This window comes from Diabrotica undecimpunctata, chromosome 1 (genome assembly GCF_040954645.1).
Source record: "Diabrotica undecimpunctata isolate CICGRU chromosome 1, icDiaUnde3, whole genome shotgun sequence".
In the NCBI taxonomy this organism is placed as follows: Eukaryota; Metazoa; Arthropoda; class Insecta; order Coleoptera; family Chrysomelidae; genus Diabrotica; species Diabrotica undecimpunctata.
The window spans coordinates 89,060,285-89,132,373 of NC_092803.1; the positions used below are offsets into that span (position 1 = coordinate 89,060,285).

General features: G+C 32.3%; 4 protein-coding genes across 4 annotated transcripts; 2 read left to right on the forward strand and 2 right to left on the reverse strand.

The window, feature by feature from the left end:
- Positions 1 to 6,194: 6,194 nt before the first annotated feature.
- LOC140433243 (uncharacterized) lies at positions 6,195 to 11,847 on the reverse strand. Its single transcript, XM_072521290.1, has 3 exons — positions 11,383 to 11,847; positions 10,623 to 10,840; positions 6,195 to 7,551 (listed from the first exon to the last, which is right to left on the reverse strand). The coding sequence occupies exons 1-3, from the start codon at positions 11,845 to 11,847 to the stop codon at positions 6,195 to 6,197; spliced, it is 2,040 nt and encodes a 679-aa protein (XP_072377391.1).
- Positions 11,848 to 22,767: 10,920 nt separating this feature from the next.
- Positions 22,768 to 23,439, forward strand: LOC140433254 (uncharacterized). Its single transcript, XM_072521293.1, has one exon. It carries the CDS (start codon positions 22,768 to 22,770, stop codon positions 23,437 to 23,439), a length of 672 nt encoding a protein of 223 aa, XP_072377394.1.
- Positions 23,440 to 37,027: 13,588 nt separating this feature from the next.
- On the reverse strand, positions 37,028 to 38,392 carry LOC140433289 (uncharacterized). The gene has a single exon (XM_072521322.1). The coding sequence runs from the start codon at positions 38,390 to 38,392 to the stop codon at positions 37,028 to 37,030; it is 1,365 nt and encodes a 454-aa protein (XP_072377423.1).
- Positions 38,393 to 60,956: 22,564 nt separating this feature from the next.
- Positions 60,957 to 63,798, forward strand: LOC140439586 (uncharacterized). Its single transcript, XM_072529597.1, has 3 exons — positions 60,957 to 61,356; positions 61,422 to 61,523; positions 61,589 to 63,798. The coding sequence occupies exons 1-3, from the start codon at positions 61,269 to 61,271 to the stop codon at positions 63,547 to 63,549; spliced, it is 2,151 nt and encodes a 716-aa protein (XP_072385698.1). The 5' UTR covers positions 60,957 to 61,268; the 3' UTR covers positions 63,550 to 63,798.
- The last annotated feature ends 8,291 nt before the right edge of the window (positions 63,799 to 72,089 follow it).

The window sequence follows — 72,089 nt, forward strand, 5'->3', positions numbered from 1 at the left end:
TTGATCTACCACGTAAAACCAAAATCTTGAAAATTTAAAACTTGATATTTTGTATATTTTGTATTGTGTTGTATGTATTGTATATTAAAATATACTCGCTATATATCGCTACTTTAATACAAAAGAGCCACAAACCGGTAATTGTAAAATTAAGTACATTTACTTTCGAAATATAATAAACACTAGAGACTTCGCCCTGTGGACAAGGCATTGCAGCCTGCAAGTCATATACTGCAACTATAAATATCTTTTTTCTGATCTTGAAAGAATCTCTTTCAGCCAGTTTTTGTTTCGCTTGTAAGCTTGGTTTATCGTCAGCATTATTAGAGAATGTACATTCTTCACACTGGCCTTTCTTGGGCTGACAGGAGATATTAAAGTCTATCACATTTTGATCATGCATTTGGTGTGGAATATATTGTTTATCCTCAGAAACACATTTATTAACATAATTTCGATGTAAAGCAGCAATGGTAAGACCGCCTTCTATATATTCGCGTTTAGAACGAGATCTACAATAATGGCTCTCCATTCTCGGAATGGAGTTAATATGATCCCTCACGTCGTCGTATAGATGGATTAATCTGGTAATGATTATTGTGTCTTCCTCTAAGAACTTCATCCTTAATGCCTTTGACAGTACAGTTGTTGTTCTTTTTCACAACAGTTCTGATGGTTTTCTCGGAAATATCTAGGGTATTCATAAAGAATATTTTGCATACTCTCTTACGTTCAGTACCTAAAGGCAAATGTATGTGTTTTTAAAATTTTTGCGTGTACTGTCAACGGGTATAATATAACGATACTTTGGTACAATATAGACTTTTTATTAGATATCAGAGCTGGTAACAAATTAATGACAATCAAAAATTGAGTATGCACTTTACTTAAAAGTAAATGTAATTAATTTCCCTCTGTAGCTGTGATGTGATCGTTATATTTTCTTTTTCGAGTTAAAGTTGTGATTACTTTTCACTATGGTATAAAGAAGCCTAAACAAAATTAAAATAAAAATACAATCAGTCCCATTAAAAATAACTGATACGGAAAGCGAATCAAAAATAATTTTTTGTTTACAGACTGTAAATTCAAGTAAATGATTCATTGTAAAATTCAAGTAAAATTGCTTGCTATTTCTATTATGAACTAATTTGCGGAGTATACATATTCAGACAATGTCCAAATAAAGGTAAAAAAAATGCGGTAGGCGGTACGCTCTCACTTAAAATTGGAAATAAACACGTTGTGTAATATGATATTCAAACTTCTAAATTATATTAAAACAAGATGATATATTATCACAATAAAGACAATATACAAGTAAATGAAAAAAACTGCATTTTACTTTATAATAACATTTTACTCTCATAAAAAATGCAAAAGAGTTGTACCCCAATATATGGCTTTTTTTTATTTTAAATGATATAGGGCTCCGAGAATATCATAAAGCAAAATGAACATATTCCGTAATACATCCTTTTTGATTGAGAAATAAAAATATATATCCGAATATTTTATATAAAATGGCCGTATAAACTTAATTCCAAGCGCATAGTAAAAGCAATAAAAACATACGCAATACCACCCACATAGTACTCATTTGGCGTTATAAAATCGTCGAATACGGAAACAGAATAACTAAATAGACCAAATAGATCCGTGATAACTAAAGACGCATCAACCACTCCAAATCATACATCCAACATACGACTACCACGCACACAAGACGGAAGAAGAACGGAGTGTTTTGGAAATATCACCCACTACTTAAAAATAAAAAAAAACAGCAAAAAAAAAACAAAGACAAAAATATAGAGCAGCAATTAGACCGATGATAGCATACGGAGCCGAAGTAATGTGTCTTACGAAAAAAGATGAAGAAAAAGTTGCTCGGTTAACAGAGGACACCAGCGTGAAGGTGAGAGTCGGATTTGAGTAGAAGAGGCTAGTTGGAATAAACTGGAATTAACTGCATGTATTCGTATTCTACCCCTTTATCCCCAATGTAAACATGTATATAGCAAAAAAAAAGAAACAAATTGACACCCTAAGAAAATCTACTAAAAGATGAAAACGACAAGCAACAACATTAAACGCATTGGTACAATCAATAAAAGAAAAACTGTATGTTACAACAGAAAAATGCTGAATCTGTTTTGTTGGTAAGTTTTCTTTCACATATTCCATAAAGAACGAAATTAAATTATTATTATATTCTTTTATTTTTGTATTTTTTATTGTTTTAGGCCTCGTTACCAGAATCAGCCAAAGCATTGTTTCAACGATTTTTAAAGGGTCCCAAATATTCTCCAGAATTAAGGTCATTTGCACTGGCTTTAAATTATATTCAGCAAAAGCCTATGATTTTGTAAGAAGAGCTTTTAATAATTCATTACCACACCCATCAACCATAACAAAATGGTACCAAACTGTTGATGGCGCACCCGGATTTTCCAAAGAATCTTTAAATGCTTTGAAAAACAAAGTTGAAGAAGCAGGGAAGCAAAATAAAACACTTGTGTGTAATTTAGTGCTGGACGAAATGTCTATTCGTATGCAAGTAAAATGGGATGGGAAAAAATTTATTGGCTCTGTAGATTTTGGTACAGATATAGAATCTGATAATATACCAGAAGCAAAAGAGGCACTGGTGTTTATGTTAGTAGTCTTAAATGACAATTTTAAAGTGTCAGTTGCATATTTTTTAATTGACAGTTTTTGTGGATAAGAAAAAGCATCCTTAGTAAATCATTGCTTAAATTTTATTTATGATTCAGGCATAAAAGTCTATTCATTAATTTTTGATGGTGCTGCCAACAATTTATCAATGGCCAATGCATTGATTTTATTTAACTCCTATTTGTACCTTCCTATAAAGAGGATGGTAAACGCTTTTCAAAATTATATTTAGGTTGCATTGCATCTGGTACTATTTCCAAATCTAGGTAATTTTTAATTATCTCTCCAGATTTGATCCAGGTATTCTTTTGCCCTGCTTCCTGACATCTTATCCACCCTCTGTATGCTCCTATCTTCACATCCTTCTCCATCCATATATGTAATGAAGAGAGATCAAGCATGACCTCCATGAGGCGGTTAGGGTAGTCAACATTGCTCGTGTTATGATTAAGCATGCTTGTCATTGAAGCTTATTCAGCTTCTATTAAGTGGTCTTTTGTTGTTATTTAAACTACCATATAAGTGCGCCATACGTAATCATAGATCTGACTAGTCATATATAACCAGTACATCGGTTTGGGTTTCAAACCCCAAATTTTCCCACATACTCTTCGACATGTAGAAAGGGAAACCTTTGCTTTGTTGGTTATTCTTTCCAACTGGGCGTTACATGTAAGCTGCTTATCTAATATTACTCCTAGATGTTTTACTAAGATTGATAGAGAATTTTTCCATGTCATACTACCTACTAAGGATATTTAATGTTCTTTGGAGTGTGCAGGAAAGAAATTTACCATATTTTCCTCTTACCATAATTCCTAAATCATCCCTATAGGCATGTACTTCTTCCCCAGTGTGCGTCAAGAAGTGACATCAAGTGATCCACCAGGAGTGACCAGAGGAGGGGAGAAAACACTCCCCCCTGTGGACACCTTTAGCAGTTTTGGCCAAAATCTCTCCTTGCACCTTTGTGACAATCTTTTATTCACTCAACAATATATTTTCCAGCATTGCTTTGATCCAGTTACACATAGTAACACACATTGATAGTGGATCTATTTGATAGGGCATTATTAAATGTGCCTTCTAAATATTCTCTCCATTATTAATTGAGTGACTGATTTTCTGAACTACTTTGTCCACTGCTGTTTCTGTTGATTTTCTTCTTTATATGCATGCTGGTTGCCATTGAGAGAATGATCCCTCAAAGGTCTTCCCTTAATATGTCTATCAAGAATTTTTTCTGTTGCCTTCAACAAAAATGATATAAGACTGATCGGCCTGTGCGATTTAGGCAGGGCATTATCTTGTCCTATTTTGTATATTCACACCACCATTACAATTATAGAAGTCTTTGGTATACTTACAACTTATTTATTATTATAACATATTGTATCTTTATATACAACATATTGTATGTCCGAGAAAATAATTGAAACTGTATTTATTGCGTTGTGTGCATTAATGCGTTAATTAAATTACTAATTATGTTGCAAAATGTTTTATGATTTCTCTCTTCTTCTTGATTTATGATATCTTTTGTATGTTTTTTGTTAAAAATGTATAATTGATTTGATGTTTATTTGTTTGTTTTTAATTCGTTACAACAAAACACGAAATTAGAATTCAAAAGTTTGTTGTTTGTTTGCACTCAAGTAACCTATTAATTTTCTTCCTAATTCCTTAATATAAACTTCAAAAGTTGCTTTATACAAGGAAATTATTGCAACAGTGAAAACCACCAGGAAATGATAAAAAATGAATTAATAAAAAATTAAGAAGACAATTTGATGCACTGGATTCTTAAACTAATAAAAAATACAGGGAACTCAGAAAGTATACTGATGTAGTGGAGAAAGGGTCATCTAATAACGATACTAAAAAAGGAGACCGAAGCATATCAGTAACTACAGAAGAATCATGTTACTGAACACCACATACAAAACATTGTCAAGCATATTGGGAAATAGATAAATTACTGAAAATACACTGGGGCAATATCCGCCAGGCTTCAGAAAAAGAAAATCAACCATAGATGCAAACACAGCTGATTGAAAAGTGATATGAACGTGATATAAATTTTCACTTACTATTTATAGACTTCTATAAATCTTTCGACTCTCTAAACAGACTCGCAACTCTTAATAGAAATGCAAACCTGATTAGATTTATTTATCAAAATTTCCTTTACACTGAATAATAATCAATAGTCCTTAATACAATTTAAAAAATGAGAATTTTTAATCTTTAGGCAAAACTTCAATATTTCCTGTTGGTAAAATGATTAAAATTCAGGTAATGTACTTTACAAACATTATAAAAATATTTTTTTCTCTTATAGACGAGAACAAAAAAATCATAAATATTTAATTTTAATTAAAAAAATAATTATTGTCATTAAAATACAAATGAGCACGCCGCTGTTCTGGTAAACATACCTTCAACCTTGAGCGGAGATCTTTAGGACACCCGATTATATAGGGAGAATACGGGACTGATTTTTTTTTTTTTTTTTTTTTTCGTGGAATCTATGGCTTTGGCGAGAATCAATTAGCCAGACTATATAAGATTGAATCATTAATTTGTGTAAAATGTTTCATAGTATCAAACCTGAGCATGATGTATTCATTTGTTTTGTTAGTAATATATAAAATGTGTAAGGCGTTTAATTTTTTTTGCGCTAGGGCGTCAACCCGGTTCATCCCCTCGGAGGTTTCAGCCCTCTTTGTGTGCTTTACATTTAGTTTCTTTCGCAGAATTGCTTACAAAATTGGTTAGTAATTTTATAGTTTTAGTTTACAGTTTATGATGTGTTGATGAAGTACATAAAAGATATCATTATTTCCTGAAAAAATAATACAATTTAGGTCTATTGGAAGGTTTATCTTGTAGTGAATTAAGTTTTTATATAGTTTATTAATGTTTACATTATTTATTGGACATTCAAGTAAAACATGTACCTACTAATGTACCCATTTTACCACAACTACAACGTGGATCGTCTGTAATTTTCATTTTGTGCTTATATTAAGGTGGTAGTGCATGATTAGCACGTACTCGATTTATTGTGGCGACAAAGTTTCTGTTTGGTATTTTGTGAAACCATGGTTTTCTGGGAATTCTTTGCTGGTGTTTACAAAAGTTTGTTTCGGTTGTTGAAGCGTTGTGTAGGTTTTGCCACATCTCATTTATTTTGTTTCTTTGGTTTAAGAATAGGTCGGACGGGGGTAGTTTAAGATTTAGTTCTTCTCCTGATGTTGGGGCTGTTTTTGCTAAGACATCTACTATTGCATTGCCTGTTATACCTGCGTGTCCCTTTACCCATAGATATATGACGACTTTATTCTTGATGTGTATCTCATTATGTAAATATAGGATATTTGCTTCAATATGATTAACTGATCTATTTATGTTTACTTTTTTAAGTTTATCTACTGCACTTTTGCTGTCCGTACATATTATGAATTTGTCGTGGTTAGAGCCGAGTATGTATTTCATAGTTTGCACAATTGCTGTTAATTCTGCAGTGTATATGGAAGCTTCCTTTGGTAGAATAAATTTTTGTCAGTATTTTCTTCCACATGGTAAAAGGCACAGCTGGTATATTCTTTTGACTTTGATCCATCAGTGAATATAGAATCATAGTTTGCCCAGTATTTGTTTTTTGTTTCGTTAAACTTTGTTTGATTGATACTTGCTACTTCTTGACTTTCAAAATAGTAGGTTCTAATTTCACGTGAAAAAATTTGTTCAGGCAAGTAAATTAGAACCGGGGGGAGTTGGTTGGAATAAAGTATATCTGTCATGTCAGGTATTTCTGAGAAAGTTTCTACTATGAGGGGGGTTTTCTTGAAGTGCCAGTATCTATGGGTCAAAACTTGAACTTTTAGTGAGTGTATACTATTGAGGTAAGAAGCTTTTTTGGAAATGGTTTTTATCATAAATTTTCTGCTTAATAGTTGTCTTCTTAGTTTAAGAGGAGGTTCCACGGCTTCAGCTTGTATAATATTTATGGGTGTTGACTTAAGATATCCCAGGCAAACTCTTAAGCATTTATTTTGTTGTATCTCGATTTTATTTAGATGTGTATCTGCTGCTGTTCCATAGAGTTGACTTCCATAATCCATTATTGATCGTACCATTGTTTTGTAGAAAAGTAAAGCCGTATTTGGATCTGCTCCCCACTTTGCCCTACAAAACGCTCTTAAAATATTTATAGAATTACTTGTTTTTTTGATGATTTGGTGGATACAGTCCTTCCATAATAGGTTTCTATCTAGATGTAGGCCAAGATATTTTACAGAGTTGCTAATACGGAGTTTATATTTTCCTATTGTTAATGGTCTTTGATAGTTGTTTCTGTTTCTAGAGAAAATTATATTGGTTTTGGACTCGGATATGGAAAGTCCCATGTTGTCTAGGCATTTTTGGATTTCTATAAATTCAGTGTTGATATTTTCTATACATTTGTCCTCTGATTTGTTACTGGTGTAAATAATAACATCATCGGCGTATTGAATAATTTTCGACTTAAGTGATATAACATTTTCTATCTCCATTGTGTACAGGCTGTAGAGGATTGGGCTCAAGATACTACCTTGTGGTAATCCAGATCTACATATTCTTGATTCTGAAACTTCTTTATTTATCTTTAAGGAAACTGATCGATTAGAGTAAGCTGATTTTATGAAGTTGGCAAAGGAGGTTGGTAGACTAATATTGATAAGCTTCTCTTCTAGTATATTTATTTGAACATTATCATATGCTGAAGTTATATCCAAAAATGTAGCCAAAGTGTTGTATTTGTGTGTGAATCCTAGATAGATGTCATTTACTAGTATCATTAGGGGTTCTAAGGAAGATCTTCCCTTTCTAAAAGCATATTGTCAGTCAGGTAATATTTTTTCATTTTCTAGCCAAAATTCAAGCCTGTTCTTTATCATTCTTTCCATGGTTTTAAATATACACGATGATAAAGCTATGGGTCTATATGAATCTGCATTTCCGTTCTGTTTTCCAGGTTTTTTGATAGGTACTACGATGTATTCTTTTCACATTTCACATCACCCCGGAAGATTTATTATTTGTTAATTTAATGCATTGATCGAGTTCCCAAAATTGAAATAGTGATTGTAGAAAAGAAGTGTTTCTATTTACGGTAGCTATTTGTTGAATAATGTTGTTTTCAACCCATGGGGGCGAGATTATTGTGTGGAATTCGTTTATCCAGTCTTCTTTGGGGTTTATTTACTTTTTTTTTTCTGAAAAATGGCTTTGGCAGAGCCAATTAGCCAGACTTGTTTGTGTTTATTGTTAAAATCTACTGAATTTTAATTATTATTGATTGCAGATTCATAGTCAAAATTTTCTTGTTATCAGTTATCAATGTTAGTACTACATATACCTAATAGTTTTATGGATACATCAATTTTGTTTTGATATATTTTAATTTTGTTTTTTTATTCTTGTATTATTTTCTTGTTTTTTTTTTGTTTTCTTTTTTTTTGTTTTTTTTTTGGTTTGGTGCTTTTTTTTGCTTTTTTTTATTCTTTTTTTGGATTTATTTTTTTGTTTTTTGTTCTATTTCTATTTTCTTAATGCTTGTTTTTTTTTTAAATTTCTGGTATACTTTTTTTTTGTTTTTTTTTTCAAACCGTATAAACAGATTATGCCTATATACTATTTACAACTTATATTTACATATTTTAACATGTTTGTAAATGCAATGATATTATTTGAAAATATTAAAAGATTAAGGTTTGTTGGAAAACAACACTTAGAATTTATTAATTCACAATTGGGAGTATTTGATAAGCCGATTCCATGCATATAAGATGGCGTAAGAGCATGATTTGCTCTCAGCCGATTAATGGTCTTTATAAAATGTCGATTAGATTCTGTGTAGAACCATCTTATTGAGGGTATCCTAGTGTTACAATGATAATAGTTTAAGCCAGTCTTACATTCTGTAATGTAAATGCCAATTATTTTTAAGTTTTTATCTACTAACGGTATTAATATCTGTCACTTTTTCTCCAAGCATATATGCTGATTTAGCCAAATTGTCAACGATCTCATTGCCTTTTATTCCCGAATGGCCCTTGATCCATGTAATTATTACATTTAATCCTAATTGTATAGTTTCATAAATAATTTGAAGAATTTTCAGTTCAATGTGGTTTATGTGTTTGACTGTTTGAATATTTAAGGTGAACGGCATACCAATTAGCAACCTACGCTATGCGGACGACACAGTGATTATAACTGATAATTTGGAAAATCAGCAGTTATTACTTGATAGGGTGAATAGCATAGGTAAAAAATATGGCCTCAAAATCAACATTTTGAAAACGAAATATATGGTCATTAGCAGAAACCCTCCAGAAAACCCAATAATATGCTTAGGTGACGATGGCATAAAACGCGTGAAAACTTTTAAATACCTTGGCACCACAATCAATGACCAATCGGATCCACAACAAGAAATAAAAACCCGAATACAAATGGCAAGACAAGCTTTTGTGAAATTCAGACCGCTCCTATGTAATCAAAACCTAAATTTCGAAATACGCTACAGAATGGTCAAGTGCTACATATGGTCCATCTTGCTTTATGGCATGGAAACGTGGACTTTGAAAAAAACATCTATCAACAAACTTGAAGCATTTGAAATGTGGTCATTGAGAAGAATGATGCGCATACCTTGGGTGGATAGAGTTCGAAACGATGACGTCCTTAAGAGAGCCGGCGTGGAAAGAGAACTCTTTGAATTAATTAAAAAACGCAAGATTTGTTACCTTGGGCACATATTGAGAGGAGCAAAATATGAAATACCACAGTTAATCCTACAAGGGAAGATCGAAGGTAGGAGAGGAGCCGGCCGCAAACAATTATCCTGGTTAAGGAATATTAAAGAATGGACAGGAATACACAATACAGGCGAGCTGTGTCACGCCGCCAAGAATAGAATTGTAGTAATGAGATAGTCGCCTAAGCACTTTGGTGTATGGCATGTTAAGAATAAGAAGTTTGAATGTTGTTAATTCTGTCGACCACGCTTTTACTGTCAGTAAATATAACATAGTTGCTAGTCGGATTCAGTACTACATACTGAAGAGCAAACAATATTACCATCATTTCTGCTGTGTATATTGAGAATTCGCTGGATAAGCTATACTGGTGGTGGTAATTTTTATTTTCGTGGAACATAGCACAGCCCGTTCCATTTGCATCTTTTGACACATCAGTAAAAATGTACTGATAATTTGTCCATTTTTCTTTAATAATTATATCAAACATATTTGGGAGTAAATGTGAGTTTAAGTAACATATCCTGACCCTTCTAGAAAATAGTGTTTTTGCCATTTCATCGTAGTAGTGCGGAATTTGGCTTTTATAGAGAATATCGTTATATTTTACCGTACTTATATAGCTTTCTACCAAATATATAGATTTTTTAGTTCTCCAGTACCTATGGGTGAGGTCTAAAACTTATAGCTCATTAAGATCTTGAAGGTATTTACAATTTTTGGACATAATTCGGACTGTGAATTTGTCGCTAAGGAATTGGCGGCGTAAATGCAATGGAGGTTCCACCGCTTCATTTTCCATTATTTGGACTGGAGTGGATTTTAAATAACCTAGACATAATCTCAGGCATGTATTTTTTTTAATTTCAAGTTTGTTTAGATGTGTATTGGACGCTGATCCAAATAAATTACAGTTATAATCGGCCTGATCATGTTACAGTAAAACATCAAAGCAATATTTGGGTCTGCTCCCCAATTTGTTTTACAGAAAGCTCTTAAAATGTTTATTGAGTTTTCTGATTTTTTAACAATTTAATGAATGTGATCTTTCCATAACAATTTCCTGTCTAAATAGGTACCAAGATACTTAATACAGTTTTTTATAGGGAAACTAAACTTTCAAAAGTAACACACCTCAGTTTTTGTGTCAAAATTGATAATCCTATTGCTTCATAGTACTGATTTACGATTTCTAATGTGACTTTTAAATTATCCTCACAGGTACTTAACAATTTTCCTGCTGTATATAAAACACCATCATCAGCATATTGAAGAATTTTTTTATGGTTCGGGATACTAACTTCAAGATCGATGTTGTACAGGATGTATAAAATCGGGCTTAACATACTCCCCTGTGGCAATCCAATATTAGTTAGTCGGGGGTATGAAAATTCTTCATTATTAATTTTTAAAAAAGTTAGTCTGTTAGAATTTTTTGGTAAAGAATGTCTAAATTGACATTATCAAAAACAGCAGAAATGTCAAGGAACGCAGCTGCTGTAGACTTATTTGATGTAAAATTAAGCTGAATTGAAGTAACTAGAGCTGTAATTGCGTCTTGAGTGGACCTAGACTTGCGAAAACCATATTGGGAACTTGGAAGTATACCATCGTGTTCTAGCCAATGTTCAAATCTATTTTTAATTATTCTTTCAAATGTTTTTAAAAGACATGAAGATAAGGAGATAGGTCGGTAAGAACTTGGATCATGTTCTGGTCTGCCAGGTTTTTTAATCCGAATTACCATTCAAATTTTATATTCTATAGGTAAGTTGTATAACAGCGAATATGACACATTGTCAATACCTGGAGAAGTATTATTTCTTTGTTCAAGGGCTCGATGCAATTCCCATAAATGAAAATTTTCGTCAAAATTGTGGTTTTGTCGGGGTACTGTTTGGATATGTTCTTGTACAGTGTCGTCATTTGGAACCCATGCCGGGGCAATTTTTCTATGTAAATCCTGCAACCATGTATCTTCTGGATCAATAGGTACTTCGTTGGCTTGTTTGCGGTTTTTAAAACAATTAACTTTTCGCCAGACATCTTTTATTGGTGTTCTTGAGTTAAGGCTTTCGCAAAAATCAATCCAATCCTTCTTTTTCTTCTGTTTGAAGATTTTCTTTGCAATAGCATCTAGTCGTTTATACTCCATTAGGTTTTGGAGCGTTGGATTCTGTTTATAATTTATAAACGCATGTTTTCTATTTTCAGCTGCTAACTGACAATGATTGTTCCACCATGGTTTCGGAATATGACTTTTGTTTTTTTCTTTAATGGAAGAATGTTTTGGGATAGCGACGTTGGCTGCCTGGTTTATATTTGTCAACAATTCTTCGTAGATTAATGGTATTTTCATTGTTTCCAAGGTACTGGTATACAACATCCAATTGGCTCTGCTAAGGTTCCATATTCTATGTTTTCTACTGGATGTAGCTTCTGCTGCGGAGAAACTTTGTGATGAAAAAATAATTGGCACATGATTAGATCCATAAGGTTCTTGTAGAGTATTCCAACGAAAATGAGAGGCAATATCTCGGGAACAAATGGTTAAGTTGTAACACTGCGTGCTACAATGATATATGCAAGGCCAGAATCGCTCACTGTCGAAGAGAATTGGGCGGGGTTTTTTTAAACATATAGAAACTATATCGTATCTTAAATCCAAGCACAATTAGATAATATGAAATTATAATTTATTATTGGACGCCACCCCTGTTTTATCCTCGAAGGGGACGAGCAAAAAAAAAATTAAGATTTATCGAAAGTTTACAAGAAAACTATTCTTTATTATTTCTTAGTAATGAACAAAAAGAAAACATTAAAAGTTATGTCATCCCAAAAGGATACCAAAATACCATTTCATGTTTACATTACCATAAACAAGAAAGCTTTGTATCGTATTAAATTAAGAATTAGTTATAAAGTAAATGAATATATATATATATATATATATATATATATATATATATATATATATATATATATATATATATATATATATATATATATATTGTTATGATGTGTTTTTTGTTTGAATGATGAGCAATGAGTATTTTTAATAATATAATATATAGGGTTTTTATCGCGGTTCTCAAAGAATTAGCTTGTAAGTACTTTTTTAAATTATCTTTATTATAACTATTATGAAACACACATATATATATCTAACCTAGCCAATGTAAATTTAAAATAAACTATCTTTAAATTGATATTCTTATAAAACTAATTAAATTCTATAGACAATCTAAAATTTAAACAAAACTATCTTCAAAATTGAAATTGTTATGACACTAACTAAATTATATTAACAAAATTTTGTACCTTTCTTTCACTGAATGCCTAAATGAACTGTTTTCTACTATATAGATTCTAATCACCACTGAATGTCTTCGTACTTCAGTTATCCTTGTTTTTTGTGAAATTACTTTTTCCAATTATCAGCTTCTACCAATTTAAGATATAGTTTTCTTCACCAGCATTTATACACCACCAACCAAACCAGCAAACAGCATTTATATTTATTCTTCTTTTCAATATACCAATATCCAATTATTATAAGTTGATTTATACTAATCTCCAACCATAATATAATTTAATTTCTTCCAATATACCTTTTTTTATCTTCAATAATTATTTGTGTATAATTATAAATGTGCATTAAATTATATGCATAATTTTTAATCTTCATTTAACTCACTATATTAAACAATTTGACTATTTGTACCTGATTCACTGACTCCAACTAACTTTCATATTTCTTACTAAACTTTTCTGACTGACTTCTTGAAAATTCTGAACAATTTACTTCACTATTCACTAACTAAATGTGTCTATTAACTTTCATAATGAACTGGCCTGACTTCTGACTAAAAACTTCCATCTTGAATCCAAATCACGGGTATTTATATCTTTTTGGATATTCCAGAATCATCTGGCAAGAGATCATGTTCCAATTTGTTCCATTACTTCTATATAGATGTTCTCGAAAAAATATCTGTTCCATCCACCGACATAATCATTATTCCAGAATGTTCGACCGTAAACAATGGTCACACTCTACACTCTGGAGAATTCGTTAATGTTCCATTGATAATTTTGTTGACATTTAGGCTTTTCAGATCAGAATAAACATTTAAATTAGTAACTAACACTCTAATTTAATAAAATACACAATTCAAACAATATATTATTATAACCCCACTTTATATTCCTTATAATTCTTAATTTCTATCTGTCACTTCGAGAGTATTTTTGGTTGCCTATGCACATGGCTCACTTAAAAATATTTACAACATTAAAATACAACTTTTTACAATTATTATATGATAATTTCTTAAAAATGCCCTCACATAAATAATTTTTATTAAATTCTCTAGTATATAACTTATAAATTATTTTCTATAAACCCTAATCGTATCAATATATATATATATATATATATATATATATATATATATATATATATATATATATATATATATATATATAAATATATATATTAACCCCAAATTTCGAAATTTGTTTACATTGAAAATAATATAGTTATTTATCAACTAGGAATAATGAAGAAAATAAACCTTTAAATAAAATTAGAACACTTCACTATATTTTCATTTTTTTGAGTTCATAATCATTTCCGTTGTCTTGAAAGTAGGTATAATAAAAATTGGTACAACCTGAATCTGCTCTGTTTCTTTTCTTATTTAATTAGTCACCAAATAAACCATTGATTCGGCTACATCCTATATCAATCCACGACCATCCTAGATAAGAGGGGTTAGGTATTCCATAAAAAGATACCGCTGCTGGGCCAGGATTTGGAATAACTCCATACCAATATTATCTTGAGACAAGTATCAGAAATATATGAGCATTATAGCCTCTCCAATAAGGGTCTAAAAAAATAAATATCTATTTGAAATATGGACAAGAAGAGGATTTCCTAGCTCACCTCTAAATGAGACCCACTTCGGAAACACGTCTTAACGGTTGGACGTTCTTAAAAGAAAAGAGCGAGACACTATTCTTGCGCTCTCTGGAAATTGGGCGTGAGTGACAAGGTGATTAATAGGCTCATCTACCGGATATATTTGGGAATTACAGAAGAATCCTTAAGTCGGCTACAGGTACTTGACAGATAGATGGGGTTAGTAGTTTTATTTTGAAATAAAAATAATCGAAATTTATAATGATTTTCTTTTAAATCTTTTGAAACGGTTACACAGCCCTCCCCACGATTTCAACTGGGTACCAGCATGGAATCGGACTAGGCATGGTGGCACACCATACTAACCTTTTCAAAAGTGGAAATAGATATATGGAGAGGTAAGACAAACAGAATGGACAAATGTAGCTACAATCTGGACTCACAGAATCCTTCTTTCACAACTCACGTGGGAACAACTCAAAGATTTCAGATCAAAGCGAAACAGAACGCATAGAATATTTATGACTCAACTATAAAAATGTAAACAAAAAATCCACAAGGAATCTACGTTCCTGTACTTGGCTGTATACCATATATTAAAAAAATTTATTAAAATCCTTTGTAAAAGGTATATATTTTTAAAAACCCAAACGGGCTGTGTTAGACAAAACGTTTTCGGAATCCATTATTCCATCATCGGTGTCCTAGAAAATATATAACCACTTAATTAAAAAGAACGTGAAGTTAAAATTTTGACCAAGGTTAATGTAAAGTGTGGTTAATACTTACTAGGAGTACATGAATGTAGCCACTTAATACATGGGTAAAAACCCGTTAACAAATAATAATAATAAACAAATGTAACTAATTATTTGTTAACGGATTTTTACCCATGTATTTAGTGGCTACATTCATGTACTCCTAGTAAGTATTAACCACACTTTACATTAACCTTGGTCAAAATTTTAACTTCACGTTCTTTTTAATTAAGTGGTTATATATTTTCTAGGACACCGATGATGGAATAATGGATTCCGAAAACGTTTTGTCTAACACAGCCCGTTTGGGTTTTTAAAAATATATACCTTTTACAAAGGATTTTAATAAATTTTTTTGTAAACAAAAAAAATAATTGCATTCTCACTCTCAAAATGCATAGGGTATTTCACCTATAACCAATATCATGAACAAAGCGGAATAAAACAAAACATATCTACAAATCATTATTTGAGACCAAATGCTCGCATTCAATTGAAATAATATAATTAAGATATTACCATTTGAAATTTAATAAGTAATATAAAGAAAAACATACTAGTGTTGTCACCAAGATACAAAACAGATAATTTACTGCGTAGTCGTTAGGAGACCTAACACAATAAAACACAAAAAAAATAATGTTATTGTTTGTTCGGAAGCGTAGAGTCTTTCATCTATGACTTAATCCACGAATAACATAAGAATAATAATACAATCGTATCATTAACGCCATAAAATACAAAATACAAATGTGTCATCGTTTGTTCGGAAGCATAGAGTCTTTCATCTATGACTTAATCCACGAATAACATAAGGTAATAACGCAGCGCGTCATTATAGACACATTTAGAAATACGCAAAGAAAAGGAAAGAGTTACTAATAGTTCAAAATTGGGTACATTAAAGTTCTACGAAGACAAGCCTTAATAAGTTTACTGGGAAAGGTAGACATCAGAATTTCTGTAAGACACATCTATATTTAGAAACAAAAAAAAGCTGATGTTTAGTTATTAGTATGACAACTAGAATTTGTGATAACTAACGTGTATCATCCGGCTATAATAGGGACAACATCGGTAGGTCAACTTCGGGTAGGGTCTAAATAATTCTAGATTACATAACTAAACAAGTATTGGAGAACTAAAAAAGTTTCCTGACGCGGGAGGCTGTTATTCTAGATTTATTACTGAAATACAATTATGAATGGCTTATCATAAATTGAATTTTGTATCCACTTGAAGACAACTAAAGGTATGTACAATTCATTGTAATATAAACTAACATAAGCATAAAAATATCACATTCTACCAAGGCATTCTAAAAATAAAATGAGATTAAATTTTGCAAACACCCTTAAAATCAATATAGGTTCTTGGTCGATCTCGATCAATACAAACTAGAGAGAAAATGATACCGAAGTAGAATAAGATAAGATAAAAATAAAATTTATGTCGAAAGGAAATACGACATATATATATATATATATATATATATATATATATATATATATATATATAGACATACTGAACACAATAAATGATCAATATTATAATAATAAAAAGTAAAACAGTTCAACGAACTGGGGTGCGAGCCAAACTGAGTTGCTCTGGAGATCGACGTGCGGAGTCTCCTACACTACTTCCAGAGGCTCGTCTCTTTGCGACATCTGAGATACACAAAATTATTAATTGGAATAGGGATAGGTCCACTAATCCACTTGATTATAGCAGGATGGTCCCTGACTAATAGTCAACACCGCCGACATAAAACAAGGGTTGTCGAGACAGCTCAAAAAAAAATGAAACGTGTCAACTTCCTGAAGGGAAAGAAGCACTAGGGGACAGATTTGCCGAAGCAAAGTGGTATTCAATGTACTAAGTACTAGGGTATCAGTGCTGTACTGACCCCACGCCAAAAAAATTTGGAAAGGAAACGAATCCTCTCCAGGATAAAGTTCGCGTTAGCGCAACTCTTCCTGTACACGGGCCACGGAGAGGTTGAATAGTCGCTGGAGAAAGTAGCAAAGATTAAGTACGCAAGGCGTAAAGGGAATCAACTAAAAAATTAAAAATTAAGAATGGACTGAACATTTTAAAAGAAAGGTATTAAAAATTTAAGAAAACCGATTTATTCGGTTTCAGACAAATCTGAATTTTCCGACGAAACACTGACTGGTTGATAAGTTTTAGGTCTGAATAAAAAAAAAATAAACAAAAATCACGACATATTTACATGCAAAATTAAACTGGATGCTCGATTTGATGAATCGACATCAGGTACAGTTCGTTGGCTATTAGGCACAACGACCGATGGCAGATTTCTATAAATATGGCTCTAACCTAACCAAAAGTGTGGAACAGACCAGTGTTAAAGTTTCTGAAAGCGAAAAGAAGGATGCTTCCAGCTCAACAAAAGCGGGTGGCCAACAACACAGCTTAAACAAGTTTCGCTATGGTTATCCACTAGGTAGACAACCTAAATAGCATCAAACAATAATAAAGTTGACTATGACAGTCAAGTAATGAATGAATTTCCAACCACTGGTTGAAAATTAAACTAACGCAAAAGAAGAAAGACAGGATGGCTAATAGTTCCATAGGATATCCTCTGGGATCGACACAGCGAAAAATTTCCGTCAGGAAACTCCCAAACGGACAACAGACGAAAATAAATCCAAACCGTTAATACACAATCTTGGAGAAGAAGAAAGAAAATGGGTATATGACATACAAGCCACAATCGCTACACAAACAGTTCAGTTTCAAACTAATGTTTCCAAAAGAAACAAAAAAAAAAAAGAATCGTAAGAGTCTTCCACAAAACAAAAACTTACGATAAGACTTAAAAGGAACGGAAGAATCATTACAATCTTCCAAAGAAATAGGAAAATATTACAGTCCATCGTCAATAATAAAAAATCGTGATGTTGGATGTAACACACCACAACAATAAAAAAAGTTGAATAGCAAAACATTTTTGACACCTAATTGAATCGAATATGGTCGTCTTACAAATCACAAAGAAATGTTTACCATTCTTTAGCAGAACTCCAACAGAGTCAAAATAATATAAACTTTTAATTCTCAGTGGGTCATTTAACGGTAGTACCAGAACTATTTCAATTGTTAAACAAACGTGGTCTTAACGTCGACATAAAGATAAAAGATAAATTCACAATAGGCGGCAGCGGGTTGTTTCACCTCTGTACATACAAAGAGTCACAATAGACAACAGCAAACTACTTCAACCTTCACTTGTACCATATCGTGAACACAAGATAATAAATGAAAGCTTTTTAGCCTTAGCCCAAAACTCTAATATCAAGGCAAAAAGGTATATGTGGTCTAATAAACTATTAGAAGACCGCAAAAATGTCAACGACAAAAAAAGAAAGCTGCTGCGTATACAACAGTCTGACATCCACACAAATAACTCAAGATACAATAATACAGGTCACGTGCCTGTACGTCCTACAGGACATCTCGAGAAAAGAAAAAGGTAAAACCACAAATAACAATAAGTTCCAGTACCAAAAACATACTTCTACTACATCTGACCACACAAAGACATAAAATTAACATAACAGAAGGAAAATAACAATATTTCCGCTCTATATTCTCAACAAAGACGCCTTAGACAGAGAGAAACGAAGTTATATCATTACTTCCTTATACTTTCAAAACAAAAGAACAATGGACTGCAAAATATAGAAAGCATTTTCCTTTTCAGGAAATAAAATTTTCCTTTCAAAGTACGAAAAAGTTAAACTATGAAAAAATAAATTTTTAAAATAAACGAAAGACAAATTAAAAAGAAAATTTAACAGATAACAGACTAAACATATTAAAAACATCCAAAATTAAAGAGCTCACCTTCATATCCTCGCAAAAAAACATTTCGCGTAAGTATTCTGCAAAAATCCAAATAACACATTTTAAAATTAGGTAGATCGGGACAGCCTGTATATAGATATAATTCCCAGCTGTTTGCTGCAAATTAAACCATGAATAAAGGTTAAGAAATAGAATTCATTTAATTGATTTTTTAAATAACAACCGCTAAGAGCCATTTCGTTTATTCAAAATAAACACATTGAGGAATATAATTATTATGGTTCTATAAACAAATAAGACTGAACTGCAAAGAAAATTAATTGAGGACTAAAATATAAAATGTTTGAACATATTAGCCCGAACAAATTCAAGGTTTCAATCCATACCAAACACTTCAAAGAAATAAACAAAATTCATTTTTCACTTATGGAATGTTTACCTTAGGCGGACGGGGAATAAACATACCAATATCGTTCACATTAAGAATACCGACAAAAAGAAGTTCGCATGTAAGCAGTGAATGATTATATCATTCCAAATACGTTTTAAGTATTTCACAAAATTAAAAATACGACGAGAATATTTCTACGCAATTTTACGAAGACTAAATTAAAGAAAAATGAAAATCGTACCAGTTAAACTGATTAAACAAAAATTGGGTAAAAGCAAATACACAATTTAACTAAAAAACATGGTTCAAAACATACAGACTTAATTAACTACATATACAGGGGGTACAAAACAACTAATAATATTGAAAAAGATATCGAACTTCGGGAAAAGGGATAAAAATCTAAAAAAAATTCTGAAGATGCAGGAATATTCAAAAGCCTCAAAAGGGCCCCACTGGCGGGCGTCATTTTTTGTAATACTGCGTGCTACAATGATATATGCAAGGCCAGAATCGCTCACTATCGAAGAGAATTGGGCGGGGTTTTTTTAAACATATAGAAACTATATCGTATCTTAAATCCAAGCACAATTAGATAATATGAAATTATAATTTATTATTGGACGCCACCCCTGTTTTATTCTCGAAGGGGACGAGCAAAAAAAAAAATTAAGATTTATCGAAAGTTTACAAGAAAACTATTCTTTATTATTTCTTAGTAATGAACAAAAAGAAAACATTAAAAGTTATGTCATCCCAAAAGGATACCAAAATACCATTTCATGTTTACATTACCATAAACAAAAAAGCTTTGTATCGTATTAAATTAAGAATTAGTTATAAAGTAAATGAATATATATATATATATATATATATATATATATATATATATATATATATATATATATTAACCCCAAATTTCGAAATTTGTTTACATTGAAAATAATATAGTTATTTATCAACTAGGAATAATGAAGAAAATAAACATTTAAATAAAATTAGAACACTTCACCATATTTTCATTTTTTTGAGTTCATAATCATTTCCGTTGTCTTGAAAGTAGGTATAATAAAAATTGGTACAACCTGAATCTGCTCTGTTTCTTTTCTTATTTAATCAGTCACCAAATAAACCATTGATTCGGCTACATCCTATATCAATCCACCATCATCCTAGATAAGAGGGGTTAGGTATTCCATAAAAAGACACCGCTACTGGGCCAGGATTTGGAATAACTCCATACCAATATTATCTTGAGACAAGTATCAGAAATATATCAGCATTATAGCCTCTTCAATAAGGGTCTAAAAAAATAAATATCTATCTGAAATATGGACAAGAAAAGGATTTCCTGGCTCACCTCTAAATGAGACCCACTTCGGCAACACGTCTTAACGGTTGGACGTTCTTAACAGAAAAGGGCGAGACGCTATTCTTGCGCTCTCTGGAAATTGGGCGTGAGTGACAAGGTGATTAATAGGCTCATCTACCGGATATATTTGGGAATTACAGAAGAATCCTTAAGTCGGCTACAGGCACTTGACAGATAGATGGGGTTAGTAGTTTTATTTTAAAATAAAAATAATCGAAATTTATAATGATTTTCTTTTAAATCTTTTGAAACGGTTACAAAGTCTACAGCAGAAGGTTTATTGGAAATAGCAAGAGTGGGACAAATAGCAAGACACCCGTCGTTTAAATATTCTAAATTACAGTATTCTATAGCATCTAGAAGATCTTTACCTAATCTATCATCAACTTCGCAGCCCCCTGCCAAATTGTGTGCGTTAAAATCGCCTCCAATTATAAATGGTTTTGGCATATTTTCTAAAAAATTGATCCATTGTTGAATTAAAACTTTATTCCTAGGTTCATTATATAGAGAAATTATATGTAAAGGTTTCTTGAAATGTGAAATTTTTATTGAAATACACTTATATGTAAACGAATACGTATTTTGAAAATTTATTTCTTCATATATTATGTTGGATTTCAAAAGGATTGCACAACCGCCATATCCTTCAGGGAGGTCAGCTCGAACACAATTAAATTCTTTAAAATTATAATATTTTCCCGGTTTGAACCAGGTTTCAGATAACAGAGCTATAGTGATGTCCTTCTGATGAATTAAATATTCTAAATTCTCTTTATTAGCAACTGCTGAACGACAGTTCCACTGTAATATGTTTATTTTATTTAAGTCTGCGAATTTGATGCTAGATTTTTGTTAAAATGGTTACTAATTATCTGAAATACATCAGCTTTTGAAATATTAAAATTATTATTTTGTTTGATTGAATTAACAATTGTAAGAACCGAATCTAAAATGACATTTATTACAGAAGAACTTAACTCTTCTGACCTTGAATCTGCAATGTTTAAGTTTTTTTGGTAAAATTGACTTTTAACTATTCTCTCAAGATGTTTTGGAATGGAAACTGCAGATACTGTTTCTTTTCTAGCTATATCAGTTAGGTCTGAATTATTTGGTTTCTGCCTTTTATTCGGCCTACTGGTGTTTGTATGAGGATTAAATATAAATTTAGCAAAATTATTTCCTTGGGAGGTAGTTGTGAATTTTGTGGAAAATTTGTATCATTGTTGGCTGTATTGGTCCTTGTTTAATATAATATATAGCTGTGTAACAGTGTAGCAGGGGGCTACGTTACATACACATGACATGGCTTACTTCAGGCAGTCAACAATCAACCTACATGACAGATTGACATGTTTTTGATATTGATAAGATTGTAAAAAAATATAAGTTTAATTAGTACAATAGTGTTTAACTTATAAACCCATAAAATATAAAATATGGCACAGTCAAACAGTTAGCTGGGTACAGTCGAAAAACTAAATTTTACCATAAAAGAAAAAAAAACTTTAAGAACATAGTGAGGCACAAGGTAACATAACCTAAAATGGCAATGGGAATAAGTGTAAAGCTTCCACCAGATTTTGACCTACAGGGACAAAATGCGGCAAGTGAATGGAAGTTTTGGAAGACCTGTTTCGATTACTTGTTAGAATATCCAACATAAAAAGTGGATGTTGTTCTATATGAAGTGACATTGTTGACAGTGCAATGAGTAATGTCATAAATAGGTAATAAACTAATGTCAGTCAAGTTTTGTATTGTTCTGTATGTAAGAAGGAATAAAGTATAATTGTTGATGGCCAGACGTTTATTGGTGCATATTTCCTAAAGTACATATTTCCTTGTCTCTTGATGTCTTCAAACTAGAAGGAGGACTTCACCTAACTTAAATTATAACAGGTTTTGGGCCCAGTCCACGTGTGAACTGTGAACAGGTTAGGTTCGTACTTCATTCAGTTTTGTTTGTTGTTATTGTCGGTGAATAAAATATGGCGACCAGCAGTAACGATTATAAAATTCAAGTTGACAAACTCGAGGGTCCTGAAGACTGGGCAAAGTGGAAATGGCACGTTTCGATATTATTACGTTCGTATGCACTTGAAGACATTGTAAACGGTATGTGTAAGTGTCCTGAGGTTAGTGAAGATTCAACTTCAGCGGAAATACAGAAGCATCAGCAATGGTTAAAAGACGATGCGAAAGCGGCAAGTTTGTTAGCAGGTACGCTAAGAAAAACTGTTGCCGAGCTCGTGTTGACGTGTACTCACGCTAGTGAAATATGGGACAAATTGCGTGCGAGATTTGAACGTAGCAGTACGCAACGGTTAAACATGTTAATTGAAGCCTTTTTTAGAGTCCAACGTGATGAAAAAGAGGATATTAGTAGACATGTTGCGAAGTTGCAGAAACTGTTTGTAGATTTAAATGATGAACTGCAGAAGCATGATGAAAATGTTTTATCCGAAAGAATGTTAAATGGTCGGATCTTATCAACTTTGGGTAAGGACTTTGATAATTTCAAAGATTTGTGGGACACGATACCATCAAAGAATCAAACTTTGAATTTACTGATTGAGAAATTGTGTACCATTGAATTACGTGACCAAAGTACTGTAGAATCTTTTGCGTTCGTTGCACGCAATAGCACGACAGAAAAATAGAATCAGAACCAAAATATGAAGTCAAAGAAAAATGTACATCGTGCAAAAGAAAAATTTGCATGTCACAAATGCAAGAATCTAGGCCATTGGGCGAAAGAGTGTCCGTTGAAAAAATCAGCTGAGAATTTAGGTAAGAAGAAAAGTAATGATACTGCTTTTTTGTCTGTTGTTTTAAGTGCCTCATCTAACAATTGTATTGAAGCTGGAAAATGGTATTCTGACAGTGGAGCAACAAATCATATCACTACAGATAAGCAATATTTCTCATCTTATACAGAATTTGCTGAACCAGAAAGTATATTACTGGGTAAGAAGGATGTATGTATGTTAGCCCATGGACAAGGAACAGTGAAAATTCAAACGCATCTGAATAATAAATGGAAAGTTGCTGACTTGAAGAATGTTTTTTATGTTCCTGAAGCAAGTGCTTATTTGTTTTCTGTGAAAGCTGCTGCACAAAGGGGTTTTATTACAGTACTTGATGAAAAAGGTGTAAATATATATGATAAAAACACTTGTGAATCTGTAATGACTGGGTACTTCAAAAATGGCCTGTATGCACTTGACATACGTGTTATGAAACCGACAAATCCCGTTCAAGTAAACTTAGCAGAGTCAACAGATATGTTGCAAGTGTACCATGAAAGATTTGGTCATCAGCATAAGCAACACGTAAAGAAGGTATTGAAGAAAATGAATATAGACATTGATGGGTGCAAAGAAAGCTTTTGCGATGGATGTGCAATTGGAAAAATGCATAGATTGCCATTAAAATCTAGGATCAATCGACCACAAGTCATTGGTGAGCAGATCCATGCAGATGTGAATGGGCCCATGTCTATAGAATCACTGGGAAAAGCACGTTATTACGTATGTTTTAAAGATGACTTTAGTAAGTTTCGGAAAGTTTTCTTTATGAAACATAAAAGTGAGGTATGTACTTTCTTAGAACAATTTTTAAATGAAGCTAGTACAAATGGTCATGTAGTAAAGCAACTGAGATGCGATGGAGGGAGAGAGTTTGACAATAAGAAGGTATCTGAACTTCTTGCGAAGAGAGGTATAGAGCATTCTATCACTCCACCCTATACACCTCAGCAGAATGGTGTTGCTGAAAGGGAAAACCGCACCATTGTAGAGTGCGCACGTTCCATGATAAACACATGTAAGTTGTCCAAACAATTGTGGGCAGAAGCATGCAATACTGCAGTGTACATTCTGAATCGTACAGGAAAGTCATCAATTGAAAGTAAAAGTCCCTATGAATTGTGGTATGGAAAACCAATTGGAAGCTTGAAACATTTAAGAATATTTGGCACTGAATGTTATGTTCACGTTAACAAGAATCTTCGCAGTAAATTTGATGACAAGGCGATACATGATTATTTAGTTGGTTATGTGAATGACAGGGATGGTTTTAGGATATGGATTCCATCTGAAAGAAGAATCGTATCGAGCCACGACGTACGATTTAAACCTGAGGTTATATGCAATTTTGCGAATTAATGAAGCCAAATCAGTGAACCAACATCAGTCGGAATGTTTTAGTGTGAATGAAAACTCCGAAGAAGTAAAAAGTGGTATCGGTGAAATTGTGGAATCTGAGAATATAAAAAGTGTAGAAGAAAGTGCGAGTGAAAATCAAGAAGTGAATAGAGAAGAAAGAAATAGTGATAGTGTTCAAGAATCTAAGCGTTACCCTCTACGTGTTAGAAATAAACCAAAATTGTATAATGATTTTTTGTTAGATAAAGATCTGGAAAATGTACCTGATCTTGCCATGTTTACTATGTCAAATGAATTTGAGCCCACAAGTCTTTCTGAGGCACTGTCAAGTAGTCACAGCCATGAATGGAAATTAGCCATTCAGAATGAATTGACAGCTCTCAGAATGAATAATACTTGGGAATTGGTTGATAAACCTGCAAATACAAATATTGTTCAGAATAAATGGGTGTTTAAAATAAAAAAAAATGAAAAGGGTGAAATAGTAAGGTACAGGGCAAGATTGGTGGCAAAGGGTTTTACACAGAAATATGGGGTTGACTATTCAGAAACGTATTCTCCAGTCATTCGTTTTAGTAATTTTAGGCTTTTGTTAGCGATGGCTGTTGAATTAAATCTAGATACAGTTCATTTAGATGTGGAGACTGCATTCCTGAATGGTGAGATTGATGAAACCATATATATGGCTCAACCTGAAGGTTTTGATGAACCAGACTTGGAAAATAAAGTCTGTCTGCTCAGGAAAGCTATATATGGTCTCAAACAGTCATCGAGAGTGTGGTATAAAAAGGCATACCAAATTTTGTTAACGTTGAATTTTAAACAATGTGAAATTGAACCATGTATTTTTGTTAAAAATAATGAGAATTCAATCCTTATTGTAGCACTCTATGTAGATGATTTTTTTGTTTTTTACAATAATCATGATGAGGTTAAAGTTTTGAAAAACGAATTAGATAAAAACTTTCATATTAAGGATTTGGGTCCAATTACACATTGTTTGGGTATGAAGATAGAGAGAAGTAAGTCAGAGTTTGAATTGAAATTAAGTCAAGAACAGTATATTGATAAAATACTTGAACGATTTGAAATGACGAATTGTAGCATTGTAAATACTCCTTTAGAACCGAATGTTAAACTTTCTAATGAAGGAATTTTGTATGAATGTCCTTATCAAGAATTGATTGGTTCGATGATGTATTTAGCGGTTTGTTCAAGGCCTGACATAGCTTTCTCTGTCACTTATCTTAGCCAGTTTAATAAGACTCATACGAAAGAACATTGGTTAGCAGCCAAACGTGTTTTGAGATACCTAAAAGGTACAAGAACTGTAGGAATTAATTACAGAAAGTCAAATGTTAGTTTAAGTGGCTTTGTTGACTCAGATTGGGCCAATAACAGTTCAGATAGAAAGTCATTTTATGGATTTATTTTTTCGTTGGCTGGTGGTCCTATCTCATGGGAATGTCAAAAGCAAAGAACTTTGGCCTTAAGTTCAACTGAAGCTGAATATATTGGCATAACTGAGGCAGCAAAAGAATCGTTATACTTAACATATTTATGTAAAGAAATATTTGAAAACAATGTGAATTGTAAAATTTGTTTGAAGGTTTTCCGATGGTTATATTTAATGATAATCAAAGTGCCATAAAGTTATCGGAAAATTAAATATACCATAAGAGAACGAAACATATTCATGTAAAGTATCATTTTATTCGTGAAAAAGTAGCTAACAATGATATTCAATTAAAATATATGTCGACGAATGAAATGGTGGCTGATATGTTGACCAAGTCGTTAAATTCAAAGAAATTGCAGTTAATCTGTCAGAATTTGAATTTAAAATGTTTATTTTGTTAAGGTCTATTATTTAGCTTATCTACTTTTCATGTTGAGGGAGAGTGTTAAGTCCGTGTCAGACGGTCAAATATTGGATCAAATTAGTTTGAGCAAACTGACGTAATGACGTCATAATTACAGTTTGTTCAAATTTTAAAAATCTATCTGTCACACGATCATTCAAATTTGATCAAATTGACGTACTATGTCAAGGAAATTAATTGTCTTTTTTGCTTATTTTATTAGTTACTTGGGTTTAATTTACGATTCTAATTTTTCTTATACACAAAGAAAATAAATAGGGTAAAAGGATTTTTATAATAATATGGATGTTTGACATTATATAAACAGCTTCTTTCTCGGTATAAATCAATTATGTAGAAACTTGTTCCTGGCTTCAAGATATTTTAAATTTTTATTTATATTTCATAACAAAATTGGCGATGTCAACGAACTATAGGGGGCGCTTTGACAGATGATCAGCTGATCACGCACGTAGGAAAACAAAACAGAGCTTCCATAATCTTTGTAGGTGAATAATTGTTGTGTGTAAAAATTATCCGTATTTATTATTTTCCATTTATTTATTTTTGTTAACGCAATGGCAAATAAAGAAATTGAAGTTAGTCTGCTCGATATTTTGAAATATATAGGAGACACAAAAAGACCTTTAAAAGAAGGCGAGGCCTTGTTAAAGGCTGGCCACGTTTTGTTGTGTGGCAAATATATGATATATTATTTCCTAAATACATATAAATAAAACACTTGGTTGTTTTTATATCATTATTATTCCAAAATGGTACAATTTTTTTGTTTGATTAGCATAAAAAACAAGCAATATTACGATTTGTTTACTGATCGAATAATAAGTAATTTATTTCTAACCTAAACTAACTTTTTCTAATCTAAAGTCTTACTTAGCAGTTTGTCTTTAGTTACTATTATCACATTTAATATATTTACATATTGTAAATGTCCTAATAGTAACTAAATTATACAATATTATATTTACATTTTACTACTGATCACTTCTATACAATAGGAGAACTTAACTTTAATATGAACATTGGTAAAACAAATGTTAATACATTTAAGACTAGTTACATTAATTACAACAAATTAAGAAACTAAAATTGTAACACTTCAAAATAAAATAAAAGAATGAACATACGATCTTGTAGATTTTTGTCACGAGGAAAAAAGTGCATACTTATTCCTTCCGATCGATAATTACTGCATTGTGGTGCATAAAAATACTGTTTACATTTACTTTTTAACATTTTGTTACCTTATTGTACTTTATTTAATAATATTTAAAATGTTTATAACTATGTTATGTGTGTATAAATAAATACAAAATGTTTTGTTATCCTACGTGCACTAGTTCAAATTTTTACCGCACCGTGCCGCCTCTTTCGTTTGACATCGCCAATAGGAAGACAAATAAACCACACACTGTCAACCAAAAGAAAATTAATTTAAATACGTTATGTCTAACTGCTGATTGTCATTTGACTTTAGATATTTTTCGACCAAGCAAAATTAAAGTTTGATCAAACTGACCTTGAAAATAGAAGATCCTCTATTTTTAGAGGATTTGATCAAACTCAGGATGTGACGTCATATGCTGTCAATTTTTTGGTTTGGTCAAACTAGTTTGATCAAATATTTGACCGTCTGACACGGACTTTAGAATATCCAACATAAAAAGTGGATGTTGTTCTATATGAAGTGACATTGTTGACAGTGCAATGAGTAATGTCATAAATAGGTAATAAACTACTGTCAGTCAAGTTTTGTATTGTTCTGTATGTAAGAAGGAATAAAGTATAATTGTTGATGGCCAGACGTTTATTGGTGCATATTTCCTAAAGTACATATTTCCTTGTCTCTTGATGTCTTCAAACTAGAAGGAGGACTTCACCTAACTTAAATTATAACATTACTTACTAGCAACAGGACAAGACCAGTCAGCAGATAAAATAAAACAGTCAATTTTAAGAAATTTAATTGGAACTGAGTCTGCCAAAATTATGTCCACATTCGCCATCCCAGAAGACGAAACCAATAAGTACGATTTAATGATTTTTGTTTTCTTTAATCATCAGTCTGGCTATATAATAAAATAAACTGCTTTCATATTTAAGTTTTATTTCCACCGATTATATTAAATTACTACAAAGTACAAATTCAAATTCCCATCTCTTAACATTAAATCCTATCTATCATCTGTCAGTTCTCTTCTTCTTATTAGAAAGAGGACAGAAAGGAGGTTTTTAGCGATTCACAATACCCTCCCTCGTTAAAAACCTTTCAAGCATAGAAAATTCTTAAATGTAGAGAAACTCATTACAGGTAGGCCTATTGTAAGCCCATCAGCTTGTTGCTCTTTAGAACTAACATACCTTAAATCTAAAATTCCCTTCTCTACACACTCAGTAACAAATCGATACTTTAAATCCATATGCTTCACTCTCTTGTTATTTCCCCGATTTTTCACAAGTGCTAAACACCCTTGGTTATCTTCAAAAATTGTTATTTGTTTTACTTCAATATTTAAATCAATTAATAATGTTCTCATAAATAAATTTTCTGTAACACAAGCACATAAAGCTACTAGTTCAGCTTCCGTTGTTGATAACGTTATACAGTTTTGTTTTCTTGTTACCCATGATATTACATTTCCAAATAACTTTATTACATAACCAGTAACTGATTTTCGATCAATTCGGTCACTTCCCCAATCAGAATCTACAAAACTTACTATTGGCTGTTCATTTTCCCTACAATATTCCAAACCCACATTTTCAAATCCCTTTAAATATCTCAATACCCTTTTTAAATGAATCCATATTTCATCTGATGCCTTGTCTTGGTATCTAGAGAAATAATTAAGAGCGAAACATATGTCAGGTCGACTACCTAACATAAGATACATTAAGCAACCTATTAATTGTCTCACAGGTTTATTTGAATTATTATTATCACTGCATGTCAAATTCAATTTTGGATCTATTGGTATAGAACTAGGATTGCAAGAATCCATACCAAACTTTCTTAAGATCTGTTTAATATATCTTGTGTGACTAATATGTAAAATACCTTTATCTCTATCATAGTTTATTTCTAAACCAAGAAAATATTCAAGTTTACCCTTATCCTTCAATTCAAACTTTTCCATTAACTGCTTTACAATATAGTTTATAAAATCATTATCAGGACCACAAATTATTATATCATCTACATAAATTAAAAGATATGTTGCAAAATTATCATTACTTGTAATATATAAACAAAAATCATTCTCGGACCTTATAAATCCAATTTCAAGTAAATAAGTGTTAATTTCTATGTTCCAACATTTTAAAACAAAATTTTGTTCCAACAAAAGGTTTAAAAGTATATACCCATTTCGTATCCAAAATATTCCTTCCAACGGGTTTTTTATCGACTATGTCCCAGGTACCATTTTTATTTATCGAATCAATCTCCCTTTCCATTGCCTTAACCCAGCAATATTTATCAACCCTTTCTTTTACTTCTTCAAATGACTGTGGCACATATTCAACCAAATTCATGGCACATAGAGCCATATAAGTCTCATAATCTTCTAACCATTTTGGTGGCTTTATATTTCTATTTCCTCTACCTTCTGCTCGACTTGTGCTCTGTTCTTCATTTCTTACTTCTTCATTAATACTAACTTGATCTATTTCATTTCTGCGGTTTATTTCCTGTTTTGCAATGTTGTCTACCCTATCCATACCTTCATCACGTTTGCTCCTAACTTCTCTGCCTTCATCTAGTGTTGCCAACCCTTTAAAATAAAATTCATTTTCATTAAACCTTACATCCCTGGCAATAATTATTTTGTTTTTAGTTGTATTCCACAACCTATAACCTGTAGGTGCATAGCCCAACATTACACATTTTCCTGCCTTATCATCAAAACTTACTCCTCAATTCGTCGGAAATGTGAGCATAACAAGTACTTCCAAAAACTTTTAAATTTCTAACATCTGGTTTTTTGTTGTTCCATATTTCAGCTGGTGTAACATCTCCATCCAGGCTTTCCAAAGGTGACCTATTTATCACATAACATGATGCCCTTATAGCTTCTCCCCAAAAAGACTTAGGAACCATTGAAGCATTCATAATGCATCTAGCTCTTTCCACCAAAGTACGGTTCATCCTCTCTGCCTTACCATTTTGTTGAGGTGTGTATGGTACTGTATAATCTAATAGAATGCCATTTTCTCTACAAAACTCTCTATATTCATTTGAAACATATTCACCCCCATTATCACATCTTAATTTAGAAACCTTTGAATTAAATTTTGCTTCTACAAACCTCAAATACTCCTTAAATTTACTGAAAACCTCACTTTTATTTTTAATTAAAAAAAGCATAGTAAAATTTGAAAAACCATCTATAAAAGTGACAAAATACTTACAACCATCAATTGTTTGTGGACTGATTGGCCCGCACACGTCAGAATGTATTATTTCTAAAATTCTATTACTTTTTGTCCTGGTTGAAAAAGGTAACCTTGAAAACTTTCCCTGTATACATGGTTCACAAAAATTCACTCCGCCAATATGTATGTCTTTGTTTATTCCATCAACTAAATTCTTTTTAATTAATTTTTCTAGTGATTTAAAATTTAAATGTGAAAACCTTTCATGCCATCTAATAAATTCTTTATTTTGGTCATTTTGGACAGAGTAACATTTTTGTTGAACTACTTAAAAATTTATTTTGTATAAACCATCTCTTTTACCTAATCCTATTAAACAACCGTTCTTAATTAATTTTACACCATTTTCAAAAATTACAGTAATCTGAGACATTTCCAATCGTTTTACAGAAAGTAAATTTTTTCGTAACTGTGGTACATAAAAAGCATTTTCAATTTTACATTCTACTTGTCGACCACATACATTGCTAAAAACATTAATATTTCCAATACCAACTGCAGGTAAATAGTTACCATTTTTTGCTAATGCTATATCTATAGGTTTATCCAAAATTACCAAATCTGTAAATATACTTTTATCATTTAGTAAGTGATCAGTACATCCTGAATCAATCACAAATTCTAAGTTATTCACTGTTTCACTATTAACTACATTTTTACCTATTTCAGTTATAAAACATACCTTAGACACTTCATCAGTTATATCATCAATCTCATGTGACCTATCCTGCTGTTGGGTGAAGTTGCTTCTATGCATTCCTCTGTTGTGTTGTAAGTGTCTCGTACCTCTATAACTGTTACCTCTATTTGATCCATTTCCTCTAAAATCATCCTGAAAACCTCTTTGACTCCGAAAATTTGATCTGTAATTGTTACCTCTATTTGACCCATTTCCTCTAAAATCATCCTGAAAACCTCTTTGATAACTTGTGGATAGTCTTGCTCGACATTCTCTTTTATAATGGCCTCTTTTTCCACACCTATAACAAGATGTGTCAACATTGAAAGCAACTTGTTCAGCACCAACTACTCGACTTGCTCTTGCACCCAGGCACCTCTTTTCTTCTTCACTCAATAACCTTTTCTTTACCTCTTCATATGATAGTACACCAGACGCTAAATTTTCGATAACTGTTACCACTGTTTCATAGGATTTTGGCAAAGTTAACAGCAAATTACATATTATATCTTGATCTTCAATTTTTACCCCAGTGGCTCTTAACTGTCTAAGAATTTCCTCAAATTCACCAATAAATCGTTCCAATGACTCACCTTCTTTCAATTTCATGGACAGCAACTTTCTTTTTAGGAACAGTTGTCCTGGTAGACCCTTTTTCTCATATTTTTCTTCTAAACTTTTCCACATATGGTACGCATGTTCTTTGTCCCGCAATATCTCTAATTGTACATGGGAAACACATTGAACAATTATTGATTTGGCTTTATTGTTCATTTTTTGGAATTTTTTCATCTCGTTCTAGCTTAAACCTGTTGTGATTGTTTCGCCTTTTACACACTCTAATACTTCATTTTCTGTCAATATTATTTCCATCCGAAACTTCCATGATAAATAATTCTCACCTGTTAGGGCCTCAATATTATACATTTTTCTTTGTTCCATCGTGTACATGTGTATATAACCTATATTCGCTTTTTGATACCTTATTATTATTTTTCATCCGTGAACTGCGCCCATAACCTTTTGTTTTCTTTAATCATCAGTCTGGCTATATAATAAAATAAACTGCTTTCATATTTAAGTTTTATTTCCACCGATTATATTAGATTACTACAAAGTACAAATTCAAATTACAAAGATATTAAAAAAAGAACACGACAACTAGTAAACACAGCTAAACGAGAAATGTGGGACAAAAAATGCAAAGAGATAGACACATATATGGGAGGTAGAAAATGCTCAGAGACGTGGAAATTCCTGACAAAAGTTAAATCAAATGAAAAAAGAGAAACAAACATACAATTAATAACAACAGAGAACTGGATCCGACATTACGAAAATCTATTAACAGAAAACAGAGAGGAATATAGAGAAATGTCTCCAACTGAAATACACATACAGGGAGAAACGATAAACATCGATGAGAGGACTGTCATAAAAACGATACAACTACTAAAAAATGGTCGAGCTGCAGGTCCGGAGGGAATTTCAGCAGAACTAATCAAATGCGGTACTAACAAACTGTTTGAACGATTAACCTGGTGTATAAACCAATATCTAAACGGTGCACCAGTCCCGCATGAGTGGAAAGTATCCTTCATATCATCTATACATAAGAAGGGAAGTAAACTGGACTGCTCAAACTATCGAGGTATATCAGTAACCAGTACCTTAAGTCGCCTATATGGAAGGATACTTCAAGACATTATCGAACAAGAATATAAGGAACAAGAAGAGGAACAATCTGGCTTTAGAGCGGGAAGGAGCTGCACCGATAATGTGTTTGTTTTGAAACAAATAATAGAAAAAAGATCAAGTACCAATCAAGAAACCCACCTTATGTTTATAGACCTTCAGAAGGCCTATGATACTGTACCCGCTAAAAAGCTATGGAAAGTTTTGCAGGAAACAAACATTAACCACACAGTAATTAACGCCCTTAAACAGCTTTATGAAGGATCAACGTCGGGAATAAAAATTGGAAATAGACTTTCAAAAAAATTTCCTGTAAACAAGGGACTCCGGCAGGGGTGTTGCATATCCCCCACATTGTTTAAAATCTACGTGGCGAAAGCACTGTATCAGTGGAAAAAGAAAGTGCAGAGGAATGGGCATTGACCTGGGAGAAACTTGCCTATTGTTATGTAGTAATAACTGGTAATAATAAATGTAGATGGCTCAAATAAACATATATTTCAAAAGAATGTTTTACAAAACATGTGCCTTTTACAAACCCTCTAATTAATTACACTATAGAGGTTATGTTCCCAATTACATAGTAACTTGACAAATGACAGTACCTATTTTAAACTAAACACAGAAATACAAAAATAACAAAACGCAATTCTTCTTATTCTTAAACATGAATATCTTACAAATACCTCCCTTTACAAATTCAATCGTTGTGGTGGTTTAATTTCCCTCTTAGGTCTACTACTAACTAACTTAAGATTATCTTTTGCACCAGATACAGTTTTTAACAAAATTTCATTTTCAACCTCTGAAGTATTTTTATCAAAATTTAAATCATTCGAACTTATTTCTGGAATCGCCTCTAGCTCTGTCTCAGGAGTTATCGGTAGTTCTTGCTCTGATTCATTTTGTATAATATCCGGATTTTGCACAACTACATCTAAAGGTTGAGACACATTCTCATTTGGCACAATTACATCTAAGGGATTAGATACATTCTTTAATATCTGGTTCAAATGTCTTTTCCAAACAATGTTTTGATCTATTAACTTACAAAAATAAATTCTATCACCTAAAATCTCATCAATCTCACATTCCACCCAACCTTTTTTATTTGGGTTCCTATAATCTCTACACCAGACTCTCTCCCCTACTTCAAAATGTACATCTCTTTTCCCTTTATAATTCTGTTCTTGCTTATTTGCTTTTTCATTAACTTGCACACCTTTTGGTGCTAATAAATCTAAACGTGTTCTTATCTTTGACTTAAAAATAACATTTGAGGGAGACAACCCTGTTGTAGCATGAACTGAATTTCTGTAAGAGAAAAGATATCGACACAATAATGTATTTAATGAAACATTTTTGTTTTTTTCATCTAAAAGTGCTTTCCTTAAACCAGATTTAACAGACTTTACCGCATTTTCCGCAAATCCATTTGATGCTGGGTGAAAAGGTGGTGAAGTCAAAAATTTTACACCATTATTAGTTAAAAAATTACAAAAATTTTCAGAAGTAAACTGACTTCCATTGTCCGTTTCAACAATTCGCGGCAACCCAAATCGGGAAAAACATTCTCTAAAACGATCTATAGTAGCTTCTGTATCAGTAGAACTCATTATGAAAGCTTCAGGCCACTTTGAAAAAGTATCAATAATTATGAGTATCATTTTCCCCTTAATAGGTCCCATAAAATCAGCATGAATTCTTTCATAAAAATAAGTCGATAATTGAGTTTTAATTAATTTAGCTTTGGTGGGCTCTGGTTTTAGATGTTCACAGACCTTACAACCATTTACTATTTGTTCTATATCAGAATCTAGATTAGGCCACCAGAAGTATGAACGCGCATTTGATTTCATTTTAATTATCCCTTCATGATTACTATGAAGTTCCTCAAGCAATTGTTGTCTAAGGCTAGTGGGAATAATGGCTCGATAACCCCACATAATAATACCCTTTTCTATTGAGAGTTCATTCTTTCTAACTAAGAAAGGCTTAAAAATTAAATTTTCAGTATGCTCAGGAAACCCATATCTAATTAAATTATACACACTACCTAAAACTACATCTTTTCGTGTTTCAGAACGTAATAAATTTGAATCAACTGGTAGTAAGTTTTCCACTAAATTGATATATTCAAAATTTAAATCTGTTTCAATTTCATCTTCACCTACAGGTAAAGGTAACCTTGATAGAGCATCAGCTTTAGAGTTATCGACACCTTTAATAAAGCGAAAAGTATAATTAAAACCAGCTAAAAACAATGACCAACGTTGAATACGCCCAGCAGCCATTTTTGGTAAGCTTTTATGCTCTCCAAAGATAGCTTGCAGAGGCTTATGGTCACTTGAAATTTCAAATTTCTGACCAGCTAAATATTGGTAGAGTTTAGAAACAGACCAATATACAGCTAATGCTTCTTTCATTATCATTGAGTAACCTTGCTCAGCCTTAGTCAACACACGAGAAATATAATAAATTGGCCTCTCTGAACCATCAGCCATTACATGCATTAGAACCACTCCAATACCATAATCACTAGCATCACAAGCTAAACGAATAGGTTTCTGTGGATCATAGTGAACTAACAATTTGTCTGAAACTAATTCTTTTTTTGCCATTTCACATTCTTTTGTCCACTTAAATTCTGTACCTTTACTAATTAAATTGTATAGAGGCTTCAAAATTCCTTGCAAATTTTGAATAAAACGTGAATAATAGTTTATCATCCCCGCAAAAGCACGAACTTCTGTTAAATTCTTGGGTCTAGGTGCATTAATTATAGCACTTACTTTTCCTTTATCTTTTTCTAATCCTTGGCTTGTAATTTTATGACCCAAGTAAGAAATACTATCTTTAAAAAACTCACATCTTCCTGAATTTAACCTAAATCCAGCCTTGTCTAATCTACATAAGACTTCCTCCAGATTTTTTAAATGTTCATCAAAATTCTTACCTGTGACTACCACATCATCTAAAAAATTTACGGTACCTGCACAACCTTGTAAAACTTTTTCTACAATAGCTTGAAATATTGAACAAGCAGGTTTTGTACCATAAGGCAAACGATCTACCTTATAAATACCATATGGGGTACTCCCATATGGTATTATATCCCATATCCCATACGATAACAAACGACTGGTATTATCATCTAAAACTAACTGGTTATAAGCATTTAAAAAATCCAATTTAGTAAATTTTTGACCACCCTGTAAAGCAACAAAGATATGATCTATTCTGGGTAAGGGATGATTAAAATCTTTCAAATACTTGTTCACTGTTATTTTATAATTGCCACAAATACGAATATTGCCATTTGCTTTCATAACGGGCACTAGTGGTGTTCCCCAATTCGAATTTGAAATTTTCTCTATAACCTTTTCAGCTTCTAATTTTTCACCTTCTCACGAAAAGCAAACGGAACTGGGTGAGGTTTGTGGAAAATGGGCTTAATCTTTTCATTCATTTCTAAACTGACTTTTTCATCTTTATAGGAACCCAACTCTTTTTTAAAAACATTTGAAAATTTTGACAACAAATCAGATAACTTATCAGGGCAAATCATTATATCATTTATAATAACTTCAGAATCTTTCAAAGACAAATTAAATTTATTAATGATATCCCGGCCTAATAAAATTTTCGTAGCTTTTTTAATTATAATCAATTCACACATTTTTGAACAATTGTTTATTGATACATTAACTGAAATCTTGCCTTCAGGTATAACTATTTCTCCTGAATAAGTTTTTAATCTAAGAGAAGTATTCTCCAATGGAACATGACCTAGTTTCTCTTTATAAAATGAATATGGCAAGCAAGAAACTCCTGCACCAGTGTCAAGTTCCATTTGAGTTGACACAGTCTCCAGTAAAGCAGGTACACATATTGGCCTTATAGAATTTATTTCTTCCAAATCTAAACTAAACAACTCTAAAGAGTCTTCCACATTCTCTAATAAATAATGTTTCTCCACTTTACCTTTGCAGGCTGCCATTATGTGACCTCTTTTACCACACTTTTTGCAAGTGAATTGTTTATATTTACACTTACTAAAGGTGTGATTTGTTTTATTACAGTAATTACACTTTACCTCTGCCTTCTCTTCTGATTCTCCACTATTTTCTTTCCTTTCCACTCGGGATTCCACTTTTTTTATTTGTTGAAATCTATTAACCTCCACTTTGTTACCTTGTTCCCTTAATGCTGCTTCCTTATTCAAAGCAATTTCCAAAAAATCTTGCAAACTTTTTGAAGGACTTTCTTCACAAAGCCTATCTAGTATTGGCCCTGGCCTCATGCCTACCACAAACTTATCTTGGACCCGGTATAACAATTTGTCACCAAAATCACATTGTGCTGCCTGGTTTTTAATTTTCAGATACCAATCGTTAACTGACTCTTGTCCTTGCCTTAACAGGTCAAAAATTATCCTCCTTCGATACACTGACAATCTAGGCTTAAAATGAGTACTTAAAAGTTTCATTAGAGTTTCAAAATCTTTTTCCTTGGGCTTCTCTGGGTTGCATAGGTCTCTTAAAACTTTATAAACTTCCTCACTTAGTAATGTGATTAAAACAGCAACCCTTCTAGATTCCTCAATCAAATTCGCACCAAAATATTGTTCTAAACGTTCCTCAAAAACTTCAAAATCGTCACCCTGTTTATAAATGGCTAATGAAGATGCACCGCCTGTATTTACTACGTTAATAATTGGTTGGTAACCCCTGGCACCATCTTCATTCCTAGACATTTTGAACTATTAAAATGTTTTTTCTTCAAAATATCTGTTCAATTATTTTCCTCGTCGCCAAATAATTGTTATGTAGTAATAACTGGTAATAATAAATGTAGATGGCTCAAATAAACATATATTTCAAAAGAACGTTTTACAAAACATGTGCCTTTTACAAACTCTCTAATTAATTACATTATAGAGGTTATGTCCCCAATTACATAGTAACTTGACAAATGACAGTACCTATTTTAAACTAAACACAGAAATACAAAAATAACAAAACGCAATTCTTCTTATTCTTAAACATGAATATCTTACACCTATATACCCTACAGTTTGCAGACGATCAAGTCCTTATAGCCAACGATAAAGAAGACCTGACATATATGGCCAGAAAACTACAGGAAGAATACAAGAAGTGGGGTTTAGAACTCAATACACAAAAAACAAAATATCTCCCAATAGGCGCAGAACTATCCAACATTCAGATGGACACAACCGAAATTGCATTCTGCACTGAATATACCTACGTAGGAATTGATTTCGACACCACAGGAACAGACAATAGGGAAATTAGAAAACGAATAACCCAGGCCCGTAGAACAATTGGATGCCTTAACGGAGTTCTTTGGAGCTCAGAAATTGGTAAAAGACGAAAATACAATATATATGAATCTCTCATAAAAACCAGCTTAACCTATGGTACAGAGACATGGAGACTAACAGAAAGCAATAAAAGAAAACTCGAAGCAACAGAAATGGATGTATTTAGACGATCACTTCGAATATCTAGAGCAGACAGAATTAGAAACGATGAAATAAGAAATCGGATGGGGGTAGATGGATCACTGGCAACAGACATAGAAAGGAAACAACTTATATGGTATGGCCATGTTCAAAGAATGCCAGAAACAAGACTACCAAAAAATCGCCATGAAATGGATACCACCAAATCGTAAGAAACGAGGAAGACCAAAAAGAACATGGAAGGAGGGAATAACAAAGGCAATGAGCTCCCGAGACTTGACCGAAGAACAATGGAATGATAGAAATTCGTGGAAATTAGGCATCGGACAACGACGCAAGACGTTTTGAAACCGATATATATATATATATATATATATATATATATATATATATATATATATATATATATATATATATATATATATATATATATATATATATATATATATATATATATATATATATATATATATATATATATATATATATATATATATATATATATATATATATATATATATATATATATATATATATATATATATATACAAATTCAAATTCCCATCTCTTAACATTAAATCCTATCTATCATCTGTCAGTCCTCTTCTTCTTATTAGAAAGAGGACAGAAAGGAGGTTTTTAGCGATTCACAATAATGATGTCACTAATCGACAAATATGTTAATCCAAGGATGAACGAATCATTTGAAAGATACAATTTTATCACGAGAGTTCAGAAAGAAGGAGTAATTTGAGCAGTTTCGTACTAGTTGTAGACATTTGATTCGAACATGTAATTATAATGAAATTGATCCAGAACAAACAGCCGAAGATAAAGCTCTAAGAGGCAAGATATTGATGGGCATCAGAGATTCAGTTACTAGAGAAGCTTTATTGAGGGTAGACAAACTTACCCTACAAAAGGCCATCGAATTTTGTAGAACTAGTGAGCAAAGTAAAAACCAAAATTTGAAATTTCATAACGAAACGAAAGATGTGGATATAGGACAAGTTCATAAAGAAAAGGAATAAAGATAAGTTCCAGGGCCATAGAAACTATAATAACTCTAAAAGTAAAACCAACACTAATGAAAAATTCAAGTGCAAACGGTGTCAATTAACTCATGGGGCCAGAGAATGTCCAGCATATGGAAAGAAATGTAAGAAATGTGGGATTTTAAACCATTTTGCAAAGTTGTGCAGAGTCAAAAATATTGATGTCATAGATGAAGGTAGCAGTGATGGATCATCTGATATTTTTGTAGGAAATGTTAATAAAGTATATCAAGATGTAAGTTGTCAAAATATTTGGGATGAAATTATAGAAATTGAAAATAAAAGAATGGACAGTGGAAGTGTGACGTCACAACTGTCAATTATTTTCCAAACAAAAGTTGAAATGCCCAATCTCAAGACTTTTTAATTTCTGTAAAGTTAACATTTTGCTTCCTCTGCTGCTTTTTCTTTTAAGTATAGTGTTTTTTACGATAACGCCATCATAATTCAGTGTTCTATTTCTATGAAATATAGTTTAAAAGTTTAAATTAAAGACATTCTAACCTTACTTTATTGATACATGCATTTTATTGTTATTTTTATAAAACAACATGCTTTATTATTTACACAACCTTGTAAAATTGTTGTAGTAACTATTAGAATACTTAGATATTGCAAAAAGCGGAAAGATTCTGTAAAAAATGAAAAAATAACGAAAAATACAAATTATCCACACTAAACAAGGTTTGTTTGGAAAGTGAAACTGACAGATGTCAATAAAATCTACGTCATCACTTCCACGGTCCATTAAAGTAAAACTTGACACAGGTGCTGATGTAAGTATAATTCCATTAAAAATTTTTAAGAAGATTGATAAACAGTTTAAAATTAGGCATAATCAGTATGTACTTAAAGGGTTTGAGGGTACTCAGGCTAAAACAATAGGTGTTTTGTAAGTTTAGTTTGTAAATATAAAAATAAGTATGTTTATGATGACTTCACTATTATTGATGGGGCAACTCGAGTTCTTTTAAGTGGTAAATTATGTGTTAATTTGGGATTAGTTAAACGAATCAACAATGTTGAGAGTTGTGGTACTTTAGAACTAGCCGAAAGGAATAAATTTATAAACCTTAACCCTGATGTTTTTAGGAGTCATGGTAAATTTTATGGTAAACATAAGATTATTACAGTAGACAATTTTGAACCAGTAAGTTACCCACCCATAAATGTACCTGTTGCAATTAGAGATAAGTTAAGAGATGAATTAGATAGGTTGACAAAAAGAGGGGCAATTGTGAAAGTTAACGAAATTGACCCGAGGGCAAGCATAAACCGCATTGTTATTGTGGAAAATCAAAATGGTAGGTTACGTTTATGCCTAGACCCATCAGACTTAAATAAACAAATTGTCCGCAAACCAAGCATACTATATAAATTGGAAGATGTTTGTGCAAAAATGATGGGTAAAAAGATATTCTCTGTATTTGATCTCTCTGAAGGGTATCATCATTTGGAACTTGATGAGGCATCATCCTAGAAATGCTGTTTTGCAACATCATATGGAATTTTCAGATATATAAAGTATTGCCGTATGGATTATCAAATTCCCAGGATCTGTTTCAAGAAGTAGTAGAAGATAAATTTAAAGGTATAGAGAATTTATTGATTTGTCATGATGATATGATTGTTATGGGAACAACAAAAAAAGAACATGACACAACTGTTAAAAAAGTTTTAGAAAGGGCTAAAGAAGTAGGAGCGAAGTTTAATAGTGACAAATTCCAATATTGTCAAGAAGAGGACAAATTTATGGGCCAAGTTTTTTCACACAAAGGGATGCAAATAGATCCTGATAGAGTGGAATCACTTTGCAAACTCAAAGAACCAAATAGTAAAATAGAATTGCAACGAATTTTGGGTGCATTCAATTATGTTAGACGGTATATTCCGAATATGGCTGAACATATTCAACCTCTTTGTCAATTACTTAAAAATAATGTAGAATGGGTGTGGCTCCCTTCACATCAAAAATGTTTCGATAATTTAAAGGACATCATTTGTAAATCGCCAGCTTTAGTCCCATATGATCCTAATCAAAAAATTATTTTACAATGTGATACATCTAAAAATGGCTTAGGTGTTTGTATGTTCCAGAAATATGAGAAAGTTTTAAAATTAGTAGCTTGTGCATCACGAAATATAAATGATAGTAAGATAAATTATAGTCAAACTGAGAAGGAACTATTGGCAATCTATTATGCTACTCAAAAATTTCACAATTTTATTTATAATTTTGATGTTGATGTTCAGTCAGATCACAAACCTATAATCTCCATTATGAATAAGCCAATTTGCAAAATTGGATCAGTTAGACTCCAACGTTTAAGACTTAAACTTCTCAAGTATAGATTAAATGTTTCTTTTGTTCCTGGAAAAGACATACATTTTGCTGATATGCTACCTAGGTCTAGTTTAAATATAAATACACAAGACCCAGAAATGTTTGAAATGGTCCATTCCGTGAGTAAACATTTACCTATGAGTCAGGAAAAGCAATCTGAGTTAAGACTAGCTACTAGTCAGGATGAAGCATTTGCAGTAATTTTTGATTTTTATTACAATGGGTGGCCAAAAGAAAAAAATGTTCCTCAAGTATGTAAAAAGTACTATGGTATAAGAGATTCACTGTATTTTGAAGCTGGTATTGCATTCATGCATGACAAAATAATTATTCCGAGAAAACCAAATAATTTTAAAGAACCAATGATGCCTCATGACATTCCTAGACTAAGATTCAATAAAGTTGGTACAGACATTTTAGAGTATGGTTCAAAGGCATATTTAGTAATTGTAGATTATTTTGCGCATTGGTTAGACATTTCAGTATTAAAAGATAAAACCTCCAGTTCGGTAATCAACTCATTTCAAGATACCTTTAGTAGATTTGGATATCCAGAAATTTTAATTGCAGATAATCTACCATTTAACTCAGCGAAACGTAAAAATCATTATAGAGAAAAAGACATTACAATTATGACATGCACCCCACATTACCACCAGAGTAATGGACTTGCAGAAAAAGCAGTCAATATAAGCAAGCAAATTTAAAAAAAAAAAGCCATGAGGAAAATATAGATTTTAGAGATCTTGTAATGGAATATAATAATCTGCATAATAAATCTCGATGCATCTCCAGCTCAAATTTCATTCCTGTACATTCCATTTCTTTCTATCTATTTCTTTTTTTTTGTTGGAGTTTAAAATTCTAGCCCTTAGTGTTGAGATCACTAAACAATGGTCTGAGTATATGTTTGCGCCTCTACAACTTCTGCAGTTTATTATGTCCGTTCCGTGTCTTGAATCTATTAAGATGTGATCAATCTGACTAGTTGTTCTTCCATCAGGGGAGGTCCAGGTTACCTTGTGTATATTCTTGTGTTCAAAATAGGTGCTAGCGATGGTCATGTTCAGTGCTGCTGCTAAGTTTATCAGTCGTAATCCATTATCCCTACTGATGTTGTGTAGGCTGTGCCTTCCTATAGTCGGCATAAAAACTTGCTCTCGTCCTATTCTTGCATTCATATCATCTAGCACTATTTTAATGTCATTTCTGGGGCATCTTCTATAGGCTTGTTCTAGGTCTTCGAAAAACTATTCTTTAATGTCTTCTAGTTTGTCGTCGGTCGGGGCATGTGCATTAATTAAACTGTAATTAAAGAATTTACCTTTTAAGCGTAAATAGTACATTCTTTGACTGTAGGCTTTAAAATCAATAACTAGGCCTTTTGTTCTTTGGTTTACTATAAATCCCACTCCATCTATGTGTTGGTTTTTATTGGTATTTTATTTTCCACCTACCCACCAGTCCTAGGACTGGTTAGGGCGTTCCCCTATCCACCACCTGGGGACGCGTCCGATGGGCGACAGACAACATCCACACGGAATTTTGGAATATACAGATCTAAATTATTTAAACGAAATATTTCTAGAGTTTTGTTTTTAATGAGGTTATTAGCAGTTTTATAATCTTTGCATTTGACTCTGATTCTATTTCGGCCAATGGCGTCTATACTTGAAATCATATTGTCTGCTTCAGGAAAGTTAGACAAAATAATTTCACCAATCTTTAAAGGATTTAGTTTACCTTTAAGCTCAGTAGAGCTATTCTCGATATATACATGATATGGGCCTACATCATTACTATTAAATAAAAATGCTTGCCTTAGCTGTTTTGTTACTTTTTGTTGTGTCTCATTCAGATTAGTTGTATTTGGATTATTCATCAAATTGATTGGAATTGGAGTACTTACAGAAAGATCCATTTCGGCATCACTTTGATTATCGAATATATTTCCAGATATAGCTGGTTTTGTGGGTTTTTTGGGGTCAGGGGTCTCCCCCCGCTATTAACACTCATATGGTAGGTGGTTCAATAAACGATATTGCTATTAGAACGCCACAAATTTCACAATTTAAAGCACGATATTAATTGTATTAAATTTAAATAATGGGCGGTTTACTGGAGTCTTGATTATTGCTGTACCGAAGGCACGTCTAATTTCTATTAATACTACTACGGAATTGTATTTAATACTGTTTAAATCTCTAAAAATTTGTAAGGAACTTCAAAAAACGTGTTTTAACTTTGAGAGTGTTTTGACGTTTTTCGTTTATTTATTGTTCTTCTTCTTCTTCCTTTATTGGGTAATATCCCAGGAGATAATTTGCCCAGCTAATTCAGGGGGGAGATTCTCAACTTGCTCTAGACAATCGAATATCCCCATATAAAACTAAATTGAAATTATTTTATATTGAATGAACACTATGTTGAAACTTCTTCTTCTTGGGCCAGACAGTATAGGAAAGACAATTCAACACAGGATAAAACTTTTCTCGCTTGGATGTAGCAACCAGACTGTTTCTACATAATCTTTTCTTTTCTATTAGGTGCGTTTTAGTTATTTATATATAAAATAAGTGATGAGGTCCTCAGAGTTCCACAGCAAACTGTTCTGCATCTATCTACTTAATTCAATAGCTACTTTACTGTGGACTGTCCAAGTTCTTAATTTTTTTTTGTACTTTTTAATTAATGTTTCCAGCATTTTACCAACACACGACGATAGAGCTATTGGCCTATAATTAAGTGAGTCAGTTTTATCCTTTCCATGCTTAACAATGGGTAATATGACCGTTTGTTTCCACGAGAGAGGAACCTGTGCCTTCCGGATACATTCATTAAAGAATTGAATTAAGAGTAATGATCCAGAGTGCGGTAAATTTCTTAACATAGAGTATGAAACCTGATCAGGACCCATAGCAGAATCAGTTTTAGACAGAAGAGTATTGTGATATTCATCAAATGATATGGGATTCTCAGAATACTGCAGAGGACTGAAAAGTAATTCAAAGTCTTCAGAAATAGGTGAGAGAAATGTTAAAATTTCCTGGGCTACCTCCTCAGGTGGCAATTGAGATAAAAGAGACAATTTACTACCAGAAACCTTGTTAATTTTATTCCAAATATCTTTAAAGGGAGTATTTTTATTTAGTTTGCTAAAAAAGGATCTAAAGCTTATTTTTCGCTTTAATTTTAGAAATTTTCTAGCTTTCGCAATGAATTTTTTAGCCTCTATATAGTTTTCAATACTAGGAGAATTTTTAAATGTATTAATAACTCTCTTTTGTATTATATGAGCACATGAATCATCCCACCATGGAATGTGATATTTGTTATTATGAGAGGAGATCCAACGAATTGATGTGTCTGTCACTGATGATATATATTTGATAAAATTTTCATAGTCCTCAATTAGAAACGATGAGAAAATACAGTCTAGTTTTTCACGGAAAGAAAGCCAATCAGCCTTTTTGAAATTTCTTCTTTTAGAAACCTGATTAGAATCCTGTGTTGGGATACCGATATAGCATAGAATGGGAAAATGATCACTAGATCTTGTATCTAGAATGGTGGTCCATCCACTAATTTTAGGTGCCACATCTATCGAAGTAAATGATAAGTCAACTACTGATTTGCTGCCACCAGGACGAACCAATCTTGTTGGAGAACTATCATTAAGAAAAATTAACTTAAGATCTGCAGTTTGTAGATGTAGATCTGCAGTAGAGGTTTGTTCATCGAGTTGATCAAAGAAGACCAGCATATTTTGGAAATGAGATTGTCCAAAGGACAATACATATTTAATATATTTAAATTATACTTGGGTAAAAAGGTGAGTTGAAATTGAACATCTGAATTAAAACCAGGATTGTTAATATGAATATCCCGAAAATCTATATTGTATTTGATAAGGGTAATTAAGCCCCCATATCCATCACCTCGATCCTTTCTGATAATGTGATACCCTCTGCATCTAATTATGTGTTGGTTAGATAGCCAAGACTCACTAATGAGGACAATATCAGGGTTATAGTCTTTAATAAGAACTTTTAAGTTATTAACATTGATATTATAAGATCTTATATTCCATTGTATAATAGTTAGTGGGGCGTGATGATTGAAAATATAAAATGTTAAAAACATGTGTGTACCAGGTCAAGACGAGAGGGGAATCAGTATTCTGAGTCCTCCATCCCTCCTCGCTCCTGACTAGTCCTTATAGCATTATGTGATACACTTTTGTTTTTATGATTACCAATCTCTACATTTAATCCAACGTGATCCTTAGGAGAACTATAATTTTTATTAATCAATTCACCAATAAATGTCATAACCAAATCCCTGGGATTTTGATTGAGCATTAATATAGCCTGATTTAAATCTCTTTGGGTCTGAGAGTTATTTATAAAGTGACTAGGGGATTCTTTGGGGGATCTCTCATTAGGATTGTTCAATACTTTAGAATGAGAACTTTGATCAAAGCCTGCATTTAATGGTCTTTTCCTTTTTGATGGAGTGGATTTTGTAATCTGACTGTAGGAAACAGAATTTGAAGACAGGGATGTAGCAACTGATCTCCTCTCTTGAACTGAAATGCTATTTGCAGAGGATAGATTATTTACAAGATTAGGAAAATCCTTAATGTTCAACTTTGGGCTAGATGTTTCCCTTGGAATGTTTTGGTTAGCTTCATAATAGGATAAGTTGGCAAACGACATAAGTTCCTTAATACTCTTTTGTCTTTTTCGTTCTTTACATTCCGGATGTCTAGAGTCATGATCTGGTGTTTTACAGAACATACAAAACCTACTGCATCCTACAAACGAGGGAAAATCATGATTTGTACCACATGTAACACATCTGTTTTTTCCCTTGCAGTGAGAAAGAGCATGCCCATATAAAAGACAATTATGACATTGGAGAATTGGACTAACAAAGGTTTCACCTTCATAGGCAGACCATAAATTTCTATTTCTTTGGGAATATTCCTTCCTGAAAAAGTTAAACAGATAGTACCTGTAGGGATGAAAGTGATGTCTGAATTATTTTACATAACCCTTCTATTCATTCTTTTAACAGAGATAACTCTACAAAAGGGTAGATTAGTAGAAGTTGACATTTTAATTTCCTCTTCTGACAAAGATTTAAAAAATCCCCTGACAATACCTTTACAAGAGATGAGATGAATGGGAATGAAAACCTCATAACCTAATTCTTCCCAGTCCTTCCTAAGGATAAACGAATTGGCAGATTGTCTGTCCTTGAATACTACACCCACTCTATTTTTTCCCTTTCTATCAAACTTAGCAATCTCTTTCAGTTTTAAATTAAAGATAGTCTTAGCAATACTTAGGATATGATAGTTACCCACATTACTATTTTTACCCTGAACAAAGACCTCAAAGGGCCCCAAATCTGATTCAGAATATAAACTCTTTTCTTTAATGTTTACTTTCTCTATTGCATTGTTTTGAGACAGATTTTGACTTATATTTGGGTCGGGATCTGGTGGCCGGTCGGGAGGCATTTCTTCCTCCATAATGACGACGTTAACAAAGTTTAAATCTACCAAAACGTTTAGATGTGGTTTGACTATATAGAAGATTAGGAAATATGTAAAGGAATAAGATCACAAAGAAAATGTTAGTAAGGCCCTTACTTGTATTTTTCCACCATTCACCATCAAACTTCGAAAAAAAAACCAACCTGGAATGGCAATTATCCAAGCTTTGATTTATAATCCAAAATAAGCGCAAATTCGTGAAATACACTGTACTTAAATTACAAAAATTCGCAGAAAACTTTGAAATGCGTATTTAAACTTTGACAGTTCAACTGACAATCTTATTTTATTGTTTTCGGTTTTTATATTAGTTTACTTTGTTCCACACTTCTTTAATTGGTGTATTTTGATTTAGATTTTGGCAATAATTAATCCAGCTTTTTTTTCTTAGTTTGGTTGAGTCTCCATATGTTATGTTTTGTCTGTTTAATTTGCGCAAGCGGGCTATTCCTTCCAAATTGTATGTGTATTGGTAAGTGGTTAGAGCCATAAGGTTCTTCTAAAGTAGACCACGTAATTAGGTGCATCAGATCCTGTGTATAGAGGGTCAAGTCTACAGCTGACTTCTTATTGTTTGCTAATGTAGATGATCCGTCGTTCAAAATTACTAGGTTGCATTGTTCGATAGCTTCCAAAAGAATTTTGCCATAGATATCGTCATATCCATCATTCCAAGCCAAACTATGTGCGTTAAAGTCGCCCCCAATTATGAATGGATTTGGAATTTGTTCCAAAAAGTTGATCCACTGTTGTAATGATATTCTAGTTCTCGGTTTAAAGTATACTGAAACGAAGTAAATTTTTTTATGTATAAATGGAAAATTAACCGAGATACAAGTATGCTCAAAGTTTATTGTAGTTGGAATTGAGACTTCTTGGTATATTAAGTCTGATCTTCATAAAATGGCTGAGCCGCCGTACCCGTCGTCCCGGTCACAGCGAATATTGTTCAGGCCTTAAAAATTATAATATTTTTCTGCTTTAAACTATGTTTCCGATAGAAGTGCAACGGAGTAGTTGCCCCTATCTAGTAGATATTCTAGGTTAGTTTTATTAGAAACTGCTGAACGGCAGTTCCATTGAAGAATATTTATTGCATAGTTGAGGTCTGAGAATGTGATGACGTGTTTCCATTTATAGTTAATTTGACTAAGTTTTCGAGTTCTTCCTTATTTATATTTATACTTTTTGTTACTAAAACTTTTGTGACAATTTCTATAACTAATTCTAATATTGAATTTATCATGCTCAGGTCTGAAGGAGATGCAACTGAATTATTATTAATATTTCCTTTATAGTTAATACTGTCTAATATTCCTCCCGTAGGTAATTGAGATCTAGAGGAAGCTATAATTTCATTATGCAAAATTAATGTTGGATCTGGACTATTTGGTCTCTGTCTTTTAAATGTTCTAGAATTTATACTATTTGAATTATTGTAAAATATGTTATTTGTTGACATTTGGTTAATTGAATTTGATGGGAGCTGGGTGGGAGTATAATTATTGGAATTTAATGGAGGGAAAGTTTTGAGGCAAGAAATGTTTGTAGTTTATTCCGTATTAATGGTTGTTGCTTTTGCATAGGAGTTTCTGGTAAACTGTCTGTTGGCGTCTTGATAACTAATATTACTGGAAGACATAGCGTCTTTTACAAGTTTTTGACGTTGAAATTCCTGACACGCGCTCAAATTTGTAGTAAAATGATTCCCCGAACAATTAAAACATTTTGGAGTTATATCGGTCGTTTTACACTCTTTTGAGTTGTGTGATTCCTGACATTTATCGCGCCTAGCCCTGCTCTTACACTGTCTCCCTGTATGTCCAAATCTTAGACAATTAAAGCATAATAGCACCTTTTGTTTATATGGCTTGACTTTCTTTAGTACCTTGTTGATTGTTACATATTTTGGTAGTACCTGTGACCTAAAACTAACTACACATGTTTTTGTTGGAATATATTGAGTACCGTTTTCATCTACTTGCCTCCTATTTAATCTTTTGACTTGAGTGACTTCAAATTTACAGTGTAAATCGTACATTTTGATTCTGTCTTTAACATACTCTACTGAAAATTCTGTGGAAATATCTCTTATTACGCCCTGTAACTACAAGAAACTTGGGATGTATATGTCTAAATTATTATTTGTAAATATTGCTTCATTTTTTTTTTAGATATGATATAGTTGGCCGATTTATAATCTTTAAATTTTATACGTATTTTATTTCTCCCTACTGCGTCAATGCTCACAATTTTGTCATCAATTTCTTTAAAATTTGTGATAATAATGTCACCTATCCTTAAAGCGTTTAACCTGCCTTTAAAATCGGGTGAATCATTTTCCAAATACACGTAATGAGGTCCCAAGTCGTTTTGCCGATAAAGAAATTCCTCCCTTTTTATTCCTACTTCTTTGGTTTTGGTATTTGTTATTGAAGTGTGTACATTAGCAAAGTCATTATCGATAATGGGTTTATTATTAACAAGTTTTGTGGTACTTATCTGTATAACCGGAACCAGATTTTGAAATCCTAACAGCTCCTCCTTTGAAGATGATGCATGTTCTGTATCCATTTGGGTTTCTAAACCATTGTTATCGGAGGCATCGCCTCCGCTAACTGCACTCATAAGTTTTTATTGTCTTTCCGAATTTCGCTTTTTTATTTGGTGTAATTAATTTACTTTTAAAGTTCACGAAACATTTATTTATATAGCTAATTTATAAACACCGGTTTTAAAAACAAGCTTCTTTCTTACGCACGTCTAACTACCACGACGAATGAAGGCTGACTGTGACGGGACTGCTTAGTTTATAATATATTATACGTCATTGGTGCATACCATCAGGTTCCAATACTTCCACATGAAAAGATGTACACAGCTTTTGAAGCCGCTGGAAAACTGTACAAATTTTGTCGCATTCCGTTAGGTGTTACCAATGCTGTAGCCAGTTTTCAAAGAACAATCGACTGGCTCATACGCAAAGAAAACCTTGAAGGGATATATGCCTACCTTTATGACATAACTGCTTGTGGTAAGACGAAGGTAGAACATGACAAAAATCTAGAGAACTTTTTGAAGGCCACAGACAAATATGGCTTGATACTAAACAAAACCAAAAGCAAATTCAATCAAACAGCACTAAACTTACTTGGTTATACTATTGGACCAATCCATGTCATAAAGCCCGATGGTAGCAGACTACAACCCTTATTAAACATGCCTCCACCGAATGACACTGCATCTCTCAGAAGGGTATGTTTGCCCATTATTCAAAATGGATTCCCAAATTTTCCGAAACGGTCCACACATTAGCTCATGTCAACAATTTTCCATTGAACGAAGATTCTTTATCTTGTTTTAAAAATCTGAAATCTATAGTTGCAAAGTCATCTGTTCACGCTGTCAACGAAAATATTTAATATTAAATAACCATTTGCTGTTGAAACTGATGCTTCAGAACACTCAATTGCTGCTACCTTGAGTCAGGATTCTAGACCCGTTGCTTTCTTTTCAATATCACTTAACTCTAGTGAGCTGAACCATTCTGCTATGTAGAAAGACACATACGCTATTGTTGAATCTCTAAAGAAGTTGCGCCATTTTATTATAGGAAAGTCTTTCACAATCATTACTGATCAAAAGTCTTTAACATTTCCAGCAAGATTAAAAATGAGAAAATACAAAGATGGCGACTTGAATTGGCACCTTATAAATATGATATTGTGTATCGACCAAGAAAAGACAACCAAGCAGCGGATGCTTTATCGCGCATCTGCTCTTGTGCTAAAATCAAGCCGAGGTACTTTAAGAATGAGGGGCTTTTTCCAAATCTTATAAAAGCCACATCTTCCTTCGAACGCCTTAGTATTGACTTTAAAGGACCAGTGCCTTCGAATACCAATAATCGTTATATTCTTACGATAATAGACGAGTATTCCAGATTCACATTTGCTTTCCCATGTAGTGACATTACAACAGTAATCAAGAATTTAAATAACTTATTCATGATGTTTGGAATGCCTGCATACATTCATTCGGATAGAGGGGCTCAATTTCTATCAGCTGAAGTCAAAGAGTGTCTTAACTCCAGAGGAATCGCAACACGTAGAACTACTGCTTATAATCCTCAAGGAAATGGTCAAGTGGAGAAGTTGAATTCTGCTGTCTGGAAAGCTATTCAACTGGCCTGTGAATCACATGATGCACCTATTGAGACTTGGGAACAATACCTACCTGTCGTGCTGCATTCCATGCACTGTTTGTACAGTTCACTGTTGTATACCGCCACTAACTGTACGCCACATGAACCGATGTTCGTGCACACACGTCGATCTTCAAATGGGAATACAATACCGTCATGGCTAGCAGAATCTGGGCATGTCTTGATGAAAAGGTTTGATCGGAAAAACAAGTACCAGCCTATCGTAGAGGAAATAGAGGCAAATCCTAAATACACGTTTATTAAACTGAAAGACGGACGGGAGACCACAGTGTATAATCGTCATCTGGCTCCTATTGGACGAGGTGAACGAGGTGACAATTCCTCATCCAATACAACCACGCAAAACATGCAGTACCTGGCAGATACATCTACATCTCTCCCTCCACCAGATTCATTACTTCTTGAAGAACCCCCAATGAGTTCTGAACAGAGCTTATCGCCTCCTTCTGCACTACCTAGAAGATCTGAAAGAATTCGTCATTTACCATGGTATTTGGAAGATTATAGTGTGGGAGAATGTTGTGATATTAACTTCCTGGATATTTCTTTGGCTGTAGACTTTGAATATTGTAGGCAACTTTATGCTGTCACTGTTTGACAGAAGTCACTGTCACTGCCATATTAATTTCTATTGTTTTTGTTAACTATGTGTACTCTGTGATCTGTACAATAATTTATGTTGATTAAAACCTTATATCCTAAGTTTTGCTTTATCATTTCACTTACGAAACAAATATTGGAAAGTCTTTAGCTACAGATACTTTTGTAGACAATGAAAATGATGATAATCACTTTGGTAACAACGTTTATGACACAGATGACAACAATTAAATAGTTTTCAAGTGCCAACATCTAATATTTTCTGATTTAATACTGTCATGTAGAAATAACATACAAAATAGTTGTTTAAATAATAAAACCACTTATGTATGTTTGTTCACATTGAGCATTTTCATTCTCCCAAAATTAATGAGAGGTAAAGGGATCCATGTGCGCACGATCAATTATTTTTTATACATAAAATAATAACCGAATATTGTAATACTTTCTGCTATTGGCAATAACAGCCCAAAGACCTGATTATCCTTCTTACATGGTCAAAATAATGCAATTTTAAATTTCCCTCTTACAATAATCTTCCGACTTTGACATGAGTTTTCTCAAAATGTTGATTTTGTTACTAGACCCCTTGACTCCTAGGGGCCTCATATGTATATGCTCACTTTGTTTTTTTTTTTGTTGAAAGTTGATGTTAAATGTTGCACATACCTACCTCCTCCTACCAAAATAAGAAATATTGTGTGAAAAAATAGTAAAAATGCTGTTTTTGCAAAAAATCTTTTTTATTGAGTATAACAGAACTAAACTAAGAACAAAGTAGCAAAGTACGTAATACAATAATAACTTCTACTATACTATCATTGTAATAATGCAGCAAATCAAAAATAAAATAAGAGGGCAGTCTAAAACACTCAAATCAGAATCGTCATTTTTTGGCAATCAGCATCTGACCGTTTGAAGTAGATAATATACGTTACTTCTGGCGCAACCCCTACAATCGCAATCCCCGGTCGTAACTGCCAAACGGCTTAACGTAGGATAACGTACGAGGGCTCGTTGGAAAGGGGATGAACAATGATGTTGAACGCAGTATGCGTCGTGCGCATCGGAGCATGCCGAAAGGGCATTACGACATATCTTCGTTTCTATTGGTCTGATCGTGACGTACGAGTTCTCGTTGGAACGGGGAGGAGACGGGAAATACGTTTAGACAAAAACAAAGATGGCGGCAGTGCCAAACGGGCGCTATAGCATATCTTCGTTGCTATTGGTCCGATCGTGACGTACGAGGACTCGTTGGAACAAGGAGGAGACGGGAAATACGTTGAGACAAAAAACAAAGATAGCGGCATTGCCAAATTGGGGCTATAACGTATCTTCGTTGCTATTGGCCTGATTTTGACGTCTGTGGTGTCAAAAATTGAAAGCGGTGGTGGCTTCTGTCAACGTTCAATATTAACATTCTTCTCCTTGTCCCTATAGTACCTAACAGAACGTGACAGTCGACGCAGAACGCGAGATTCGACGCAAGTTGTGACATTTGACGTGAAATGTCACGTAAAATGACGTGAATCACGCGGCATTCGACGCAGGACCTGAAATTCGACACAGGACGTGAAATGACGTGACATTCGACGCAGAGACATTCAGAGGCACACAGAGCCATCTGTGACACGTAGACAGAAGCACGCAGAGCCATTCAGAGGCACACAGAGCCATCTGTGACACGTAGACAGAGGTACGCAGAGACGTGACATTTGACGTAAAATGATGTGAATGATGTGACATTCGACACAGAACGTGGCAGTTATGTGACAGTCGAAGCAGAACGCGACATTCAACGCAGGATGTGACATTTGACGTGAAATGACGTGAATCACGCGACATAGGACATGACATTCAACACAGGACGTGAAATGACGGGACATTCGACGCAGGACGTGACATTAATGTGTCAGTCAACGCAAAACGTCGCTTGACATAAAACGTGACATTCTATATAGGACATATTCAGTAGTAATATGAATCCCATCGAGTACATATTATATAGAGTAATGGAATTTCAAAGAAAACTTGATCAGTTAAATAAAGACATTAAATCATATGAGGATATAAAACAAATTAAAAGACAACTAGATAGCCTGCATTTTGGCAACAACAAAACGTGGAAACCGGATGAGTTGAATCTACAGCAGCAGCAGCAGCAAGATACCTGGATTTACGCCTTTAGAAAACTGCCACCAGCTACATATCCATGAAGACGTATTCAACCTACGCCATGGGTGCCAGCAGCAACAACACCAGCGAGAATATGAAAAATGAAATAGACAATGGGGGCTATGATGTATCATTTACGTAAATAATTACATACTAGTGTAAAATTCAGAAAACGTACATCAGATTACAGTTTTCAAAACATAATGTGTAAAAACTTTGTAAATTTTGTAAATTTGTTATTACTCAATGAATTGAATGATGTGGCAGAAAGAAATTATGTAAATGTAGAGCAACGTCAGTTACGGGACACCAGTAACCCATTTGAAATAGATAACCAGGTCTAGCTCTTCATAAAGTATTTTAGGGTGTCAAAAATATTGCTAGGTATGTTGTAGATACTTGCGACCTGTAGTTTCTGAAAGGCAGAAGGGTAACTAAATTACAATAGAATTAAAGGTTTTCTCCCTACTTAATTTTGCAGGAAATGGAAGTTACCAAAAATGTACTGGTAACAACCTGTTTTTTTTTTAATGGAACAAAGTACATTTAGTAAAGTATTAACAGAAATAACTGCAGGGATAGTGGAACACTTGGTGCCAAAATGGTGAAAAAGATGAAGTACAGCCTGTAGTTCTCATAGAAATGATTCCAAAGGAGGCAAATCAAAACAAATGGTTGCGTGTTGGAAGCACAGAGAATAAGAAGTGTTATTGCTGCAAACTTTGTGTAGTGAAACAAAAACTTATTAATATTTTCATAATTTATTTATTTCACAATGATAAATAGTGATATAGTTTTATAATCAAATATAGTTTAGTAATATAATTTTACAATTTAGTGATATTTCATCATTTTATAATATAGAGTTTTATAATGTAGTATAGTTGAGTGATATAAATATTAATATTTCAAATAATTACACAAAGCTCAAAACAAACAATCTAAAACATATTACTAAAATATGTAATGTTTTATGACTCAAAATTTTCTAAAATGTTTAGATCATAAGAAGATATTATTGCTGCAAACTGTATTATAACATATTAAATTAAAAATGTTTATATATTGTTCAAAACAAAAACATAAATCATGTATGTTACAATTAATTACAAAAATGACACAACACTAACAAAATAAAAAATATATTACAACCTGGCTCAAATGTTTTGAAAACCCTTAGACAATATAAAGAAGTGTTATCGTTGCAAATAAAATATTTACATAAAAATGTTTATCCTCAGTTTATTTTATAATTATATGATTATATGAGACATATAATTTGAGGTTTTGGCAGTCAGACTATTTGGACGTGTGTAGTGTCGTCTCGAAATTAAATTCCAATTTTGGGTGGTTTCGAGTGTAATCTGCATGCAAATTAGTGTAAAGTGTATTTAAAAAGGACCTTTATGTAAGTAAATAATCAGTTATCTGATTTTGAACTGTATTAAGTTAATAGTTAGTTTTAATTGCCCTATGGATAAAAGTGAAACTTCTGAGTGGTCGAAACGAGTTGAGCTTTTTGCGCTGGACGGGTGATTAAGAACGATAAACAATAATAATTATCAACAAAAACAATAGGTCTGTTATTCAGGTTTCGGTAAAACTATACAGAATTATAAAGGCTGAATTTTTTTGCTGTTTTGATATTGATTGTATTTTTGTATTTACAAGTGGTAGAAGTCGAAACTGGTTAGGATCGAGAATAATTGCTAAAATTTAACTCTAGAGGTAGGCGCGGCGCTTGTCGAGATCCGTAACCGTTACTTATAATATTTATATTTATAAATACTTTAATTATTTGAATAAGAAGAAAGATGGCGGATGGTAAGGTTGATGAAGATGGTAAAAGAAAAAGCAAAGAGGAGATAGACATATTTAGCAGGAGCAGAAAAGTGAGCCAAACGCCAGACAGGTCGAAACCAACAACCAATGAAACCAGCAGCCAGAACGAAATGATGGAACTAATGAGAGAAATAGCAAGCGATAATAAAAAGAAAAACAGGGATCTGGAAGAGATAAAAAATACAATGGGTAATATGATTGAGGAACTAAAAGAAATTAGGAAGGAAAATAGTGAATACAAATTGAAAATGGAAGAAATAATAAGAGAAAATGAAAATCTAAAGAAAGAAATGACAACGATGAAACAAAAAATAGATAAAATAGAAATAGCCTTGGAAGCATGTCAGAAAGAAAAGAAGAAAAATAACCTAATAATGAGAGGCTTACCAATAGACACAATAGAAGTAGAGCAACTGGAGAACTTCATAGAAACAAAAATGGGAGTAAAATCAGAAATAAATAGGGTACAAAAGATAAATGAAACAATGTGTGTTATCGAATGTAAAAAATTCGAAGATAAAATGAAAATACTGAAAGCCAAGGGTAAACTAATAAACTATAAGCAACATAGAATGTGACCTAACATTAAAAGAGATAGAGATACAAAGAAATATAACCTAACATTAAAAAAGATAGGAAGATAGCAGCAGATGAAAAGACTAATGGGAAAAGGACAAAAATTGGATATGGTTTCATAATTATAGAAGGCATTAAGTGGAAATGGAATCAAAAAACAAGCCAGATAGGAAAAATAACATACAATACAGAACCAACTAGTTCAAAAAACTAGCTGAAGAAAACACAATGACGGACCGAGAAACAAAACAGGCACAGAACAGGGACATGAGCAGATCTGAAGATAATAACACAAACGGAAGTAAAAACAAATTGAAGTACAACTTAAACACAGAAAAGAACAAAACAATTTGGAAAATGGCATCATGGAATGTGAGAGGTATAAATGGGAAGGAAATAGAACTGGGGGAAGAAATTAGAGATAAGAACATTGAAATAGTAGCTATAACAGAGACAACGAAAAAAGGAAAAGGATCAATAATATTAGAAAATGGAATGTTACTAATATACAGTGGAGTGGAAGAAACGAAGAGAGCTCAGGCAGGAGTAGCGTGCATGATAAAGAAGGAGAGTATCAACAAAATAAAAAACTGGATATATTACAACGAACGTATACTAAGAGTAGACATAGATATGGATAGAGAGGAAACCAATACAAACCTAATCATATGTTATGGACCAGATGAAGGCGCAACAAAAAACGAAAAGAATGAATTCTGGGACAAATTACAAGAAGTGATAAATTATTGTACAGAGAAAATTGTTATCACAGGAGACATGAACAGCAGAGTGGGGAAAGAAACAGAAAAATGGAACAATGTCATCGGACCTTATGGGGAGGACAAACTAAACAAAAATGGAAAATTACTACTCGAATTCTGTCACAAGAGAAGTCAAATCAAGAGACGAACAATCAATTATAGACTATACTATAGTGCAAAAAACAGAGAAGAACTGGATAAGAGACGTAAGGGTAAAAAGGAGTTATGAAATTGGTAGTGACACTATCTACTAGAAACCACATTCAAAAGCAAAAGAAAAGAAATAAAAAGAAATGAGAACATAAACAGAAAACACAAAGAAATAATAAAAATTTATAAACTAAGGGAAGAAACAACGAGAATAAGATACTCAGAAGGACTAGAGAAAGAGATGGACAATGAACATGAAATAACAGAAACAATAGAAGAAGAATGGGGAAAATTTAAAAATGCGATGATAAAAACAGCTAAATCAATATGTGGAACCACAAGAAATAACAACAGAGGGAAACGAACATCTTGGTGGAACGATGAAGTGAAAAGAAAAATAAAAGAAAAGAAGAAATTATGGAAAGAATACATCCAAGACAAAACACAACAAAAATATGAAAATTATAAGAGACAAAGAACAAAAGTTAAAGAGATAGTTAAGCAAGAGAAAAAAAAAGTTGGGAAAAATTCGGGGAAAAAATGGAAGAAAACGTAAAATTATTTTACAGAACACTGAAAAAAGTAAGAAGCAACAAAGAAACGAAACTGAAACAAATAATTAACAAGGAAGGAACAATAATAAACGACGATAAGGCAATAATGGAAAGATGGAGGGAACATTTTCAGCTGATACTGAATGGAAATCAAGCGAATACAATGGAGAAGGAAAGCCACAACAGGATAGTATCCATGAGAAACACGGAAAATCCAGAAACTATAGAAAAAGAAGAACTGGAAGAAGCAATAAGAAAGATAAAGATTGGAAAAGCACCAGGAAGCGATGAAGTAGCACCAGAAATGATGAAATATATAGGAGTAAAAGCAAAAGAAAAATTGTTATACATATATAACCTAATATGGAAGAGAAAAGTAATACCCAGAGAATGGACAAATGCAGTAATTATACCTATATACAAGAAAGGAAACACAAGAGACTGTAGGAACTATAGAGGTATATCACTACTATGTGTAGCAGCAAAAGTATACGAAACCATAATAGAAAGGAAAATTAGAAAAGAAATAGAACATAAATTAGAGGATGTACAAAGTGGATTCAGGAAAGGACACAACACACAAGACCATATATTCACCATGCAACAAGTAATAGAAAAAGCCTTAAAGAAAAATAAAGAAATACATCTGAGCTTTATAGACATGGAAAAAGCATTCGACTCAGTCAAAAGAAAAGATATATGGGAAAGCCTAAAGAAGAAACAAGTAAGTGAAGAACTGATAGAAGCAACAAAGAGTATATACAGGAAAACAACAAATACAGTAAAAATGTTAAATATACAGTCAGAACCATTTGAAACAACCCAAGGAGTTAGACAAGGGGGAAGTCTCAGCCCAGTACTATTCATAAATGTAATAGATGAGATAGTCAAAGAATGTAAGAAAACATTCAAGAAATACTGCATCGCTTGGAACAAAATGCAAATGATAAATGCTGAGATGTGTATATTTGCAGACGACATAGTATTAATTGCGGAAACTGCAGAAAAACTTAAATACAACTTAGAGAAATGGAACCTAGAAGCAAGCAAATACAACTTAAATGTAAACAAAGAGAAGACTCAAATAATGAAAATATCAAGGAAACAAATGACGGAAGATCAAATAGAAGTAATGATAGACCAACAAAAAATAATACAGACAAATTCATACAAATACTTAGGAACAGTAATCAACAACAAAGGAGACATCGAGGATGATCTTAACAACAGAATGGAAAACACAGGAAAACTATTCCAAGCACTAAATAGAGGATTCCTTAATAACAAAGAAATATCAACAAAGACCAAGATGACAATATACAAAACAATATATAGACCTACAGTGACATATGGAGCAGAAAATTGGATATTAAACAAAAGACATCAGAGCAGAATTCAGGCAGCAGAGATGAAATACCTCAGAAGAACGATAGGAGTAAAAAGAACTGATAGAATCAGAAATGAAGAAATAAGAGAAAGACTCAAAATCAAACCGATACTCGAGTCAATCAAAGAGAAAAAATTGGCATGGTTCGGAGATCTAACCCGGATGGACAATAATAGACAAGTAAAAAGAGTGTGGGACGCCAAACCAATAGGGAAGAACAGAAGAGGAAGACCCATTAAAGAATGGAACAGTGACATCTCGCAGATACTGCAAAGTAAGGGTAAGACTTGGCAGGAAGCAACACAGATGGCATCCAATAGGAAGGAATGAAGAAAATTCGTTAAGAGCTAGGACACCTCAGAAGACTGTCAAATATTATAATTTAATGAATTGTATTGTAAACGGCCCAACACCGAAAGGTACAAATGGGTTCTACTGATTAAGTAAGTAAGTAATGAGACATAATCTATATATATATATATATATATATATATATATATATATATATATATATACATATATATATATATATATATATATATATATATATATATATATATATATATATATATATATATATATATATATGGACTGGTCCAACGAAGACTGTAGTAACTCAAATTTTCCACTTTTTGAGTTACGAGCGCAAAACAATAAAACATAATGATATCTTCCCCAGGAAAGAATCGTATCTCAGTAAACGTAGTTATGCAACCAATATTACGTGTAAGAGTTTTATAGTATCTCCGATTTATGAAAAACAACCGTAGAAAATCATCGTATCTTGAGTTACAATAGTCTTCGTTGTTATCTGAGGCGATAGCATAGGTATCGTAACATGAGTTACTACGGTATTCTGCGTTAGTTTAAGGTTATGTTCAAAAGTTTAGTTTTGTTATAATTGCCATAATGTGTTCCAGAAGTGAGTTAATATTGGAATTAGCTGAGAAAGCGTATAAAAACACTGAAACGGATATTTCTTATCGTTCTTTTGAAGGTAAATTTATAATAAACTTTATTTAAAATAATAACAGCAAAGTAAAAACCTACTTATTTTTTAAGGTAAACATATTGCTGAAAGTATTGTAGAAGAAAGCAAATACAAAAAGGCGAATGAGGATCCTGGTGACCACGAGACTGATATTAATCCTGAATGTTCTACAGGTTGGTTTAAATTCCGCATGAAAAAATATTACGTAGGCATTTACCTCATTTTTGTTTAATTTTAGTAAGCTTAGAAGAGAATGAAGCCAATAGGAATGAAAATGAAATAATTGAGAAGGAAAGCGATGAGGAACCATTTCATGCAGACTCTGATACTGACCCAGATTACATTCCGACAGAAGACAAAAACATCCCTGAAGTAATAATTGAACCTAATAAGAATATAACTGAAGCAACCACAAATAGAAAGAGAAGAAGCAGAGGCAATATAGAGAGAGTAAGTAGGAAAAGAATTAGACACGTTAGTAAGTGGGCGGATGAAAAATCTAAAACAAGTCTAAACCTGGGACTTGAACATGAAAATCGAAAAGGTATTCAAATTAAAGGAAGACAGATGGGTGCACCATGCGCAAACACATGTAGACTAAAATGTGCTACCAAAATAGCTAAAGAAGATAGAGACCTTTTTTTCAATGAATTTTGGAAGTTAAAAGATCATACGAGAAAGTGGGATTTTATTGCTCGTCATGTGAGACAGGTTGCCAAAAAACAAGTAACTATTACTGCAGAACAACGGTCTCGAAGAAATTACTCTCGAGAATATTACTTCTACATTCGCAATGAAAAACAACGTGCATTAAGGAAACTGAAAGATGGTGGATCATTAGAGGAAGATAAACGTGGAAAGCACACTAACAAACCACATAAACTATCACCAGAACTTATAGACAACGTAAAAAATCACATAAATCAGTTTCCTGTAGTACCTTCCCATTATACCCGTAAGAATACGATGAAGATGTACCTTGAAGAAGGGCTAACTATTCAGAAAATGTACCGATTGTACAACGAGCATTGCGAAAAAAATAACATCACTACAGCTGCCACGTCACGCCAGTATAGAGATATTTTCAATGAACAGTTCAATATTGGGTTCTTTAAACCAAAAAAGGACCAGTGTACTGTTTGTTCTGTTTTTAATATGGCTAGTGATGCTGAAAAAGCAAAATTGCTCGAACAATATGAGTCCCATATGAAAAACAAAGAAGTTATCAGAAACTTAAAAGACATAGACAAACAGCTTGCACTAGATGATAAGAGCTTGTGTGTGGCTTGCTTTGACCTTCAAAAGGTTTTAGCTACCCCTTTGTCTAACGTAAGTGATTTTTACTACAAAAGCAAATACTCTACATATAACTTTACAGTTTATGATGTTGGAAATAATCAGGGTTACTGCTATGTATGGCACGAGCAGGTGGCTAAAAGAGGTCCTAATGAAATTGCCAGCTGCCTCTGGAAATTTTTAGATCTCAAGGCACAACAAAGTGTTAAAACGATAATATTCTACTCAGACAACTGTGGGGGACAAAATAGGAATCGTTTTGTGTTTTCGATGTTTGCTTTTGCTGCTGCTTATTTTCATATTGATATTGTTCACAGATTTCTGGAAAAAGGCCACACTCAGAACGAGGGTGACAGTATGCATGCTGTTATCGAAAATGCAAAGAAAAGGCAATCGGTTGTATATGTGCCAGAACAGTGGGTTACATTAATTATAATGGCTAAAACTACAGGAAGAGTTTATGATGTAACGGAAATGTCCCAAGATAATTTTTTTAATTTAAAAAAACTGACTGATACCGAGAATTGGAAACTTGACAACGAAAAGAAATCAATAAAAGTTAGCAAAATACGAGAAATAAAATTTTCGCATGAACACCAAAATTCTATAATATTTAAATACGAATTCGATGATGGTTTTAGAGGTTGTGACATAAAATTAAATCGAAAATGCAGAGGACGGCCTTCCACTACTATCAAATTTCGACCGAAACTGTATGATGCACCATTACCAATTGAAGAAAAAAAGCTAAAAGGATTACTGTGGCTGTGTAATACCGGCAAAATACCCACAATGTACCATGGATTTTATAAAAATCTTAATTCAAAGAGTTATGTACCTCCTAAAGTCGAGCTCGAAGTTGATTCAGTTGAGAGCGAAGAAGAGTCGGATGAGGAAAATTGAATTAAAATATAAAACTGCAAATTATATCAGTAGCTTCTTCAAAATGTAGCATTTTATATAAATAAAGTTAAGAAACAAATAATTCTGGTATTTATTACTTTAAAAATATATCGAAAACTATAGTAACTCATTCAAAAGTCACTTATGACCATTTCTGTCGTAAATCTGTTTTACCCTTGTAAAGATCATTATTAAAAGTATCACTTAATGCTATAAAAACATCCATTTAATAGATTAATGAATTTTGGTAACAGTTTAAATACATTTTTATAATTATCTCAATTACATAAAAAATGAGTTACTACAGTCTTCGTTGGACCAGTCGAGATATATATATATATATATATATATATATATATATATATATATATATATATATATATATATATATATATATATATGTATATATATATATATATATATATATATATATATATATATATATAAACTTTGTTATAAAATTGTTAAATAAAAATGTTTAAAAACATAAAACCTGTATGTTACAATTAATTGCAAAAAGTTCAAAACAAACAAATTTAAAATATATTACAAATTAGTCCAAAATTTGTTAAAACCCTTGGAAAATTAAAACATACAACTAAAGAATACAATTTCAAAAACTAAAACAAACCTAAAATATACTACAAAGTAAACCTACAAATACACCTAAAATATACTACTACAAAGAACAAGGTTTGTAGCACAGGCATTACAACTTTGGGTTGTATAGAACCTTTGTGGAAACTGACATAAAATTCATTAAGGTAGCATACCTTACATGGGTAGAGCATTTCATCAGGCACGGGGTAGGTGCAACAGTCGGAAAGGTTTTTAACAGAAGAGGGCTGATGGGACAATAAACCAGAAGAAGACGCAAGACTTAGGTATAAAGACAATTTAGAGGATGATTTAAAATCTATTGGAGTTAAAATCTAGAGAAGAGTTGGTAGACACAGGGGTGAATGGAGGATTGTCCTAAAGAATTATTTGCACAAGCACAGGGTTTTACATTACAACCCTGTTAAAGCTGGAAACATATATTCTTGTGTTGCATTGTTGTTAACTAATAATAATGGTAAAGCAAACTAAAATATATTACAAAATGGTCCAAATGTGCTCATAACCCTTAGAGAATATGAAGAAGTATTATTGCTGCAAACTTCCGTGTTGTAAAATAAAAACAAATTGTTAAATAAAAGTGTTTATAATTAGTATATTTCATAATGATATGTAGGTATTTATGTTACAATTAGTTACAAAATTAAAAATAATAACACAAAGATCCAGACAAAACAAAAAATCTGAAACATATTACAAAGGGGCTAAAAAATTTTGAGTTATAAAATTGTTAAATAATAATATTTATATTCAGTTTATTCCATAATTGAGATATAATTTTATAAAGGATACGTTTATAGAATATTAAATAAAACTATTGCCTTTTTAATTTTCACAGGTTGATTTCCTTTTCCTTCTGAAAAATATTATACACCATAATAAACATAATACATCAATCATTAATCTTTGCCTTTAAAATCAAATATATTTATAATCTGAGGCTCCCCAAGATGAATCTTTGAAATGAGTTGCAAAATCTTCCACTCATTGAACACCTAAAAATTTAGCATTTATTAAATTTGATAGTAACAGAAATTAATTTTCTTACATGTCTTCATTGTTCTGCTGTTTTTTAGGGCCACCATCTACTGTATTTACCATGATAGCAAATTCCTCTCACAATTGGGCTACTTTCTTAGCCTTCCTTGACTATTTTGCCAGTAAGCACTATTTATTTTTATGAAGTCTTAAGACTGTTTTAGACTATAACATAAAATGATATAAGAAAGTGGGGTACTAGTTTAATAAACCGGAACCGTGTCTACGGAGACGAAATTTATATCAATGAATTCTCCTTCACTTACTAATGATTGTGCAATGATTTTTATTCGGTGCAAAGCGTTCTTTTTTATGTAATTCCGATTTAAAATATGCCCGATTTTTAAAAGCCACCGCCATTATTCGCCATTATTTACCATGAAACAACAAGAAATGACAGGAATGACAACTGTTTCTTATGATCAAGAAGGGTAATTTTAACCAGTGTTGCCATAGTTATTCAAAATTATGTTTTCTAATGAAAAATAAAAATTTACCTAAAACGTAAAGTTTATAAATTATTACCTACTTTTAACTGAAAAGTATAGCTTTTTTACAAGGGTCAGTTTAGATTTGGTGACGTTACTATACGTTTATTATCACGTTTTCTTATGAACAATAAAAATTTTGATAAAATTTTATTCTTATTACTGCTTTTTTACCAGCGTTAGGTTAGATTTGGTTACGTTGGTTTAGTTTAAATTTCATGTTTTCTTATGAAATATAAGAATTTTGATTTTTAATTATATTATAACATTTTATTTATTTATATTACTGCTTTTTTTTTACCAGTGTTAGGTTAGATTTGGTTTATTGGTTTACATTTTTAATAATAAAATAAGACGATGGTTAACGGGTACTCGTTTTGCGCGTGGTTATTAAGATTGTATCCACCTGTTTTAATTAAGGTAATTTTCATGAAATTTTTAGATCTTTTAAAGGTTAAAACTGGCAACAATGTCAAAAGTACATAAAATTTAACTTCTTGCGCATGGCCGCCATATTGTTTTGAAATATTAAAAATCTTGATTATTTTAAACAATTTTACCCATTTTTTCATAATTTAACAGTAAAAAACAGTGAGATTTAATATGTTTTAGTTACGTTTTTTTTTATTAAGACATGTATATATACTTTTCTTGGCTTTTTATGTAATTTTTTTTTTTGATTCATACTACTTTGTTATTTTTTCTGTATTTTTGATTATTTGGGCACTTTTACTAGTTTAAAGCAAAGAAAACATTAAAATTTTAGTTTTTTTTTTTCACTTTTTCGACTGTCCACAAAAAATTTGGCATTTTTGAGGCGTTCCGGCTTTGCCAAATTTTTTGTGGACTTAGCCGAAAAAGTGAAAAAAAAACTAAAATTTTAATGTTTTCTTTGCTTTAAACTAGTAAAAGTGCCCAAATAATCAAAAATACAGAAAAAATAACAAAGTAGTATGAATCAAAAAAAAAATTACATAAAAAGCCAAGAAAAGTATATATACATGTCTTAATTAAAAAAAAACGTAACTAAAACATATTAAATCTCACTGTTTTTTACTGTTAAATTATGAAAAAATGGGTAAAATTGTTTAAAATAATCAAGATTTTTAATATTTCAAAACAATATGGCGGCCATGCGCAAGAAGTTAAATTTTATGTACTTTTGACATTGTTGCCAGTTTTAACCTTTAAAAGATCTAAAAATTTCATGAAAATTACCTTAATTAAAACAGGTGGATACAATCTTAATAACCACGCGCAAAACGAGTACCCGTTAACCATCGTCTTATTTTATTATTAAAAATGTAAACCAATAAACCAAATCTAACCTAACACTGGTAAAAAAAAAAGCAGTAATATAAATAAATAAAATGTTATAATATAATTAAAAATCAAAATTCTTATATTTCATAAGAAAACATGAAATTTAAACTAAACCAACGTAACCAAATCTAACATAACGCTGGTAAAAAAGCAGTAATAAGAATAAAATTTTATCAAAATTTTTATTGTTCATAAGAAAACGTGATAATAAACGTATAGTAACGTCACCAAATCTAAACTGACCCTTGTAAAAAAGCTATACTTTTCAGTTAAAAGTAGGTAATAATTTATAAACTTTACGTTTTAGGTAAATTTTTATTTTTCATTAGAAAACATAATTTTGAATAACTATGGCAACACTGGTTAAAATTACCCTTCTTGATCATAAGAAACAGTTGTCATTCCTGTCATTTCTTGTTGTTTCATGGTAAATAATGGCGGTGGCTTTTAAAAATCGGGCATATTTTAAATCGGAATTACATAAAAAAGAACGCTTTGCACCGAATAAAAATCATTGCACAATCATTAGTAAGTGAAGGAGAATTCATTGATATAAATTTCGTCTCCGTAGACACGGTTCCGGTTTATTAAACTAGTACCGGAGGAAGGTTTTAGACTCACAGAAAAGTGGTGCTGGAGTAAGTGAGATAAACATTACAAGTGTTTATAAGTAATATGTTTATTCATGTTTATATTTCTGCAGATATATGTCCCAAAACTGTGGTACCACCACAAACTCCAATTTTTAAATGAATACTTAACAACGCGGAAGCCAGTTTCATCATTCGAAATTAATGAAGGAGCGAGTACGTCAAACTCAAGCCAAGATGTGGACATGGCATATGAAGTAGATGATGATGGCATTCTATCACCTCTTCCAAATGTAATTGAAGAAATTGTCATTGAGGATATGTATGAGACGCCAATTAAAAAAAAAAAGAAGAAAGGGGAACGGGAACTATCAGTGTCCGATAAAGCATCAAATGCTTTAGATAGTATTGCAAATGCAATAAAGGTCATGAATAGTGAAGATGAAAACTATTTATGGCAAATATGTGACTGAGAGACTCTTAAAAATAAAAAACAAAAAAGAGTATTACAAGTAAAACAAAAAATAGATACAATTTTATTTGAAGCTCAATTGGAGGAATTAGAGTAAAAAAATAGTAATGCACAGATTCTAAATGTGCCGGTGGGAGATGACTTCTGTGTGCTGTATGAAAGAGAAGGTATTCGAAATAATGAAATAACACATTTTATATTATTTGTTTTTTCATTATTTCGAATACTTTCTCTCTCATGCAGCACACAGAAGCCATCTCCCACCAGCACATTACTATTGTTTTACTCATCCCCCACTGATATGTTTAGAATATGTGCACTGTAGGAAGTCTATGGTCTAGTTGTTAAAAAATAAAAAAAGATTACAATAAAAATTGAGTTTTAATAAATATGAATTTATACATGTACAATACAATTTTAATTACATAAAATATTGGTTTTGTCAAGATATATTTAGAAGAAGAGTGTATTTAGAAATTGAATTAATGATGTCATGCTACCAACATTATATATATATATATATATATAATAGCATGACATCATTAATTCAATTTCTAAATATATTCTTCCACACATATTTATTTTTCTTAATATGTATGCAAGTTGGAGTGTTATGAATAGAATCGTATCCAACTTGGTGTCTATGCATTTTAATGTTGCGATCCTGACAGAAATTGTGGGGACATCTGGTGACTGTCTCAATTTGAATCTAAAAATATTCCTATTGGGCTGACCAACTAATCCTATATAAACAATGATATTATTATTATTTAAGTAAGACATTTATTTTGCCAAGGTACAGAACCTTCATTCATGAAATAATTCTTAAATTTATCTCTCACAGATAAAGCAATTTCTGCTGGCCTATTAGGACCTTGTGATTGAGATAGATTTATTAAGTGCGCATCCATTGTCTCAGTTTCCGCATAAGTTGAATTTTTTGTAATTAAAAAATTGTGTAGGACACAACAGGCAAGAGTGATTGTTTCAACCTTATCTGGGCTCAAATTTATTGTTGATAAAAGCACTCTAAATCTATTGGACATTATGCCAAATGCATTTTCAATAACTCTCCGTGCTCGAGACAAACGATAATTAAAAGTTCTTTTATCATTTGATAAATTTCTTGTGGGATAAGGTTTCATTATGTGTTTTGATAAGGGAAATGCATCATCGCAAACAAATACATGGGGCACAACAGTGTTGCTCATGGGTAAATTTTGCTCTGGAGGAAAATTGAGTATATTTCTGTCCATGGCTTTTTTGAGTGAGGATTCCCTGAATACACCACCATCACTCATTCTCCCATTTACTCCTACATTAACATATAGGAATTTATATTCAGCATTTGATACTGCCAGCAGTACTATACTGAACTGTCCTTTATAATTGTAATAATAAGATCCACTGCTACGTGGAGCACGAAAGTTAATATGCTTGCCATCAATTGCTCCAAGGCACATTAGAAATTGCCACAAATTTTCAAAGTCGCTTGCCACTTGTTGCCACTCGCTTACAGTTTGAGGCATCTTCATGTATTCGTCTTTTAATCTTTGGTAAATTACTTTACATACTTCTGGTACTATCAAACTAATCGTACTTTCATGAATTCTAGTTGAAAACATCAAAGAACGATAAGATTCACCAGTTGCTAAAAAACGTAAAGTTAAAGCCAACCTAAAATCAAAACCATAACTAAATATTATTTGCAAAACTTGATATTCTTAATAGAATTACTTACCTATTCTCTGCAGATATACTTTGTCTTAAAATTGTATCCTGTTTGGTAATATCTTCTCGAATAAGCTCAAGAAGTTCATTAAACTGTGGCTCACACATTCTTAAAAACTGCCTATATTTTTCAGGATCATTGTCTTTAAGTTCTGTTTCTAACATACTTAAAACCCCACGACCTTCCTGTCTTTTCTGAAGCCAAGCTCTAGACCACATATTTCGTTGGCGTTTTTTCTTGATTGTTTGAACAAGAAGAAATGTAGCAATAGAAGCAGCGGATAATAATAGAATGTTCTTATCCATCATATAATATATGTTATATAAAATAACAAAGATAAAACGAGGGCAAAATTTGTATTATATGTGTGTGTGTGTGTGTGTTTTATTGGCACTGGTTTTGACAACCAACTGGCCAGTCAATTTGTTTTGAGTTCTCTCTTTACACAAGATATTGTTAGTATTTAAATTTAAAACTATTGTAATGACAGTTAAGACATGGAATGTTAGAAACTTACTTACTAGTTTACTCTGATTTTGCTATTTTATTTTTTGTATCTTTTTTTTATTTTTTTTTTTTGTTTTTTTTTTGTTTTTTTTTACTTTTTTTTTTACTTTTTTTTTCTTTATTTTGTTTTATTTATTTTTTTTTATTACTACGCTAAGACATAAACCCGATTCGACACCTCGGAGGTTTAGATCTTCTTAGTAACTTTTTTTTATTTTGTTCTCCATTTTTTTTTATTCTTTATTATTTTTTCTATTGTCAGAGCTCTAATTTTAAGCAATTAATATGACCATATAAAATTTTATATACATCTAGATTCTTTGACTCTAAAAGATGTGTTAGATTAGAAGGTAATTGAACATTAACTTGAACTAGCTTGGTAAAAAAATTTGATATTTCAATAAAATGTAAAGGACATTCTAACAGCATATGTTGTAGATCAGCTAGCTCCCCACATATACATTCATTATTATTCGCCAGTCCTATTTTTCTTTTGTATACTGGAGTCATACAATGATTGCTTCTTATTCTACAAATAGTTTTGATGAAGCCTCTGTTGGAAACTTGTTTAAACCATGTCTTGACGGAAATTGTGGGTTGGATTCTTTTATAAAATTTGCCTTTGTCTGAATTGTTGTATTGTTCCTGCCATTTTGTGCGTTTGAGAGACCTGATTACAGATATTAAATCACCCATAGGAAGTTGATAGGTTTGCAGAGTGGATTCTTTCATTGTTGCTTTTTTAGCCAGATCATCTACTATTTCGTTGTTTTTTATACCAATATGTGCTTTTATCCAGCACAATATGATATTTTTGCCCGATTTCAAAGCTTCACTATTCAGTGCTATGATGTCACTGATGATATAATTTTCTTCAAAATTATGTAAATTATATTTCAGTTTATTTACAATGCTTTGGCAGTCTGTAAATATAACATAGTTTAGTTCTTTTTGATTCATACATATTCTGTAGGCTTCTTTGACTGCTATGAGTTCAGCTGTGAAAGTTGTCATTTTGTCGGGTAATCTGTTGTTTATCTTTATACTTTTTTGGGGGTAGAATATAGCATATCCAACTTTGCCGTCCATTTTTGAACCATCTGTATATAATTTTTGATAACTCCCCCAATGATGTTGTACATACTGAAGGTGATCTATTTTAGTAAGAAAATCTGTGGCAAGAATATTACTTAAATGGCAATTAAATGGAGATAAATAATCTTCATAGTTTAATTTTCGAGACGAGGTTTGTTCCATTTGGTGTATGTCGTCAATGTAACTAAAAACGTTGAGAAAACTTTCCACAACTAAAAGCTGCTTCTTTTTTTCCCAGTAATGATGAGTTAGGTATGTAGTGGTTAGTTGTACAATTTTATTCAACAACAGTTTATTGTTAACTGCCACTTTAACTATAAATTTCTCACTTAGGAATTCTCTGCGTAATAAAAGTGGAGGTTCATTAAGCTCACATTCCATGACCAATATGGGAGTACTACGAAGATAACCAGTGCTTAACCTAAGTGCTTTATTTTTTATACTTTCGATTTTTTGGAGTACAGCGTTTGACGCTGAGCCATAAAATATAGATCCGTAATCTAGGATCGATCTCATTAAATTTCTGTATAGTAATATTGAGATGTTTGGGTCAGCTCCCCAGTTACTGACACTTACCGTCTTGGTGATATTCATTGCGTTTTCCGTTCTTCGCAATATATAATTTGTGTGTTCTTTCCAATTTAATTTTGAGTCTAAGAATACGCCAAGAAATTTTA

Bases quoted from the DNA above. Each gene is read 5' to 3' on its own strand.
- LOC140433289 (XM_072521322.1), bottom strand. From the start codon at position 38,392: ATGTCTAGGAATGAAGATGGTGCCAGGGGTTACCAACCAATTATTAAC.
- LOC140433243 (XM_072521290.1), bottom strand. From the start codon at position 11,847: ATGAAAATACCATTAATCTACGAAGAATTGTTGACAAATATAAACCAG. The intron at 10,841-11,382 runs GTACCCCGACAA...GGATTGCCACAG, and splicing joins TACAAGAACATATCCAAACA to GGGAGTATGTTAAGCCCGAT. The intron at 7,552-10,622 runs GTGTGTTACTTT...ATATGCTTTTAG, and splicing joins ATTTTGACACAAAAACTGAG to AAAGGGAAGATCTTCCTTAG.
- LOC140439586 (XM_072529597.1), top strand. From the start codon at position 61,269: ATGTGTTCCAGAAGTGAGTTAATATTGGAATTAGCTGAGAAAGCGTAT. The intron at 61,357-61,421 runs GTAAATTTATAA...TTATTTTTTAAG, and splicing joins TTCTTATCGTTCTTTTGAAG to GTAAACATATTGCTGAAAGT. The intron at 61,524-61,588 runs GTTGGTTTAAAT...GTTTAATTTTAG, and splicing joins TAATCCTGAATGTTCTACAG to TAAGCTTAGAAGAGAATGAA.
- LOC140433254 (XM_072521293.1), top strand. From the start codon at position 22,768: ATGGCGACCAGCAGTAACGATTATAAAATTCAAGTTGACAAACTCGAG.